The 60,948-nt window shown below is 52.5% G+C and overlaps 4 protein-coding genes across 6 annotated transcripts in view; 3 read left to right on the plus strand and 1 right to left on the minus strand.

The window, feature by feature from the left end:
- The window catches only part of SLC9A8 (solute carrier family 9 member A8), a gene marked incomplete at its 3' end in the record, with an annotated part of 18,184 nt that extends 5,638 nt beyond the window's left edge, over positions 1-12,546 (plus strand). Inside the window, exons 5-16 of the mRNA XM_083872984.1 lie at positions 2,026-2,109; positions 3,022-3,123; positions 3,889-3,923; positions 4,471-4,614; positions 5,454-5,625; positions 6,788-6,884; positions 7,022-7,138; positions 7,868-7,950; positions 9,150-9,261; positions 9,634-9,854; positions 11,090-11,236; positions 12,415-12,546. Coding sequence (XP_083729110.1) covers positions 2,026-2,109; positions 3,022-3,123; positions 3,889-3,923; positions 4,471-4,614; positions 5,454-5,625; positions 6,788-6,884; positions 7,022-7,138; positions 7,868-7,950; positions 9,150-9,261; positions 9,634-9,854; positions 11,090-11,236; positions 12,415-12,546 — 1,446 coding nt within the window. The remainder of the gene's footprint in view (positions 1-2,025; positions 2,110-3,021; positions 3,124-3,888; positions 3,924-4,470; positions 4,615-5,453; positions 5,626-6,787; positions 6,885-7,021; positions 7,139-7,867; positions 7,951-9,149; positions 9,262-9,633; positions 9,855-11,089; positions 11,237-12,414) is intronic.
- A 15,652-nt stretch (positions 12,547-28,198) lies between these two features.
- On the minus strand, positions 28,199-39,033 carry SPATA2 (spermatogenesis associated 2). Of its 3 annotated transcripts, none has more exons than XM_083873047.1 (3): positions 38,956-39,033; positions 34,042-34,471; positions 28,199-32,651 (listed from the first exon to the last, which is right to left on the minus strand). In XM_083873047.1, the coding sequence occupies exons 2-3, from the start codon at positions 34,357-34,359 to the stop codon at positions 31,395-31,397; spliced, it is 1,575 nt and encodes a 524-aa protein (XP_083729173.1). In that variant the 5' UTR covers positions 34,360-34,471; positions 38,956-39,033; the 3' UTR covers positions 28,199-31,394. The 3 variants fall into 3 exon arrangements, with proteins under 3 accessions (XP_083729173.1, XP_083729171.1, XP_083729172.1); XM_083873045.1 differs by lacking the exon at positions 38,956-39,033 and adding an exon at positions 36,987-37,134; XM_083873046.1 differs by lacking the exon at positions 38,956-39,033 and having other exon boundaries at positions 34,042-34,769.
- Positions 37,454-43,639, plus strand: RNF114 (ring finger protein 114). Its single transcript, XM_083873048.1, has 6 exons — positions 37,454-37,588; positions 38,976-39,126; positions 40,068-40,174; positions 40,699-40,813; positions 41,655-41,762; positions 41,890-43,639. Exons 1-6 carry the CDS (start codon positions 37,470-37,472, stop codon positions 41,953-41,955), a joined length of 666 nt encoding a protein of 221 aa, XP_083729174.1. The 5' UTR covers positions 37,454-37,469; the 3' UTR covers positions 41,956-43,639.
- Positions 43,640-48,053: 4,414 nt separating this feature from the next.
- On the plus strand, positions 48,054-52,342 carry SNAI1 (snail family transcriptional repressor 1). Its single transcript, XM_083873546.1, has 4 exons — positions 48,054-48,154; positions 48,948-49,451; positions 51,314-51,901; positions 52,023-52,342. The coding sequence occupies exons 1-3, from the start codon at positions 48,076-48,078 to the stop codon at positions 51,493-51,495; spliced, it is 765 nt and encodes a 254-aa protein (XP_083729672.1). The 5' UTR covers positions 48,054-48,075; the 3' UTR covers positions 51,496-51,901; positions 52,023-52,342.
- Positions 52,343-60,948: the final 8,606 nt, after the last annotated feature.

Consider the following 60,948-nt stretch of genomic DNA (forward strand, 5'->3'; position numbering starts at 1 on the left):
ATGTATTATACTTCTTTTTTTTGTCAACTAACTACACTGGTTCTGTGTGTACTTGTTTGAACAATTACATAACTCAACAATTGTGTTGTAATATTTCATTTTTACATATGAAGTCATTAGAAACAGTGGGGGCTCCAGGAGTTGGTGCTTTTTCATTTATGATTTTGGTCAACTGGGTTTGCCTTATAATTGAAAATCAGTTAAATGCCCACAACATCAGCATTTTAAACTAGTTTCTTACTGATTGAATAAAATAATCTGAGTAAGATCATGTCTGTAAGAAGCAGAAAGAAAGCTTCATGCTCTGATTTGAGCACTTGTTCTCTAAACACGGGAAATACTGATCACAGGTGTTGAATTATGGGGGTTTTCTGGAAAAAAAATAAATCTGGAGTTTTCTTGGTCTCATTTTGGGAGGCCCTGGGGAGCTGTGCTTGCTCATGTTGTCAGCCAAGGTGAAAGGCCACAGATATCACATTATTATTTGCTTACCTGAGTTACTTTCACTGTAATAAAACTCAGGTTTTAACACAGGCCGTCGTGATTTCAGATGTGAAAATTTCTAATCAATAATTATGGACTTTATCACATGGTTATAAATGGTCCTAAATTTGCTAAATACCTTTTTGTTTATCTCTTTAAGATAAAAAAACAAAATACAAACTGCAGGCAGTATCCCTGTACAAAGGCAATCTTGGATCACATCCCTGCCCCGAAAACTTTGTAATGCAATTTCCAGTGATCAGGCCTTACTGGGTGTTAATTCAGGTTCACCACCAAGACCTTGCACTCGCTGGCAGCTCTTGGCTGGCAGAGCTGACACTCAGAGGGAATAATAACAACCTCATGGTTTATTTCTCTTTGCCTCCATGCAGAGAGAAATAAACAATGCACTCCTCCCTTGCCATTGTTCTCATTTCCTTGTCCAGCTCTGGTTTCAGGGGCTTTTCTGTGTGCAGTGACTCAGAGGTGAGGGGTTTGTTGCTGTGCTGACAGCCCTGGGCTCACAGCTCTGTCCCTGCACACTCACTGGGCTGGAGCATTTCAGTGCAGAGGATGAGTTTGGTTTCCTAAGCCCCCCCAAATCCTTTAAGATGATTATCACTGGTACAGGCAGGGATGAGACTTTAAAAGGATGAGCCACCTCTGGTTTGAAAGCTGGTGTTAGGACAGAACAGTCCATCAGCTGTTTGCCCTGGCTTTAGACAAGTTAATCTCTGCTTGCAGAGGTGACAACTCTAAAAAGTGTCCTGGGGGACAGGAGGGAGTAAACAGGTGGGTAAAGAGACTGTGCTTTCTGTGCTTTCTGCCAGCAGAAAAACCAGGGTGCCAGGCTGGGGGTACAGCATGAGCAGTGTCAGCCAGGGGATGAGATAAGTGACAAAGACTGAGGACACAAAAAAATAGCATCTTACCTCATGGTGCCTTCCATTCATATCACTGTGATGGCGAAAAGGAACTGTGAAAATAGTCCCACTGAACTCAGGCAGAAATGACATTTGCAGAGAAGAATCCAGCCCCAGGCCCCTCAGGTGGGGGTCACCTGCAGGGACACCGGGCAGGTGATGGAATTCTCTTGTCAGGTGGTGCTTGGGCCCATTTAACCTGTTCTGTTCCAACAGTGGCCAAGAGGTCCCTGTTCCTTGGCAGTCCTTACAGATTTCCAGGCTCCCAGATAAAGTGGGAATAGTTTTTGTGGAAACAGGAAGATTTTTCCTTTACCATAAATAACCTGTTTTCCATGCAGCTCTTTTGGAGACAGTAATTTAAATAGGTGACTCCTAGATTTCTGTCACTGGGTTGAAAAAGAGCAATAGAAGTAGCAGCCCTGGAATAGTTTACTGTTCTTCAGTTGTCTATTTTTAGATAAGAAAGGAGAAAGATATTTCATTTTCCATCACTATTTCTGAATAGCTTTTCTTTTGGAAGATTTGATGTTATTTCAATAATGATGACATCCCTGAAATTATATTTAATTTTTTTTTTTTTTTTTTTTTTTTTTTTTTTTTTTTTTTTTTTTTTCAGGAAGAAGAAATGTTTCGTCCAAATATGTTTTTTCTGCTTTTGCTTCCACCTATTATATTTGAATCTGGATATTCACTGCACAAGGTCAGTCCCTGCCAGACACTCATTCTGGATGTTGAGGTTTTGTTTGGAACAGATTCTCCTTTTAGTTATCCTCATGAAGCTTAGGATAATTGCATTAAATTCCATTATATTAATCATTAGGGAATTGAGAGTGCAAAATTTAAACCTCTTCACCCCAGAGCGCAGGGAGTGTGGCTTGTTGCTGATAACTGAGTGCTGGCAAGGTGCTGGGTACAGCACAGACCAGGTTTTCCTTGCTGGAGAGGTTTCTTACCTCACCAGAGCTGTCCAGGGGCTGCTGTGAAGGAGGAGAAGTGGGAAGGTGTGAGATGAGAAGTGGGAAAGGTGAAGAAGAGGAAAGTGTGTGTGAGGCTGTGACCCTTAGCTGTGTTTCCGTGGGTGTTTCTCACAGCTCTGGTCCTGCCCAGGGGGGTTTGTTGCTCCCTTGTGCAGCCCTTTGCTCCAGCTGTGCTGCAGGAGGGGCAGGAACAGTGGCCCTGGTGATACCGGGAGCTGGTACAGCACTGGAGGCCTTTTCACACAAAATCACAAACAGTGGACTAGCAGCTGGGAGGGGTATGAGCCTTTTTCACCTGCCCTGTCTCCAACAGAGGGATTAACTGACCCTTCTGCCAGGTGGGGAATGTGTCAAAGGGCTGGATATCCAGCTGTGTGCCTCAGCATTGGGTTCTTGTTGTGGTGCCAGGCTGGGAATCAGTGCTGGGAATCAGAGAAATTGGCTTTTGTCCTCAAGGGAGCTGCATCTCTCTGGGCAGATGGTCTGGGTGTCTGTCCTGGGGTACCTGGAACCAAACCGAGCCTTTATAACCAGAAACCCAGTTGTGGATTAGAATCTAACTAAATGCAAACCCAAACAGGAGTTTTTCCTCAGGCCATTTTTACTAATTTACTTATTTTATTCCTGTGTTCCAGGGTAATTTCTTTCAGAACATTGGTTCCATCATCCTGTTTTCAGTATTTGGCACTGCAATATCAGCTTTCATTGTGGGTGGAGGAATCTATTTCCTGGGCCGGGTAAGACCAATTGCTTTGAAGCACTTAAATTTTATCTGGCTTGTTGTTTGAAAGTCCATTTTTCAGGAGCAGCCAAACAGAGTGAAAGTGAATTCCTGGGTCACAAAGTGCAGCTCCCTGCTCTCACAAAGGCAGAGTTGTACAGCCCCTTCCATGGCTGCTGCTGGAGAGGCCCTGCAGTCTCTTTCCCTGGAAATCCTCAAAAGCTCTGGCCACGGTCTGGGGTGACATTCCAGGGGCCCTGTGGGGCAGGAAGGGAGGAGTGGGTCACCCCAGGGGTCCCTTCCAGCCTGAGCCACTCTGTGACACAGCATGTTTCCTGGGAAGAGCAATTAAACCTTCAGTTTTACTTTTTTATGGCTTCCACAATCTTCCTGTTGGAAGGCCTGTGTTCTCTAGAGCCATCTTATGCTCTGCAATATTCATTTTTTTTTTTTCCTTCTGTGGTTTGGTGTTTCCCGTTGATTACGTACAGACCCAGATATTTATCTTTTCTCTCAGACTTCACTGTGGTAGGCCAAGCGTTCTGTACTTTCCTCTTTGCCACTCAGATTTCTCTTCCTTTGAGTGTGTGGGTGACTCTGCTCCAGTTCCCTGCTCTTGGGTGACCAGAGTAGATTACTCATGGAGGGCAGTGTTAAACTGGTTAACATCACTACTCTGAATTTTTCTTAGCAATGAGCTCAGGATTTGATGAATAGTTTGTTTTTTAAGAACAGCAGAACACCACATTTGATTGTGATTATGTTCTACCTATTCTTTCAGGCTGATGTAATTTATAAACTCAACATGACAGACAGGTAAGCCCTTGGGGAAATGGTGCAGTATATGAAATTCAGCTTTTTTTTGGCATAGCTGCAGGTGGGAAATGCACTACATTGACCACCTCTTTTGGTTAGTGTTTACATTGCTGAGATTCAACATTGTGTATGAAACTAAGAACTAGATGGAACACTTCTATACCCTATTTTTTACACCCTTATTTCCAAATAGTGTTGTATTATATTCCACTCTATTGCATTCTAGTCTGTTCTGTTCTGTGCTCAGTGATTTCTTTAGACAGACACTGGGTATTTTAACCAAACGTTAAGATTTGTAAACTTTGATTAGTTGGTATTATTAATACATGTGATAAGGGTTATAACTTCCTTGTCCAAATACTCTCTTAAAGGACAGAGTAAATTTTTCAGGATCAATAATGTAGATTTTTTTCAAGGACTTGGCAAAGTTCTTAGTACTGGAAAGAGTACAACTAATCACAGTGTAGAGACTGTAACACAAATGGGCTTTGTTACTGCTGGGTAGGTGTTTTTCTTTGATCTCATTTCCTCTTTTGTGTTCTCCCAGTTTTGCATTCGGCTCTTTAATATCTGCAGTTGACCCTGTGGCCACTATTGCCATTTTCAATGCCCTGAATGTGGATCCTGTGCTGAACATGTTGGTTTTTGGGGAAAGCATTCTCAACGATGCAGTCTCCATTGTCCTCACCAAGTAAGTGCCTTGGAGCCACAGGTGTTTATGGGAACAGTAACTGCACAGTTTTCAGTGAGATATACAGTAATTCTTCATCTTCATTTGATAGTTCTTTGAGGCTGAAAGTAAAAAGTGGACAGATGTATCTTCATGTTATTGCTGAAGCCAATAGATGTGACTGTAGAGAAGGAACAGCTGTACCAAGCTGGTAGTGAAGTCAGAGTAATTTTGTAATTAATTAATTGCTTTTATTACACTTGTGGTGCTCTCAGGGAAGATGATGAGGGCTAAAAGCAGCCAAGAGAAACACGAGCTAGAATCTGTGTGTTCTTTGCACAGAATTTCCATGAAATACACCCCTGAAATTCAAAGAGGTTCCTTCCCTTTCCTGTTAAGAGCTGCTTTGTTTTCCCTCAGTGACCTTCTTGTCTCTCATCCACACCTAAATATTTGATGAGAGTTCTTCCTGTTCATTTGTTCTTCTCAGAGGATCACATGAGTTTTGACCACTGTAAAATGTGTGTTTTCTTTTTCCTTTTCCAAGCTGGGGCATTGTTTTGAGATGCTGGGCATCAGCATAGCCTATTTACGCCATTCTGGGATTCTTCAGAGGAGCAATGCTGGATTTTTAGCAGAATTAGGTTTCCCTTTGGGGATTACACTGAGGCTTGATTTAACATCTTCTGACATTTCTCTTGTTATATAGATCACAGTAAAAGCCTTTTAAGAGTGGTAGCAACAAAGAAACAAAGGGGAGTCTCTTTTTTGTTGTTATGCTCAAAAGATGTTTGATATTTTTGGATCCAGGCTCAGAATGTATAACCATTTCTTTTTATTTCTCTTTTAATTCTATCTAGCACAGCAGAAGGTTTGACAAGGGAAAATATGTCAGATGTAAGTGGATGGCAAACCTTTCTCCAGGCCCTGGGATACTTTCTCAAGATGTTCTTTGGCTCTGCAGCACTTGGCACACTTACTGGTCTTATTTCTGCATTAATATCCTTTTTTAATTTTTATACCGATACACTGGTGAACTGCAACATTCTAGTAGTATTTTCTTCCCATCTTCTCCAGCATTTCCTAGAGGATATTTCTTATTAGGCATTATTTTGGTTTTATGTCCCCGTGCATGGATGTGTATTAAAAGTGGCATCAAATTTTTATGAACATAATTAAGGTCTGAAATGTTGTATAATAGCTTTTGTGCACTGGAGTGTTATAAGATATGGTAATTGTTTTGTAAATTCTGAATATATTAATTCCATTTCAATTCCAATCCATTTTAACAAGCATATGGCTTTTTTTTTTTTTACATACATAAAACAGTTAATTAAAAAGAAGAAAAGAAAAAAAAAAAAAAAAAAAAAAAGCAGCTGCTTTTCCCGGGGGCCTTTGAGTCAGCCCAGCTCGTTTGTCCCTGTGGATCGTGTGCAGGCAGCTGCATGAGCCACTCTTCTCTTTGGATTTACCCTGGCTTACATTTTGCCTCTTCCTCCTCCATGAGCTGGTTCCTGAACAGCCCAGGAGCTGCTCTGCTGAGATCAGGAAGGCTTTTTGCTGTGCCCCAAACACTTTTGTTACTTTTTGGGTTTGTTCTATACTTGTTCTGGCTTCACCCTCTGTGCAGCAGTTACTGTGGTCAGCTGGGACACTCTGTTTGTAAACACTTTGTTTGTGAACAACAGGCATAGAGTGTTTGATTAAATGCAGACTTGATTCCCCTTTTTGGTTCATCAGCCTCGTTCAACAAACTGTGAAATTATTCCATATATCACAACAAAAGAGGGAGGCAGATGTTCAGCACTTCTTTGAGTCATATCTATATTACACTAAGTCAAAGAGAAAAGCAGCTTATTTGCCCTTTACTGTTACTTGTGCCTCAGAAGTATTTGATTTACCTCTTGTTATTGTAGAGGCACATCACTAGGAAATCTTTTCTTGTCTTCTGACAGACTTCTACCAGCAGTAGCTTCTATAAGAAACATTCCTCACATAAGAAATTACTTTCCATACATGAATTTTTTCCATACTTGAGTTGAAGGCCAATATACAGATTTTATTGGCTATTCAGCAGAGAAGTACATTAAGCATAATCATTGTCTTGTAATGGAATGAATGCATCAAAATGTTTCTTTGATTTAATTTTTTTAATTTACTTTTTCCATAACATTCCCGTGTGTACGTTCTAAAGCACATTGATTTAAGGAAGACACCCTCCCTGGAATTTGGGATGATGATTATCTTTGCTTATCTTCCCTACGGCCTTGCAGAAGGGATCTCACTCTCAGGTGAGTTAACAAAGTGAATTCTGACACTGTTTGATCTGTTAAAGCATTTAAACTGCTGCAGGAGCAGGTTTTGCCCTGTGAGAAGGTGAGTCTCAGCAGTAAATCCCTGCAGAGTGTGCTGCTGTTCTTGCCCACAGGTATCATGGCCATCCTGTTCTCTGGCATCGTGATGTCTCACTACACTCACCACAACCTGTCCCCAGTGACACAGATCCTGATGCAGCAGACACTCAGGACTGTTGCTTTCATGTGTGGTAGGTGCTGCCTGCTATTAAATCTACTATTAATGGTTTGGAATTTCATTTCCATGGAACAGGGGCTCTGTTGGGAGCAGCAGAGGTGTGAATTTGCATCCAGGCATTTTTGTGTCAGTGGTGCTTGTCTTTAAGAGAAGAATTCCCGAGGGTGGAGGCTGGAAGGGACTCAGAAGTCACCTTTCCTGCCACACTGGATAAAAGATGCAGTAAATCTCTCTCCCATCCTGCAGGCTCCTGCTGAGATTTGCCATGAGATTGGTGGCAAATAGAAATCTCTGACTCATGTGTTCCTCTGGTCTGTTTTTGGTTCTAGAAAATGGGGGTTGAGTGCTATTTTTTATGAATGCTTTTTATATAAAAAGCTACTTGCAAAAACTTCACATCTGGAGGTTTTTGCAAGTCGTGGTACAAGCAGCTCAGAGGCCTAGAGCCTTTCCAGTTCCTTTTCCAAACCTTTGGAGAAATGACACGTTCCTGCATCACAAACACCCCTGATTTCTGGGAGCTGCCATGGGTGAATTCTGAATTGTTTGCAGGAGGATGCAGCATGGCCAGGGAGTGCCTTTGCTGCCAAATGAACTTAACCACTCCTTGGTGAGCACCAGCAGCTCTCCAGGGTTTGGTCAGGAACTCCCATTTTATGTCCTATTGTATGTGAAAATTAATAACAGAAGTAGAAAAGCTTTTCTAGGATTGTTTATTTAAGGTGTGATTTCTCTTTTTCAGAAACGTGTGTTTTTGCATTTCTTGGCCTGTCAATTTTTAGTTTTCCTCACAAGTTTGAAATGTCCTTTGTCATCTGGTGCATAGTAGGTATTTACTTTCTTCCATACCTTTTTAGATGTATTTCTGGTTGGGGAAGGGGGAAACACCTTACAGTTAAAAGATTTTAGAATAATTGTTAAAATTTATGGGGTTTTATTAAAAATTGTTTGATTCCTCTCCTAATTCTTTATCTTTAAACCCATTTCAGCATGCCTTGATGCAGTGACTGTGAATTACATTTCACACAGGGCTTGCCTCCATCTATTGGCATTCTAATGGTTTAATATCAGCATGAAAAGTGAGTTCCCTTTTGCAGAGAGCAGTGAGGGCCACATGGATCCATTTCCATTTGTATATAGAAATGTGCACTGGCCCACTGAGTGTGTGTTTCAGGGGAAGGATTGTTATCTGCAGCTTCCCCAGGCAGAGATATCAGCACAGGGATTGCACACAGCTTCCCTATCTCATGTGTATCTAAGGTGGGACACTTCTTCCTGTGTAGCATTGCCCTCCCAGGCACCATGCAAATTGTGTAATTTCGGGGTGATTCACAAAGGAAAACAGCACAGCCCTTCAAGGATCCTGCTGACTAATCCTAGGATATTTACCTTATCCAGGTCTGTTTGTAGTGGAGCTTAAAAAACAATGCTCTGAGAAAACCTTGCCTTTTTCTGAGTTAAAGTTTTCACTGTGTTTGTTAATTGTTTGCCTTTGTATCAATAGTCCCCTTTTCTTTCTTTCCTGCTCTCAAAGTGTTTTTTCTACGTGGGGTTTGTTTTATAGCCATGCCCAGGGAAGTGTTGAGAAACAGGCTGATGTGCTGTTTGTTTGGCTCTTGGCTTTTCTGAGCAACTGGGCCACAGGGAGACAATAGAAATACCTTATTGTCTCCTGGCTGCTGCACCAGGGGAATGATTAAAGGAGCTGAACTGAGGAGCACTTTTACCCAAAGTAGTTCTTGGTCTCCCTGGAATGCCTCCTGGGTTCCATTTATTTACTATAAGTGAAGCAGCCTGGTCTCCATCACTGACAGGGCTGATTTAGCTTCAGTTAAGCAGACAAAATGTTTCAGGAGTAAAATTCCACAATGCCCTGTGCTGGAGGGTTTCTCTGTGTTCATGGAGCAGCACACCTGCCTGGGAGCAAAAAAAGCATATTCACCCTCCCCTGTAAAACCAGCTGCAACTGGGGCCTTGTGGATGTGACAGTCAAAGGGGCTTTTGCTTTTATTTCTGTTTTTCAGGTGCTGGTTCTGTTTGGTAGAGCAGTGAATATTTTTCCACTTTCCTACCTACTCAACTTTTTCCGTGATCATAAAATCACTCCCAAAATGATGTTTATCATGTGGTTTAGTGGTAAGTTACAGCTTAAAATACTGAGAACTGGAAAAAAACCCCAACATTTTATCTCTTTGATTGTGTGACCCACTCTGGAAGGAACTGTTTTTTTCACTGGTTGAGCAAAACTCAACTGAACATTTGCACTGTTCTGAAGTGCAAGTGCAAAGAAATGTTCAGTTTCCTCTTTGTGCTGGGGGGCTTTGCTGTGGTGAGCCCCACAAAAGGCTTTTTCTGAAAGCAGAGAGGCTGCTTGTCTGTCAGACTTGTTTTAGGGTGGTTTAATGGGAACGCCATGGGGTTGTAACAATCCTTTGGGAGATGCAGAGCTGCATTGAGCTCTGTGGGCGCTCAGGTGGTGACTGTCCCTTGCTGTTTTCTGTCCCCAAGGATTACGTGGGGCCATCCCCTACGCCCTCAGCCTCCACCTGGGGCTGGAGCCCATCGAGAAGCGGCAGCTCATCGGCACCACCACCATCATCATCGTGCTCTTCACCATCCTGCTGCTGGGAGGGGGCACCATGCCCCTCATCAGGCTGGTGGACATCGAGGACTCCAAGCCGCGCAAGAGGAACAAGAAGGACGTCAACCTCAGCAAGACAGAGAAGATGGTTTGTGTTTTCATTCACAGGGTCACTGGGGTTTCATTCACAGAGTCACTGGGGGTTTCATTCACAGGATCACTGGGGTTTGATGGTTTTTTTTTTCAGTTTAAACTTTTTTTTTTCAGTTTTTCAGTTTAAACATTTTTTTTTTCAGTTTAAACATTTTTTTTTCAATTTTTCAGTTTAAACTTTTTTTTTCAGTTTAAACTTTTTTTTCAGTTTAAACATTTTTTTTTCAGTTTAAACATTTTTCAGGACTAGTACATGATTTTTTTTTTTTTTTTTTACTAAAAAGTAGTATGAAGGCAGTAGAAAAAAAACAAGGTAGTAAGGCAAAGATAAGCAATATCATTTTAAAGTATCCCAAAGACAGAGTTTGGTTAGTGTTTATACAAAATAACGTGTTTGGACAAGGGGAGGAGAAACAGTCTCTTAATTTAATCCAATTACAAGTTGAGCTGTATAAATTAAGGTAACCCCTGGAAAAGCATAAAGCAGATGATGAAGGGTTGAGTCATATACAGAGAGAAAGTCGTTGGTACAGTGTGAGGTGGAAATTAATCATGAAAGGCAGATGGAAATTATTTTGAAAAATTCAAAGGTCATGAGAAGGTGGTAGCAATAGGTCCCCCTCTCTGACTGGACTTTATTTTAAAGCAATTTCTGGTAAAGCAAGAGATCTGACAAAGCCAAAACCACTCTGGAATCTCTTGTGCAAATAGAATAAAAAGTATCACAGGACATTTTTTGCCTGTTTTTCTCTAAACCATTGAAGAGTATATGCAGGGTATTGTTCTGGAGGATCTTAAGAACATTTTTTTCTTTGCATGAGGTTGACTGTAGTCTCTAGAATCCCCTTGCACTGTTCACACAAGGAAGTGCAGGAGGAGGGCAGGACAGGGCTGGTGTTCATGGGACAATGACAGCACTTCTGCTGCTGGATGAAAACATTGTCCAGCTCACAGGAGAGACCTTGCACAGCAGAAACCTCTTCTCAGCAATAGTGACAACACAAAACATGGAACATTTGAGGTCTTTTCCCTGTCACCATGGAAAGGGAAGCTAAAGGAGAGCTGAACAGGCTCATACAGCCCTAAGCAAGGCTGGGATGGGGATTGTTTCCATATTGTTCCATCATGGCAGCTGGTTGTGATGGGGGAGAGCACAGAGCAGGAGCTGAAGGTGGTGGGATTAGTTAACCCACTTCTCTCAGGTTGTTCCTGTATTTGTGATTTTTCTAGGGAAACACTATAGAATCTGAGCACTTGTCAGAGCTCACAGAGGAGGAATATGAGGCCCAGTACATAAAACGCCAGAACCTCAAGGGCTTCATGCGGCTCGACGTCGAGTATTTGAATCCTTTCTTCACCAGAAGACTCACACAAGAGGTAAGTCTGTCTTATTTTCTTGCAGAAAGAGAAACTGGTGGAGTTGGTCGTTGTCCTCAGTACCCCACAGGGCTCCTGGTGCAGCCACAGGACTCGTGTAGGGACAGGGGGACATCTGTGTGTTGCTCACGCATGGAGAGAGCAGCTGTAATGAGCAGCTGCTCTGTGAGTTGGGTTAAATGAGCATCTCAGAGCTACCCCAGTTAAACTTGGTGTGTGGATGTGCTGAAGTGGCCTTTAATCATGCAGAGAACCATGAAGGGCATCAGGAGTCCCTGCCTGCTGCTGCTGGAAAGAGCTGCTGCCACTCGGGCAGAGTTTTTAAAGTGCTGTCACACACAGTTCCTGCCCCTTGCTGTCAGTGGTCCCGTGGCTTCTGGAGCTGTGGTGTTGCTGCAGAGAGCAGTTTCTGTCTTGGAAACCAGCATTGCATCCTTCACTTTCCAGAGACCAGGGCTCTGAGGCTGTAAATGCAAAACAACACCTGACAGTAACTTAACACTGAGTGGCCCCGAGGTGTAAATACTCTGCCTTTTTCACTCCCATGCTTCAGAAATCTGAGACCCCTTAGCCACAGAATTCACTGTTTTTCAGATTTCCCATGGAAGCATTTTTGACTGTGCAGTTCATAATTTTGTGTAAGTGCACATTCCATCTTCCTGGCCTGCTCAAAAGTACTGTTTTTCCTCTTGTTTTGTACTTTTCAAAAGTACCCTTTCAGCACTTTCCTACAAAAACTAAAGCCATTTATTGCAAAACCAGAAAGGAATCAAGAAACCAAAGTAAGCATCTGATTTGTAGCTGGTAGCCAAAAGCACAGGCTGCCATCCAGATTGCAACCAAAGGCTGGAAAAATAAGCATGTGAATCACCAGGGCAGGCCACAGGCTTCCAGTGTCCCTGGGAACACGAGGAGCAGAGCCAAAGCCAGGCCCTGCAGACAGCAGTGGGATTGTTGAAACACACAGAGCAGGACTGTCTGCAGAATACAGGTAAAAATACCTGTAGCAACAATCCCTGCCTGAGCAGCACCTGGTAAATATTTCCTGTGGGGAAGCAGAAGGGCTGTGCCCGCTCTGGGAGCAGGACAGATGATGTCCTGAGGAGTGTGTGCCCTGCTGTGCCCAGGTGACAAGTGACACTGCAGCAGTGACAGACACAGTGCTCTGTTTGCCCCAGGACCTGCACGACGGGCGCATCCAGATGAAGACCCTGACCAACAAATGGTACGAGGAGGTGCGGCAGGGCCCCTCGGGCTCCGAGGACGACGAGCAGGAGCTGCTGCAGCAGAGTGGGGCTGGGGCCCGCTGAGCTGAGCCCTCTCCCAGGGCTGAGCCCCCACACACCTGGGCTGAGCCCCCACACACCTGGGGCTGAGCTCCCTCCCAGGGCTGAGCCCCCTCCCACATGGGCTGACCCCCAACCCACCTGGGGCTGAGCCCCCTCCCAGGGCTGGGCTGAGCCCCTACACACCTGGGGCTGAGGCCCAACACACCCGGGGCATGCTGAGCCCCCTTCCACACGGGGCTGAGCCTCACCCAGGGCTGAGCTGAGCCCCCTCCTACATGGGGCTGAGCCCCCACACACCTGGGCTGAGCCCCCACACACCTGGGGCTGAGCCTCACCCATGGCTGAGCTTCCAGCCAGGAGGGCTGATGCTCACCCAGGGCAGAGCCTCACCTAGGACTGAGCTGAGCCCCAACCCACCCAGAGCTGAGCAGAGTTGCCACCCAGGGCTGAGCTGAGCTCCCACTCACCCAGGGCTGAGCCTCACCCAGGGCTGAGCTCCCACCTACCCAGGGCTGAGCTGAGCTCCCACCCAGGGCAGACCTCCCACTCAACCCAGGGCAGAGCTCCCACCCAGGGCTGAGCCTCAGCCATGGCAGAGCTCCCTCCCAGAACAGAACTCCAACTGCTGATCCAGGGGAACTCCCACATTCACACCTTGTGCTCCTTGCTGGGTGAGCCCCACAGCTCTCTGGAGCTGTTCAGGAAGGGAAACCCTCAAGGGTCACAGGCTGGATGGGCTGAAGGGAGACCTTTTGTTCCCTGCACAGCAAACTCCGTGCAGGCCCTGGGAAAGCAGGACCATCTGCCATGAAATGATGACATTGTTAATTGAGGAGGGAATTTCCTCCCATCCCAAAACCTGCTGCCACCACACGCTGCAGTGCAGGGCCCTCGGGTGCCTCTGCAAAACAGAATGAATTGCACTTTATCTTTTATATACATATACATATATATATATATATATAAATACATTCATTCACAGCATGAAGAGTCTTGACAGTTTATACTGTGAATTTGTTTCGACACTAGTAAGGGAATCTGACTGGAAGAAATGTATAATTTAAGGAATTTGCACATTTTGAACCCAGAAAAGATGCATACCTTGACAAGAGCAGATGTTGCACATACAGGGAATCACCTCTGAAAATGTAGTTTTGTGACTTAAAGGAATCTTGATTTCTGTTTTATGGGATTTTTTTGGTTTTATACTAAGGGATCTAATCCACAGTGCTGATTATAGGATGATTTTGGGGAGGTGGGGGCCTGTGACAGCACAGAACTGCCTTTGAAATTGTAGGTTTTTTTCTCTGGCTAAAGCCAGTTGCAGTTGGATTTCTGTAATTGGCAGTTGCTCCTTGCTGGCACTTTGGCTTCGAATCTTAGAAAAGAGCAGCTTCTGTTTTCCCTCATTTACCAAGTGTCCCTAACACTCCAGAATTCCCCAGGGGAATTTTTCAGCTTCAGTGGAAGCAAAAGCAGCCTGTACATGAGGAAGAAGAGCTACAAAATCTAATCCAGGTACAGAAAGATTAATACTGCACGTGGCTGAGGCAGCCTCTGCTGGGAAGTGCCAAACAGCTTCCATTGAGCTGTCCCATTTTTTTTTTTTTATCTTCTGCTTACACTGTTTCAGAATTTGTGGTCTCACTGCATTTGTTCTCCATGGGCCCGTGTTTGCTCAGCGTTGCCAACACCTGAAGGTGTTTGTTGCACGTTTGCCATGGTGACACATGCAGCAGTTTGTTCCCACTGCCAAATTCCTCCTTTGGTGATTTGCATATCCACTGTCAGGATGTGAATTGCAGTTCAGCACCCCAATCTGACACGCAAATGCACATGTTTGTTTCTGAAGACTTGGTCTGGTTTTGCTACTGAGTTTTTTAATCCACTGCTTACCTACTGAGAGAATAAAAGTTCAAGAATGTATTCAGAATCCTGAACCTGTTGTCTGAGCAGTTTTTTAGAATGCCACGTTTTGTCCCCTGCTGCCTTTCCCTGCCTGTGGAAAGGGCCTCAGTGCTTGTCCCAGAGCTGTGCAGGATCTGTGTGAAAATCAGCCTTTTTGTCACCCTTTGAGCCCCCAGCAGGCTGAATTAAACCTCAGTTACTGATCATCACTGCTGCTGAGAGAATAAAGCAGATATTTATTGAAAGGCCTTTAGGGTTCACCTTGGGCAGGACAAGAGCCTGGCCAGGGCTACACCCAAGATGGACCCAAAATGGACCCAAAATGGTCACAAAATGGACACAGAAAGGACCCAAAGTGGACACAGAATGGGCACAAAATGGACACAGCATGAACAGCCGGTCACAAGGTCTCACACTTTTATAAGTTTTGGTCCATTTGCATAATGGGGTTTAATTGTGCACTTACAGCTTTGAGTTGTGAAGTCCCATCCTTGTTTTCCTTCTTCAGCCCGCCCTTGTTTGTGCTGTTGGGCTGAGAGTTGTCCTTGGTGTGCAGCAGGAAAAGGGTTTGTTTTGTGTCCCTGCTGTGTGCAGAGCTGAGTGACACTGACTGTGAGCTCAGAACACAGCCCTGGGCAGCACAGAACCTGGAATACATGAAAGTTAAAGATTAAGGCAGCAGCACAATTCCTCTGTCCCACTGCCATTCCCAATGCCCAGGCTCCAAACTGCTGCACCTGCCCCAGGCGAGGCTGTTCCCTGTTCCCTACCCCAGGTAACCTGTTCCCTGTCCCAGGTGAGCAGTTCCCTACCCCAGGTAACCTGTTCCCTGTCCCAGGTGAGCCGTTCCCTGTCCCAGGTGAGCCGTTCCCTGTTCCCTGTCCCAGGTGAGCCGTTCCCTGTTCCCTGTCCCAGGTGAGCCGTTCCCTGTTCCCTGTCCCAGGTAAGGCCGTTCCCTGTCCGCTGCCGCCCCCTGGCGGTCTGCGGGCGGCACAGCGGGACTCGCGGCAAGAAGCGATTCCAGAGAAAACGCTGGGAAAGGCTGGATCTAAAACCAGCTGTTCTAAAACTTAACATAATATTACCTGTGCCAAAACTTGGAGTTAAGTGTGAATCCTGAGACAGCAAAGATAACTCCCTTATTTTGGAACCAAAAGAAGTTTTTACCGATGCTCATACTCATTCATCAATACAATGGCTTTTCTTTAAGTCACAGGTTGGAGTTCTTCACTTAAAATGCTTAGAAAATAAATATTCTTTATTGACTTGCCTGGCAGTTACTTTAGATAATTTCCTATTTTATCAGACCAATATTGAACCCCAACCCTCTTTCCACAAGTGAGCTCCTCCATCCTGACTTGGTGCCATCTGTGACCCTGTGCAAGAGTGAACCTGAATTCTCGATGTTCTCAGCTGAACACCCCAGCAGCTGAGGCAGAGACTGCTGCCTGCAGAGCCCCAGGTGAGCTCTGGCTGATCCTCCAGGCTGGGGAGATTCTCTTTGCTTTAAACACTAAAACACATTTGGGCTGTTTCCACAGCCAAATTCCAAAGTTGCCACAACCAAGGACACAGTGACCTGCCTGGGGCCAGCTCAGCATCACACCCCAACAGCTTTTGGCAGCCCTGGAAATCCCTCCAGCAACTTGGGAGGCCTGGAAATGGGCTGTGCTCATCCCCTGGCTGGATGGGGATGTTTCCTCTGCAGCCAGGCTCACAAGCTCTTTTCTTTCGTGCTGTGTTTTTTAAAGGTTATTCAGGGTTTTTTACATATCCTCGGTAAATTATAGTATTAGCTTGTAGTCTGGGGAACAATGACTCATGCGAGCTCCTTTATGATCTTTTCCAATGTAATTTAAAAATGAAAACTCCTCCACCTGACGGGTTTAAAGGAGGAGCAGTGTGTTGTTACCCACACTGACACCAACACTTGGAGAATCATCAGGAGCAGCAGAGGCCGGGCAGGAGGGGCCCTGCTGCTCCCCTGGCTGTGGGTGCTGGGCTGGGCAGGGCCCCTGGGACCCCCCTGACCCCGGGACCTTCAGGAGCAGCTCCCTGACCTTGGGGAGGAGCCCCTGACCCCGGTGCCTTGACAAAGAGCCCCCTGACCCTGGTACCTTGAGGAGAAGACCTCTGATCTTGAGGAGCAGCTCCTGTCCCCTGTACCCCGAGGAGCAGCCCCTGGCCCTGTACCTTGAGGACCAACCCCTGACCCCTGTACCTTGATGAGCAGCTGCTGACTTTGAGGAGCAGCCCCTGTCCCCCGTACCTTGATGAGCAGCCCTTGACCTTGATGAGCAGCCTCTGACCTCTATACCTTGAGGAGCAACCCCCGACCCTGAGGAGCAGCCCCTGTCCCCTGACCCTGAGGAGCAGCCCTGATCCCAGTACCTTGAGAAGCATCCCCTGACCTTGCAGAGCAGCCCTATACCCTGTACCTTGATGAGCAGCCCTTGACCTTGAAGAGCAGCCCCTTGTGTCCTGAGGAACAGCCCCCAGATCCCTGTCCCTTAAGGAGCAGCCCTGGTACCTTGAGGAGCAGCCCCTGACCCCTGACTTTGATGAGCAGCCCCTGTCCCCCATACCTTGAGGAGCAGCCCCTGTACCCTGAGGAACAACCCCTGACCCTGAGGAGCAGCCCCTGTCCCCTGACCCCGGTACCTTGGTGAGCAGCTGCTGGCCCCCACCTCGAGGAGCAGATAAGATAAATCCTAGAGGGAGGATTAGCAGCTGAGCTGAGGAAAATTAAAAACTCCAAACTGGAGAAGGAGCTGTGTGAGGAACATCCAGGGGCTCCCTCCCTTCCCCAGGTGCTCTCTGCAGTGCAAACACTCCCCTGAGCTGTCTGGGGGACAGGCAGGTGAAAACGGGGCTGCAGACACTGCAAACCCCGCCCTCCTGTATTAATTATTCCAGTGAATTAAATACATTTACCCCACGGCTCTCCCACCAGGGAAAGCAGCTCCTGGTGCTCTGCCAGAGCCTGTGGCTTCCCAGCTGCAGCCTGCTCTGGTCTGTGTGTGGACATTCCAAACCTGCACTCTGCTGTGCTCCAGCCACACAGGTGTGCCACCTGGGGACACGTTTAGTGCTGGGTGTGGAAGTTCTGTGGTAACTCAGTGATCTTAAAGATATTTTCCAGCCTCAACTCTATTCTGTGACTCTAAATATTGACGGGGAATGGGCTGTCCCGGGGCAAAGCTTTCCCCGAAGAGCTGGATCAGGGTCATTAAAGGGAAAAGGGCTCTGCTAGCAGGGAGGGGAAGGAGAGGATCAGGTGAGGCCCCGCAGCACTTACCGTGTGCCGGGTAACACACCTTGAGGCAGCGAACCGCGCTGAGCCCCGCCAGAAACCGCGCTGAGCACCGCCAGGCTGCCCGGGCTGCTCAGCCCCAACACGAGCCCGCAGAAGGCGTAGAGAGTGCACAGGGCCTGGTCAAAGAGCCACCGGCAAGGAGAGCTGCAGGTAAACCCGTCCTTATCCTGCCAGAGGAGCTGCAGGTGAGCCTGTCCTGCCCCTGCCAGGAGAGCTGCAGGTGAGCCTGTCCTTATCCTGCCAGAGGAGCTGCAGGTGAGCCTGTCCTGCCCCTGCCAGGAGAGCTGCAGGTGAGCCTGTCCTTATCCTGCCGGGAGAGCTGCAGGTGAGCCTGTCCTGCCCCTGCCAGGAGAGCTGCAGGTGAGCCTGTCCTTATCCTGCCGGGAGAGCTGCAGGTGAGCCTGTCCTGCCCCTGCAAGGAGAGCTGCAGGTGAGCCCGTCCTGCCCCTGTCAGCAGAGCCTGCAGGTAAACCCATCCTTGCCCTGCCAGGAGAGCTGCAGTGACCCCCCAGGGCTGACAGTCCTGCCCCTCCCTGCACAGAGAAATTCCCGGTTGTGGGAATCTCCCGTTCCTGCAGCAGAGCTGGGCACAGGTGGGGAGGTTCCAATGGGCTGCACAGGTGTAGCAGCACCTGGCCAAGGAAATCTGGGTGTGACCTTGGCCCTGATTTGTTCCCTGAGCGAGGGGCAGGGGTGGGGCTGGAGCAGCCCCCAGCACTGCAGTGCTAGCCGGGACAGCCACCACCAAACCCCTTGTGCGGAGTCACTGCAGGGACAGGGAGCACAAAGCACTCCCTGTGGGGAGTTACCTGTGCCCCAGTGCCCCCAGCCCGACCCCCGAGTCCCCTCTGCCCCTGCCAGGGACCTCCTGGGCCCCAGTCTGTGCCCCTGGGCAGGGCAGGGCTGCTCCTGCAGGTACCTGTGAGCAAAGGAGGAGGGGGTGGCCAGGGGAAGAGGGTCACTGTCGTGCTCAGGTCACTGACAGCCAGGTTGAGGATGAAGAACTCGGCAGGTTTCAGCAGGGGCCTCTTCTGATGGGCCACCAGCAGCAGCAGGGAGTTCCCAGACAGGGACAGGATGCCTTGGGAGGGACAGAGGATGGGGCTGTGTGTCACAGAGCCAGGAAAGGAACCAGGAGCACCCCGAGATGTCTGGGAGGAAACACTGAGAACCCTACAGAGGGTGGGGAGGGCTCCAGGCTCCCCTGTCTGGGGTGGGCTGAGCAGGGGACACACAGAGCTCTGTGAGCACATCTGGAGCTGCTTTACATGGGATGGGATCCCTTCCCCTTCCTGAGATCCTGCAGAGGCCTTTGGTGGGAGGGCAGGGATGGGATGGGGTGGGATGGGAATGGGGTGGGGTGGGATGGGGTGGGATGGGATGGATGGGGTGGGAATGGGAATGGGAATGGGATGGGATGGGGCTGCAGCGGGTGCAGGGTCTGGCCAGAGTCACTTGCTGCAGCTGGAGGAGCACAGGGGCATTTCCTCCCAGCTGGACAAACAACAGGAGCTGTGTGGGGCTGCTCTGTGATGTGAGGCCAGGAGCTGGGCCCCTTGGCCTTTGTCATTTCTCCCTGGCAGTGTCACTCCTGTGGGTCTGCACTGTCCCATATCACAATAACAGAATAAACAAGAAGAAAGGCATTATGGAGATCAAGGAAAATCCAGACTAAACAAATGAAAGCTCTTTGTTTGCTATTAGTGTATTTAAATCAGCTGTGGTGATTAAAGTTTTATGGCAAGGGCTTTCTCTTTTTCATTACATAATTGTGATTTCATGGAAAAGAGGTTTCAGTGTCCTCAGAAGGGGAATCTTTTCTGCTCCCAGGGCAGGATAAGAGTTCCTCCCTAATGGATTAGGCTGCAAATTGAATCCCAGGGTAAGAACCTGCTCCCAGAGCCACGGAAGGGTCAACACTAAAGCTCCCCTCAGGAACAGAACTCCCATGTGGGACCTGGCCAAATCCAGAGCTTTGGAGGCTTTGGAGTCACTGGAGAGCAGAGTATTGAGATGTTTGTCCTTCCTCCCAGCCTCACAAGGCATTTTTCCCACAGAGCAAGTCTCCCATCTGTGCTGAGGACACTCCATTACCTTCACCAGCTCCTGCTGAAATCAAGAGCCGGCTCGAGCTCCAAGAGCCCTTCAGTGGGCCTGGAGCTGGTGGTGCCAACAGGTACCTGCCTGTCTCAGCTGACTGTGGTAGGAGTTACAGCACAGCTGGAGAAGAGTCCAGACACACATTTTGAAGGGCCACAGTAATTTGATTTTTTTTTTTTTATTGTTTCCGTTTTGAAGCTTTTTGTGAGATAAGGAGTCCGTGCACTTGGTTGCAGAGGTGGGAGCTGGAATGTTTGCTCCTGGATCTGGATTGTCAAAGGAGATGTTCCAGCTGCTGGAAGGAAGAAGAAGGGTGAGCCTAGAAAATAAAATTAGATGCTTGAGATAACACAGACTGCACCAGCATCTCTGGGATTCACAGCAAAGAATGTAAAGCCTCCTCCCCTCACAGCCCCCTCTGGTTGTTTGGCTGGGGTGCCCCAAGGCAGCCACAGTGCATCACACTAATGAAAATAATCTGGAAAATGTTGCTTCCAGTCCTATTGCACTCACCTCTCATGTCACCTCTGCTCCCCACCTGCCAACAGCATTGATGGCATTTATTCCCCACAGTGTGGTGGGAGGCTCTGCTCGTTACCTGTCAGTGCAGGGCTCTGAAATCTGCACGCAGGGAGTTTCCCACTCCCATTTCCTCCTTCAGCACCTCCCAGGCACGTTTTGTCCCTGCTAATCCGACCCTCAGAGTGTTGTTCCTCACTCCCCAGTGACTCACAGTGTCTGTGTCCATTTGATTCCTGTGCCTGACATTACAGGGAAGGAAGAATCCCCACGTTTGTCTGACAGGATTTAGGCCCACTTGGCTGCTTTTATCAACCCCTATTTCTCCCACTGCTTCTTCGTGCTCTCATCTGATTTTCTAGATGAGACACCAGCTCCTCGCCCAGCCCAGCTGGGGTCACACACACACACACAGAATTTCCTGAGCGCTGAAGAGGCAGCTCAGCATCTCTGCAAGTGGCTCAGGGAGGGATGTGAGGGGTGACATTTGGCAGGAGACAGTGCTGGGTGATGGCAGCACGTGGGACAGAGCCCAGGCACACACTCTGCCACCCAACTTCCTGCCATCTGCACACCCAACTTCAGCTCCGTGTTAAACAGACACTCCTCCCATGCTTGTGCACCGAGCTGGAGGCATGAGGTAACACATATGCTGCTCTTGAGATGCATTTCCCCCTCTCCCCCCTCACAATTTGTGCCTGTGACTGTAATGGAAATATCTATTAAATCCACTTATTTCTGTTCGTGGATTTGGCTTTTCAGTGCCACCCACAATTCCCGGTGCCTGTGTTTTCTGGCTTCTGTAAAACTGGTATTTTTAAGGAACAGTCACTTTTGTGTGTGCTTATCAGAGGCCATCATCAGGCTCAATTTTTAAGCCAATTTTTCCTCCTCTTCTCTGAAGGACTGTCAGGCCAATAACTTTCTCCCCTTATCTCCCTACTCATCCCTCTCCTTGGCACTGCTGGAATTGCCCTCCCACATTTCTTTACTCCAGGGCTGGACAGTGTGAGATGAGCCCTCCCCGCCTGTGGCTTTACCCGGCATTAATTCTGTGCCCCGGCTCCTCTCCCCGTTGCACAGATCAGGTTTAACCATGAGCAGCCAGGGCTGTACAGGAGCCAGGCTGGGGAGGCAGCCCTTGCTCCTGGAGTGGAGCTGGGATGACAAGACAGAGCCCCCATGTCCCCAGGGCAGAACTGAACATTTTCCCTGAGCACAGCCCCACTTAGAACCCCAAATGAGATTTTCCCTAATCATAACCCTAGTTAAAACCCTCAGTGAGGTTTTACCTGGTCACAGCTCCACTTAGAACCCCAAGTGAGGTTTTCCCTGATCACAACGTCACTGAGAACCCCAAATGAGGTTTTCCCTGACAACAACCTCACTCAGAACCCCAAGTGAGGTTTTCCCTGACCACAGGCCCACTGAGAACCCTGAGTGAGGTTTCCCCTGACCACAGCCCCATTTAGAACCCTAAATGAGGTTTTCCCTGATCACAACCTGAGCAAGGTTTTCCCTGACCATAACCCCACTCAGAACCCCCAGTGGGTTTCCCCTGACCACAGCCCCACTTAGAACCCCAAGTGAGGTTTCCCCTGACCACAGCCCCACTCAGAACCCTCAGTGAGGTTTCCCCTGACCACAGCCCCACTCAGAACCCCCAGTGGGTTTCCCCTGACCACAGCCCCACTTAGAACCCCAAGTGAGGTTTCCCCTGACCACAGCCCCACTCAGAACCCTCAGTGAGGTTTCCCCTGACCACAGCCCCACTCAGAACCCTCAGTGAGGTTTCCCCTGACCACAGCCCCACTTAGAACCCCAAGTGAGGTTTCCCCTGACCACAGCCCCACTCAGAACCCTCAGTGAGGTTTCCCCTGACCACAGCCCCACTCAGAACCCTCAGTGAGGTTTCCCCTGACCACAGCCCCACTTAGAACCCCCTCTGCTCTCTGGATCAGGGGAACTCTTGGCCAAGCCAGGCTCCCCTGAGGAAGGTCTCTGTGGGGCAGAGCTCTGGCAGGGCTGCAGGGACAGCCCCTGGCCCCTCGGGAGGGATCTGAACCTCCTGCTCTGTGCTGGAGCTTTGCCCAAACACAAACACGACCCTGGGAGTGCAAATGGAGGAACTGGGACGTGACTTTCAGTCTGACAGGGAAGGAGTCTGCTGACAGTGAATGAATCTCCTTGTGACTCCGAGCTTTGTTGGGGGAAAAAAAAAAAAAAAAAGACAAATTCCAAGTGCCATGGAAATAAAAATACCCCGACAGTTGGTTTTACCCTGTCACTGTGAACAATGCAGGGCTTGGTTTTAGGGCCACTTCTCACACGTCCATCAGATCTCTGAGCAGGAGCCCACAGTGCCAAGCACTGACACAAAAATCACAGCCCCTGGCCACGGTTTGGTCATATGGAAAATATTCCACCAAGGAAATAACGTCCTTCACTGCAGAGCCTGAGTGATAAGCTGCAGGCAGAAAAAGCAGAATCTAATCAGTGTCAAATCCACGTTCACTCCAAAGACATGTGAGCATCCTACTTGTGCTCAGCACAAAGTCATTTTGCCAACAGGCTTTGAGCCTGTTGAAAAGCAGCAAGTACAATGAAGGGGGAAAAAAAAAAGGGATTTTTGCATCATGCACTGAAACACACCAGAAGATTCCTGCAACCTGCCCTGAGATACAGACACAGGAGCAGCCAGGAGGCAAATCCAGGGATTATACCTGGGTTGGAACAACAGCAGGAACATTTCTGTTTGATCCTGCCCAGCAGACAGAGTTATTGGTGCCAAAATCCTGTAGGTTTTGCACTTCCGCAACTCTGTGTTTCTTCCCAGGGTCTCCCATTTCTTTCCCTCAAATCTCATTTTTAGACCTCACGGTGTTTCAGCACATCTCCAAAATTCTTCCTCACTGCAAACCCCCTGCAGGGCAAGACCAAGCAGACAATAAGTCCCAGAGGTATCTGGACCATTGCAACATTTAGCAGGTTGTATTTGAAGCTGTGAGCACCGGACCAGGGAGAAAGAATTTAACTCCAGCTGCAGGCAGAAAACCTACAGACAAATTCTAAAGAAAAAAATTGTGCAAAAAGTTTTTGGTGTGAGTTACCAACATCTGAATGCTGCACTTTCCTTCATTATGAAGGGAAGCTCTTGGACAAGAGCACCATTTTATTAAGCAGCACATAAAGCTCACTGTAGTAGAGACAGCAGCACAGTTCTCATGCTCTATTTCACAGCATTAAAAACGAGCTGTTCTCCAAGCAGGAGAAATCTTCATATCAAAGATTCAAACTCCACGGGCTTCGATGCTGTCAAAAGAGATAATTTTAATTTCTGATGTGCCTCTAATAGCCCAAGACTTCAGGAGTCCAGTGGAAAGTGAATCAGACCTGGATTGCTGAAGGAGGGACAAGTCCTAGAGGAGCCCAAGGGAGGGGAGGTTTGGAAAGCTCCACATGGCAGATTCTCCCAGAGCCCAGCCATGATCCAGGGAGGAGAGAACACATTCCAGGGGACTCAGGGCTTCTCTACCTGGATATTGAAATGCAGGAGTGAGAAAGGGAAAAAAAGGGATTTCTGGGACTGAGCTTTCAAGGCTGGTCCCTGAAGGTGCAGAGCTCTCCCTGGTAAGACAAGGACCACTGAGAGACCAAACCTGCTCTCCCCCCACCAGGGCTCAACCAGGGTAAGTCTCATCTCTGTCACTGATTTACATGCAGAGGTTTTGTGTTCTCAGGCTGAAATTCTCCACTGGAGACCTCAGAGAGGGTGGCAGAGTCTGAGAGCATCCTCTGCCCTCTCCCTTGGCTGCTGTGGGGCCTCCAGCCCTCCTGGAGCAGACACTGCAGGAAACCTCCCCTGAAACAAGGAACAAAGTTTCAGTTTCAACACAAGACCCAAAATGTCAGCTGGTTCACATGGAGGGATGTCTGTAACAATCTGTACAGCAGGAAACACCATCCCTGTGTCAGGACCCTCCCCTGCCACAGGGCTTCACCTCACTCCTTAAACTGAATTTCCCACCCTTCCTCCTTTATCTGCAGCCTTGCTCATCTCTGGGTTTGCTGCAGCAGCTGCCCAGAAATCTCCTGCAGCTCCTGAGCTGATCTCAGTGCCCCAGGCCAGGGTCAGTGTGCTCTGTCCCCCAGCACAGAGCAGTGACCAGCAGTGACCAGCAGTGACCATCCCTGCCCACTGCACAAACCAGACCTGCTCCTTCTCTCTCCTGCCATTAGAATTGTCCCCCAGAGCAGCTGCTGCCCTTGGGGTCTGGGGAATGAGAGGGTTTGGTCACTCCTGCAGAAGGTGCAGCAGGAGCTGCTCTCAGGGGTTTTACTTCTCCAGGAGGGAGAGGCAGAGTGTGGGGAACCAAACCCCTCTCCCCCTCTCTCCCCAAAAAAGGAGAAGCAGAACATATGCACACAGCCCACTGATTCCTGCCGAGGTGGCCCAAAGCCAGCCTGTACAGCAGGCTGGGAACAGCTCTGAGAGCACATCTCAGTTAATGCCACGGGAAACAATGCTACAGACTGTGGCAGTTTTGGGGCCAGGAACAAAATACAAAGAAAAAGAGCTGGAAATGGCATTGTCCCCTCAGTGCACATCCTGGGACAAAAAAATGAGCCTTTGCCAGCACTGCCCAAGGGTAACTGAGCTCCTGGGGAGGTTTCACAGCAGTGCTGGGCTGACCCCGGGCTGGGGAAACACACTTGGAACAGGAGATGGGGCAGGGGCTGTCCTTGTCCCCTTCTGCTTCTGCCACTGAGGCAGCCCAGGCATGTTGTGGTCAGTAAATCCCCACAGCCCTGGGGCCAATAAATCCCTACAGTCCTGGGGCCAATAAATCCCTACAGCCCTGGGGCCAACAAATCCCTACAGCCTCTCCTCCCTGGGCACACCCAGGCTCCTGGAACTACACAGGAGAGGAGGAGGAGGGAGAGGAGGGAGAAGAGGAGGAGGAAGAGGAGGAGGAAGAGGAGGAGGAAGAGGAGGAAGAAAAGGAGGAGGGAGAGGAGGAGGAAGAGGAGGAGGAAGAGGAGGAGGAGGACTCCTCTCCATCCCAGGCTGCCCGAGGAAAGGCTCACCAGGGCTGTACCAGGCAGCAGCAGTGCCCTGAGCTGTCACCAGGCTGTTCCTCCCTGCCTGGCTGGATGGCAGCACATCTCCCCATCACCAGCCCATTTCTGTGTTTGGGGCTGGCAGACCTGCAGGGACAGTCACACTCACTCTGCTCCCCCAGCAAAGGCAGCTCACCACAACTGGCCACACCTCAGAGCGGTAAATCCCAGGTGAGGCACTCACACCCCAGCACCCCGACACAAAGCTGCCGAGCAGATCTGACTGACTTTGGGAGAAAACAGCCTTTTTTTCTCTCTAAGGACTTGACGAGCAGTTGTGGGTTGATTTTTTTCTTTTTCTTTTTTTAAAGCAGGTTGCTGATGAAAAGTCTCAGAACAGTATGACTATCATGAGAATGAGTTCTAAAGCAGGAAGCATGACAGCCCCACTCCCACAGCAGCAGGAGCAGCTGCCACACACGAGTTGCCAGGGCTGCTCCTGAGCCACTTCCAGCCACGGGAGCTGTGACACTGCAGAGTGAACTCCAAGCCCAGACGAGACAGGAAAAACAGATGGGAGCTATCAGAAGTCAGAAGGTATTCCACATCCCTGTCTCAAAGCAGGAACTGTGGATGGTAAAGCCCAGCCTGAGCAGAAGCTCCAGAATTGCCATCACTCACATTCAGGATCTGGAGAGCTCAGGGAAGATCTCATCAATAAGAAATATCAATAATTAAAACAATCTCTAACCTCACGCAAAGTTCTCTGCAAAATGACTTCAGTGCCTCCCAGACTCTGAATGCTGGGAGAGAAATTTCTTCTGGATGCCAAGGAAAGGAAAAACAAAAAAAAAATCAGAGCAGGTTGTTTCATTTTTATCTGGAACATTTCCACCTGTCCACCTTTTTTTCTGCACAAAGCTTTTCCACATCCATTGGCAGGAAGCTGCTGCTGAGTGTCTGGATGACTTTTCCAGCCCCTCTGCTCTGCCAGGAGCCAGAGCTGCTGCTGCTGCCGGCTGGGAGAGAACACCCTGCTGTTCTGGGGGTGAGGAAACACAAACCCGGCTCTCCGGAGGGCAGGATCTGCATCTCTAAGAGCCTGGGCAATGTGCCCCACAAACGGCAGCAGCCCCTGCCCTCCTCCAGAAACTCCTCAGGGCAGCAGATCCTTTCCTCTCCACAGGAAAGGGCAGCAAAGCAGCTGGTTCTGAGAAAGCAACAACTCCCTGCAGTGCCCGAGCTCCCAGAGCTGTGTGACAGTGAAAACAGCAGCAGTCAGGAGAGGTGGGGATTGTCCTGCTGTGCCTGGAAATCCCTCTCACAGCCCCACACAGCCAGCCCAGGGTCAGAGCCACAGGAAAGCTTTTCCAGGGGAATGTGATCAATTATAAAAAAAGAAAAGTCCTTGCAATCTTGGACAAACACAACCATGTTCCGTGATGTGCAGAAGGAATCACAGAACACCCTTCACAGATAACAAATAGGGATGTTTGTAGCCCAGCTCAGTTGCTGCTGAGATATCACAGTAATGATTGTGCTAAAAGGCCAAATTCACTCTGATTTCAGAGCCAAACCAGGTACACCAAGAATCACCTCCCGCCTTTCTCCCAGCCTCCCTGGCAGTGTATCAATTATCACCACACTCAGATTAATCCCTAAATAAATTTAGTCCCTAAACAAACACAGGAAAGGTGAATCTCTCCCCCTACAAACACTCTACAGCACAGTTGGCAACGTGCACTAAACGCTCGTAACCCAGAGTCATCTCCCAGAAAACAACTTTAAGGAGCTGTCAGCTCAAATCACCACCTCTAAACGGCTTAACCGTGTATGGAACCTTTAAGCTTCTGTTGAAAGCCAAAGATGCAGCAAACAAGCTTAAGAGGTCTGTAATCAGAGATGTCAGAGAGCAGGACAGCTCACAGCCTCGGTTTATGTGCACCAGAAACACGTCAGCTCCAGGAGCATCACGGTGAGTGAGGAAAGATTTCCTGCAAGAAAATCAGAGTTACCTGGAGCCTGATTTTTATTTTTATAACCCTCTCTGGTACTTCCAGTAACCACAACAGATCATAAAACACTTAGGGAAAAGGCACTTCAGCATTCACTTGACGTGCTTTTCAACACAAAGGAACAAACAAAAAGAGCGATGTGGTTTGGAACTTGAGGAGTTATCCTGCTCCAGAGCTAGCAGGATGCGAGAGGAGCCAGAAGGGCCTAATTCAAGTGCCAAAATGTACCTCGGCAGTATCACACATCTCCTGGGAGATGCAACTGCGCTCGGGAAGCTCCGTTTGGGAAGTGCCAGGGGTGGGATCCACAGAGGGAGCTCCACATGGTCCCAGGAGCTGCTGCAGCCCGGCTGAGCCTGCTGCAGGATGCTGAGAGCCCGGCCGAGCCTGCTGCAGGATGCTGAGAGCCCGGCTGAGCCTGCTGCAGGAGGCTGAGAGCCCGGCTGAGCCTGCTGCAGGATGCTGAGAGCCCGGCTGAGCCTGCTGCAGGATGCTGAGAGCCCGGCTGAGCCTGCTGCAGGAGGCTGAGAGCCCGGCTGAGCCTGCTGCAGGGTGCTGAGAGCCCGGCTGAGCCTGCTGCAGGATGCTGAGAGCACGGCTGAGCCTGCTGCAGGATGCTGAGAGCCCGGCTGAGCCTGCTGCAGGATGCTGAGAGCCCGGCTGAGCCTGCTGCAGGAGGCTGAGAGCCCGGCTGAGCCTGCTGCAGGGTGCTGAGAGCCCGGCTGAGCCTGCTGCAGGATGCTGAGAGCCCGGCTGGTGCTCCAGGAGCACTGAGTCATGCTGCTGGGGATGGGGAGGCAGGGGGAAAAGGGCAACGAGGGAAAGGGCAAAGAGGGAAAGGGCAAAGAGGGAAAGGGGAAAAAAGGAAAGGGGAAAAAAGGAAAGGGGAAAAAAGGAAAGGGGAAAAAAGGAAAAGGGCGAAAAGGAAAAAGGCGAAAAGGAAAAGGGAGAAAAGGAAAAGGGAGAAAAGGAAAAGGGCGAAAAGGAAAAGGGCGAAAAGGAAAAGGGCGAAAAGGAAAAGGGCGAAAAGGAAAAGGGCGAAAAGGAAAAGGGCGAAAAGGAAAAGGGTGAAAAGGAAAAGGGAGAAAAGGAAAAGGGAAAAAAGGAAAAGGGAAAAAAGGAAAAGGGAAAAAAGGAAAAGGGAAAAAAGGAAAAGGGAAAAAAGGAAAAGGGAAAAAAGGAAAAGGGAGAAAAGGAAAAGGGCAAAGAAAGGAAAGGGATCTCTCTGAGCAGCTCTGCACTGTGCAGGCAGCACGCCCAGCCCCACCACAGACAGACCCAGCCCAGGACATGCAGGTGAGAACAGGTGAGAACAGACAGCCACATGCACACGCCACTTTAAGAAAAGAGTTAAGCCTTTTCTTAAAGGCCTCTTTATTTTTTTTTTTTAAATTCCTTCAAAACATAAACTAATTTAAAACAAATCAGATGCAAACCACCTGCATTTTAAATCCGCATATATTTTACTGTATCAATCACAGCAACCTCATACAGTAAGATACACAAAAATAGAGAGCATGGTATCACTTCAATTCAACACAGCTTTGTACTACAGGATTCCATGACATATATACAGAGGACTTCTCTTTTTTTTTTTTTTTTTTTTTTTTCAGAGCAGGTACAGCCCCCTTGCTCTGGTCACCGTAAAAATTACGTGGCATCACAGTTTTAGTTGTTCACTGTAGTGTGAGGAGCCAGGTGGAAATGGAACTGGTGAAATAGGAGATACACTGTAGAGCAGCCAAAACAGGCATGACACTGCAGAGGGTGAACAAAACCCAAATAACCACCGAAATGAAAACCACCCTCGGAACTGCGTTTTAATAGTAAAATCGTTTTTAAATTCTTCACTATATACATAACGTATCTACATTTGTGTCATATTTATATATATATATATATATTTATAAAAAAACATACAAGATTGAAAACCTTTAAAATCGTTCACTTCAGCAATATTCACCCCAACCTTCAGGGTCAGCAAGGCAGGACCTGCCCTTGACACGACGCTCAGCTGCAGTCCCTTGGTTCAGAATTTCCCTGATTGTTAAACGAACGCTGTTCACTTTGTTTCTTAGTGCAAACTGGACAGTAACTTATTGTTCTCAGCCCTCTGTAAGACCCAGGTTTCATCTGATTTCCATAATGCTTCTGACACCCAGTTATGGCTAAAATTGTTTTAGCTATTTTACAACACTAGCCTATGTGATTTTCCCCTCTACCTACCCCAAAAAAATGTTAAGACAAAGGATCGTTCATGCATGTTCCTGTCACACAGGGAGTGATGGACACTGAGGTTGAGACAGCCTAGACTCTAACAGTGATTAAAAACCCCAAAGTGAATCGTTTCAGTGCAAAGTGGACTACAGAGTTCACATCTCAGCTAGAGTTCTTTACAGGATTTTCAAACACATTTAATTCTGCACATCGGATTAGGTTTGCCTGATACTTTGTGCTAACTAGCTATGGTTGGAATAAGGGAGTTGGGATTCTCAGGGGTTTTCTTTTAATAAAAACCTGAAATCTATTCATAACCAGGTGGTGTTTGAGGGGGTCAAACTGTACAGAGCCCAACACGAGAGAATCCTGATCTCAGCCAGGGTGCCCAAGTGCTACAGCAAGAGACAAAGGTTATTATTATCTGATTCACATCCAGGACTGATGGGTTCACTTGAACAGGAGTCACAAATGAGCTCTGATTTTGAACCAGGCCAGTGCTTTTACTCACTGGACTAAACTACAGACAGACTGGCAGTGGATTTGGAAGCAAGCAGAACACTGATACTTTACAATTGCCATAACCACAAAGAAAAAGCGTGCACTGAGAGCAAAATCCTGCAATTCTTAGACAAGGCTCCACTCAGACGAGTGGCAGCCTTATCAGAGGGAAAAAAAAAAAGTCAGACTAAAACCCAAGAATTGATCAGAGCCAAGAACATCATCCTGCCACAGTGGCTATAATAATAAGCTATGAAATACAGTACAAGGAAAAACAAAAAAGAGTCACCTGAACAAATAACCCAGAGAGACTTCATAGTTACAATGATTCTACCACTTTTAAGAACTCAACATATTAAATATTTATTAAAAATAAACCGTTTCCAAATCACCTATTTACAGTACAAAGAACAGTACTTTTAAACCATGTGCAACAGAAAGAAAATGGACAACTCATCTGAGAGGACAACACTCCAGGCATCATCTGAGTGACACAGACACAGGATCACCTCTTTAAAATACCATAACAGTGAAACCCGGGAGGATGATATTGGCAACACTGGAAAATAAAGCACATGTTATCCAGATCCAGGTTATATAAGCTCGAGATTAAACAACCAGGGGAGAGAGAAGGAGGAAACAAAGACAAAAAGGAAGAGAGGTTTGTGTTTTGGAGATCAAAAAAATGCAGACGCACATCAAAAAATAGTCCTTGTTGGCAAAACGAGCCATTCACGTATTTCCTGCACGTTTTGAAGTCATACTTTATCAAAAAAAACCTGGCAGTGGTTTCATTGCTCGTAGAAAATGAGAATCTTAATTCTCTGACTTTTATTCTCAAACACTGCCTGGTTTTATTTGGGCAAGATATGATATAATAGGAAGGTATGATGTCGCTTCTTAAAAATACAACAGCTGCCAAGTTTTAAGGAAAAAATGTGCTCTTCTCCCCCATTTCAGTTGAAAAGCAACGCTCATTTAGGAGTCACCTAAATCATATAGCAGCATGAAATCTAATGGATCTGCAGCATCTTGTGAAGCCACAAAAAAAAAAAAAAAAAAGAAAAAAAAAATCAAGAACTGGCACCTGATCACCAAACCAGGGCTCCAAACACCTGCACACAAGATTTTGGCAAGAGGTCAGCGTGAAGTCAGAACTTTAGTTAGGATAGCCCTTTCCTCTTCCCCACTTTTCCCTCCCCTTTTCCCCGACAGACAGAGCCGGATCCAGCCTATCTGTAAACCACGTGGGACAGCTGGGACGATTTATAGTTTAACTGGTTGTTGGGCAGGAACCTGTGCAGGTCGCTCTTCCTGCAGCACGGGTCGTAGTAGTAGGCGCTGAGGCAGGTGTCACACGAGACCTTGGAGCAGAACGTGCACGTGTTGGCCGCCCCTGAGCGGTTGCAGAACCCGCAGCGAGAGGTGCCCGAGGATTTGGGCTTGGAGCTGAACTGGGCAGCTCTTTCTTGGCTTTGAGTCTGGGATGTGTACTGGGATTTCTCCCTCAGGGCCGGCGCGGGGGACAAGGCGTCGTTTGGGAGAGCTTTGATGGAGTAGGAGCTCTGCTTCACGGGTGGGTATTCCTGCCTGGAGCCAAAGAGGCTGTCACACTTCTGGCAGACGGAGGAGCCGCAGGGAATGCCACAGTTCTGGCACTTGGAGGGAGCTGTCTCTTTGGCGAGGTGGGAGCGTTTGTGGTAAACGGGGTTGGCGTCGCTCTTTAACAGCCACACGTCGGGCTTGCTAATGGCGTCCTGCCTCTTAAAATTCAACACGCTTCTAGAGTCGGGCTCCGTGTACAAATCCAAGTCCTCTTGAGCAGAAAAATAGGAGCTGTAAGGGACATTTGTTCTTAGCATGCCATTGTGATGAGAGGAAGAGGGCAGGTACTCATCTGAACAGCCGTGCGGGGAGCCGGACATGGCCAGCAGCGAGGGCGACGGGCGGATGATTTCATCTTTGATATCATCCTCCGCATCCACCAGGATGGGCTCCTTCCTGAGGCTCAGCGAGCTCATCAGGGGCGGCTTCTTGGCCTCCCAGTAGCTGTCGTAGGCGTCCACGGACTTGGAAGGCTTGCTGACCTTTGGCTTGAAGTAGTCCTTGGCGCCGCGCTCGCTGGCGGATTTCTGCAGCACCATGCGCGCCATGGAGGCGTTGAGGCTCTCCTTGCACTCCAGGCGTCGCCGCAGCGCCTCCGAGCAGCCCCGCACGTCCTCCCCGCTGCTCCTGCGCTCCTGCAGCACCTCCAGCTCCGAGTAGCCCTTGTCCTTCACCTGCAGGTGGATCTCCAGCAGCTGCTCGCACTCCACTTTGGCCAGGAAGAGCTCGAAGGAGATCATCTTCACTTGGATGGAGTCGACCTGCTCTTTGAGCCTGAAGGTCGTTCCCAGCTCTTGGACGTAGCCCATGTAGTTCAGGATTTGCCTGACGTCGTCTTCTGTCAGAGCAGACTTCACATAATAAACAAAGGGTCCAGTGTAGGTCTAAGAGGGGGGTGTAGGGGAATGAAAGGAAAACTAGGTTAGAAATCCGGTGGTGGACGAGATGCTCGGGTAATTCAGCGACAGAGAACGTGTAATTAAATGCAATAATAATGGCTCTGAACACATGCAACTGCCTTGGCAAGATAAGCTCCGTTTCTGCATCCCTCCTGCTCAGCAGATGGAAATTCCACATGAGGGAAATTCAAAGTAGGAGAGTTTTTCATTCAATTTAAAATCCTGATTAGCATAATGTCCTCCCTGGTGATTTAAATCACTCTGCTGCTCTGCACTAACATTAACTTTAATGCATACTGGACACGCCTGGATTTACAGGTAGTCTACCATGAAAGGCAACAAGGCCAGGAATTTTGGGAACTTCCCCAGCCAGGGACAAGCTGGAGCTAACAGGAACTCAGAATTATTGCAGGGGTGCCAAACTCCTCTTCAATTCAGCTTTAAATACACTTGAGGTGCACAGTTTTTCTTACACAGTTTCAAATGTCCGTTCTATTTAATTTAATATTAATTAAATTAATTTTGGGGCTAAGAGAGCCCCAAAAGCAGAGACATGAGTTCCAGCAAGCTGAAACACCCTCAGCATCTGGCACAGCTGAGGGACATGCTTAGCCCAGTTCAGTCTGCCCATCACAGGCAAAAGATAAAACACAAAACTCAACAGCACAGAGCTCCCAGTGGGACTTCAGCACCCAAATCCAGCAGAACTCCCACTTTTCTCTCTGAAAACCTGCCTTAGGTGGATACATTTGAAAGCACCTTAACATCAAAACCAGGAACTGAGCACTGACAAGCAGACCAAAGACGTTCTGGAAACGATTCTTTTGCAGAAGTTCCTTTACCATTATCACACAACTTGTGGGAAGCTCAGCAAAGCCTCCACTTGAACACACACTCTGGTTTAATACTCGTGTCCTGGAACAGCTGTGGCAGGACAAATCAAACCCTGAGTCACCTTAATTCCAGCTTCTCCGCTCACCAGAGTGAAAGCCTCTCCAAGCAGAAATCAAACTGCAGCAGGGGAGGCTGAACAGCCACCTTAAATAAGCTCTTCTCATACTTTATACACATTCTAATTGCAGATAGTGCTTGTACTTCTGCTCTGGGGATACTCTCACCAGCAGACTTCTGTTTACCAACTGCATATAGAGAAATATATATATATATATTTCTATATATATATATAGAGAGAAATATATATATATTATATATATATAGAGAGAGAAATATATATATATTATAGATAAATATATATATATTTATCATGCTATAAATGGGAAAAAAAAAAGCCTTTAAAGGAAATGCATGAAATGTTTTCACAGAAAGAAAAATAAATCACGTTCTCACCATGGCTACATAAAAAAAAAAGTCTTACCTTAATGTTTTTAAACTCCTTTTTCCAGGGGTACAGGAAGAGATTAATCCCAACTGTCTCGAGCATGTTGAATGCATTATGGAGACAATGTAAACTGGAGGATTTCACAGATCTCAGCGAGTTCTCAGCCATCTCGTAAAACTTTATCAGCCGGAATCTATAAAAGGGATCGATTTTGGGAAGGCAGAGTAAGGCTGCTGCTGCCACTCGCAGGTACTCATCGTTAATGGGACGCTGCTTGTTGTCAGAGGCGTTCAGCTTGCACTCGTGGAACTGTACATACTTCCGAAATAAATCGTCTTTGTATTTTGTATCCATTGAAATCGGATTTTCCCTCCCGCCGGGGGCAGCTACCTCCTCTCTCTCATGGTTATTTGGCAGTGGGTTGTGGGGCTGGCGTTAGGAATCTTCAGCTGTCCTGGAATAAAAACTAAAAAGAAACACGAGTCACTCCAGGTGTGCACGGCCCAGGTGTCCCCAGCACCTCACAGAGCTGCAGGTCCCTCACAGCCTCTCCAGGGCTCTGGAAAGGCACAGCAGACACAGAAATGCCACTGTCCTGCTTTCCAACGTCACTCCCCACTCCTTTTCCTGGTCCCTGCCCATATTCCTGGTCCCTGCCCATTCTGGGAAAGCATCTGCTTTCCCCTCACCTCTCCCGGCACAGGACTGTCCCTGGGCCGAGCAGGTTTATTGACTTTGCCTTTTGGTTTCTGACATTTTCAAGGCTTTTGACAGCCACTGACATTCCTCCTGCAGCCACCTCCAGAGGACCCACTCCTGACTGCTGCAAACCAGCCCAAACTCCAGCTGAAAGCTGCCAACACCACCGAGATCTTTTCAGCAAAAAAGCTGCACCTTCCACCTTCATCTGCTTTATGGGAAGAGATTAAAACCATTTCTGTGTTTCTGTCGCGTGTGTTTTTGTTTGCAGGGACAGTGTTTTTATGGATATGCTGATCTGCATCTTCAGGGCACTGAGCTCATCAAAGAGCTGGTGACAAAAGAATGTCCCCAGTGCTGCTTTACCAGAACCAAGGTAATTAACAGCCCAACTGACTCCATCTGCAACGCCTGAGCAACCTGTGGTGAAAAAGCAGAGCACAGGCTTTGTTTATTACACAGAAAGACAAACCAGCTCTTGACCTGAGGGGAGAGGAGATGGGAGAAATCAGTGCACTGTTTCAGTCTCAAAGAGCACTTCAGAAAAGCCTTTTCACCCAATATTAACTGCAGCTACCAGAAACACTCCTGTTAAAGGAAAATCACTGTTCAGGGCAGGTTCAACTGAATGGAAGGAGCCAAAAGACAAAACACCAACAACCAAGAAGCCAGGGAAACAACCAACCAACCAACTCCCCAGGCTGGCAGCCAACATTCCTTGAGGAAAGGCTGTGCTCAGTGCCAGCCCCGTGTGGGGAAAGTTAAGCAGCAGTTCTGCTTCTGCTCCAAGGCACTCGCGCTCCTGTCAAGAGACAGGCTGTGAATCACAGGAAATGTGGAGTGCTAAATTAACATCTGAGCAGAAGGGCCAGGAGCAGCCCCTTCCCTTCCCTTCCCTCCCCACGTTCCTCAGCGAGCTGTGCAGGATGGAGCCCGTGGACAAAGACAGCAGAGCCTGTTCCTTGGCAGGAGGAGCTGCACACGACAACTGCAGAGGGAGATCTTTGTCTGGCACGTCAGCACAACACCCCCAGGACTCGGGGAGATCCTGATCCTGGGCTGGGAGGAGCTGCCTCACCACCCCAGCTCTGCCCTGCCCACCCTACAGAGCTCTGGGTTACCCGTGAGACAGCTCAGGGTCAGCAAGTCCCCACAGGACAGGGCAGGACAGGGCAGGACAGGACAGGACAGGACAGGACAGGACAGCCCTTCATCCAGGCCCTGCAGCTCCCAGAGCCTCTGCCAGGCCTGGCTGTGCCCTGTGTTGGGCACCTGAGCCAGGGCTGCCCTGGCACAGCACCTGGGGCTGGAACAGAGCCTGTGAGCCCAGACAGGGGTGCCCTGGCACAACATCCCAAACCAGAGCAGAGCCTGTGAGCCCAACCAGGGCTCCTCCAGCACCCTGAGCTGGAGCAGAGCCTGTGAGCCCAGCCAGGGCTGCCCTGGCACAACACCTGGTGCTAAAGCAGAACCTGTGAGCTCTGCCAGGGCTGCCCTGGCACAGCACCCCAAACCAGAGCACAGCCTGTGAGCCCAGCCAGGACTTCCCCAGCTGGAGCATAGCCTGTGAGCCCAGCCCCGGCAGGCAGAGCCCCCGGCAGCACACACCACCCATCCCCGTGCCGGCACAGCCCACCCCGCAGCCACATCCATGGTTACAGGCTCCCGGGAGCCTCACGATGCGAGCAGGCACGGATAAATATAGGCTTTAGCAGCACCCTGAATGACAGAACACACAGAAGGAACGAGGCTGCTTTGCTGCAAAGCGCTGACTCCAAACCTCAACATCTCCCAGAGATACAAGAACAACAAGCCCTGATCACAGTCCAGTATCTGCTGTTGAGACAAGAGAATGTTTCTATCCATCTCCAGGGTGAAACCCTCGCTCGAGGGAACCAACTGCTCTGACCACGCTGGAACACTCGCTTGTACAAAAACATTGACAGCAGCGGAGGAGAAACGGGGCAAACACAGCTTTTGCCCAAAGTACACCCTTCTCCTTCAGCACAGCCCTCTCCTGCCGCCCTGGGGCCAGAAACGCCGGGCGGGCACCACCGCCCCAAACACGGACACGGGGCTGCAAAAGGCCCCGGGAGCGGCGCCGGGCGCGGGCGGCCCGCGGGCACAGCACCAGGCGGGGCCGGGCCGTGCCCGGGACACTTGTTGCGGAGCCGGGTGGAGGAGCCCCGGGACACCGCCTGAGTCTCCACAGCAGCACAGGCACCGGGATCTCCCGCCGCCCCCGCCCGCCCACCCGCTCCGCGGCCTGTCCCTTCCCTCACCGCTGCGCTCCGCCGCCGGGACGCGCCGCCGCCGCACGGGAAGCGCCCGCAGGCCGGGATGGGGGCCCGGCGGAGCCGCGCAGGCCCGGCCGGTGCCGCGGACGGAGCGCGCCCGCCCTCACGGCTCGGCTGGGCCGCGGCGGCGGCAGCAGCGGCCCGGAAGTGAACGGCGGGGCGGGAGCATTTCCGCCAAGTGACGTCATGGGGCGGGGCGAAAGGGGCGGGGCGACCGTGCTCAGGGGTCTGCCGGGGGAAAAAAGCGGCCGTGAAACGGCTGCGGGGCTGTGGTGACACCACCGGCCGTTAGGCCACTGCCGTTAGGCCCGGGACGGCGGAGCGGAGCTCACCGAGCTGGGCCTCACCCGCCGGCGGCTGCTACCGGGGGATGGCGGCCCCGCCCACAGCCCTGACCACGCCCCCCGAGGGGCGGGGCCGGGCGGGGCCGCGCGTGCGCAGGGCCGCCCCCTGGCGGCGCGGCGGAAGATGGCGGCGGGCGGCCCGTCCCGGGCCCCGGAGCGGCGGCAGGACCCGCTGTCCCGCCTCACCTGCCCCGTCTGCCTCGAGGTGTTCGACTGCCCGGTGCGCGTCCCCTGCGGACACGTGTGAGCGCCCGCCGCCGCCGGGCCGGGGCTGGGGGGCTGCGGGGCCTCGGGAGGAACCGCGGCTCAGGGGATGAGGGCAGGGGATGAGGGCAGGGGGGTGAGGGCTGAGGGCAGGGGGATGAGGGATGAGGGCAGGGGGATGAGGGCAGGGGGATGAGGGATGAGGGCAGGGGATGAGGGCAGGGGGGTGAGGGATGAGGGCAGGGGGATGAGGGCAGGGGGGTGAGGGATGAGGGCAGGGGGATGAGGGATGAGGGCAGGGGGCTCAGGGCAGGGGATGAGGGCAGGGGTCTGCACGCCTCTCGGCAGCGGGGCACGGGTGGTCTGCAGCGTCCTGCAGAGGGAGAAAACGAAAGAAAAGCGTTGGGGGGAAAGGAAGGCTCTGCTCTTCCACTTTCGCTTCCTTTCTCTCCTGAGGAGTGCGGGCGTGCAGGGACAGGACGGGGAATGGCTTCACTCCATCACAGGGCAGGCCAGGGTCGGATGATGGGGTGAAATTCCTCCCTGGCAGGGTGGGCAGGGCTGGCACAGGGTGCCCGGAGAAACTGTGGCTGCCCCTGCATCCCTGGCAGAGCCCAAGGCCAGGCTGGAGCACCCTGGGATGGTGGAAGGTGTCTTTACCGTGGCTGGGGTGGCACTGGATGGGCTTTAAGAGCCCTCACAACCCAAACCATTCCACGATTCTATCCACAAACCGAGGGCACAGAGCACTGTCTGACATCAAAACACCCCTGGGCACAACAGCCTGGGATCCTCCACTGTCTCCCTTCATGCCCAGGCACCACCAGCCCCATCTTACCCTTCTCTATGGAGTCTCAATTCTCTGTTCCCCCTCGGGGCAGGGCCGGGCAGGGGCAGGGGGCATTGCTGGTGCCCCCAGGGCTGTCTGTTCCCCCTTGGGGCAGGGGGCAGTGCTGGTGCGCCCAGGGCTGTCTGTTCCCCCTCGGGGCAGGGACAGGGGGCATTGCTGATGTCCCCAGGGCTGTCTGTTCCCCCTTGGGGCAGGGGGCATTGCTGGTGCCCCCAGGGCTGTCTGTTCCCCCTCGGGGCAGGGACAGGGGGCATTGCTGATGTCCCCAGGGCTGTCTGTTCCCCCTTGGGGCAGTGCTGGTGCCCCCAGGACTGTCTGTTCCCCCTCGGGGCAGGGACAGGGGGCAGTGCTGGTGTCCCCAGGACTGTCTCTTCCCCCTTGGGGCATTGCTGGTGCCCAGGGCTGTCTGTTCCCCCTTGGGGCAGGGACAGGGGACATTGCTGGTGTCCCCAGGGCTTTGTGTTCCCCCTCGGGGCAGTGCTGGTGCCCCCAGGGCTGTCTGTTCCCCTTGGGGCACGGGCAGGGGGCATTTCTGGTGCCCCCAGGGCTGTCTCACCTCCTCCTCTCCCCCGGCAGTTTCTGCACGCCGTGCCTGCAGGAGTGTCTGAAGCCCAAGAAGCCGGTGTGCGGGGTGTGCCGCAGCACCCTCTCTGCCGGCAGCAGAGCCCTGGACCTGGAAAAGCAGATTGAGACCACAGAAACCACCTGCAACGGCTGCAATAAAAAAGTATGGAAGTGTTTGGGGATTGAGGATATGAGATGTGTCAGCCTAGGGGGGAAATAAAGTGCTTCCTCCTCAGCTTTCTGCAAAATCTGGTCAAAATGTTTGTTCTGATGTGTGCTGAAGGGTTTGATATAGACAGCACCCCGGTGTTGACATTCTTTACAGTTTTTTTTGTTGTTACCTCTTCAGAAATGAATTTCAAGTGAAATATTCTGATTTTAGAGTTACAGGGAAATGTTGCTGCTGTGAGCAGGAGTGTAACGTACCAGAGACAGCAGAGTTAACTAACTAATAATCTTTATTATAATATATAATAATATAATTATAGATAATTTTTATATATAATTATATATAACATATAATATGTATCATATAATATGTTTTATATTTTATATATTATATATTATAGATTATATTTAATATTATATAAAATATAATATTAATACAATATAATTATATATCATTATATATTATTTATTATATATTATATTATTTATTATATATTATATTGTGTCATTATATATTATTATATATTCTATGTTAGTATATATTATATTATATAGTATTGTACATTATTATATATCGTGTACGATGTCATTATATATTATATTATGTCATTATATATTATTATCTGTTATTATATTATATATTATATATTATTTTATTACATAATGATATATTATTATAATACATATTATATAATAATGTATAATAATAATAATAATAATAATAATATAATTAATAGGCTTAACTACCCTGTAATCTCAAAAGTTTTCCGCTCAGCCAGCTGAAGTATTTTGGATTTTCTGCTTTAACACTTGTGCTGGGAGCTGCTGGGGTTTATTTCCTTGCTGCTGGGGTTTCCATGCCTGCTGCCCTTGCTGAGCAGAGTGTCAGGAGTGCAGGAGCTGTGAGCTCACCGGGCTGTGCTGCTCCTCCCCCAGATGTTCCTGTCCAAGATGCGCAGCCACGCCGCCTCCTGCTCCAAGTACCAGAGTTACATCATGGAGGGAGTCAAAGCTGTCACTAAGGAGCCCCTGCACAACACCAGGTAACACCTCTGCTCTGCAATCCCGGCCTTCTCTGGCACAGGAAAAGGAATTTTGAAGTGAAAGCTAAGCTCAGTTTGAGGGCACATTTTTTAGGTGGTTAAAACCTGAGTCTTGGTCCTGCAGCTGGCTGTGCCCAGGTAAACTCTGCTGCTTCTGCTTGGTCCCTGCACAGGACATCTCTGAGATCAGGGCATTTTTTGTAGGTGTAGCTGGTTTTTAAAATACCTTTTGTCTCCTGATTGTGCTCAACCACAGTGGAGGGAAGTGGGAATTGGTGGCAGGGCGCTCTTGTGTGTGGTGAGTGGGTGGTGCCCTGGCATTTGAGAAAAAGGTGATAAATGGCACTGAGAACATCCTGAGGAGAGCTGTAACTCAGCCCAAATATGGACAGCACTGAGTTCCCCAAAACACTGTCTGGAGTTTACAAACTGGTTGTTATAATTAGTTTGCCTTAACTGCATCCATAAATTATTGCTTTGAATAATGTGGATTTGTAAATAATCTCCTTTTCTGCCCCAACCAGGAGCTTCCCAAATCGCTTCACCTTCCCTTGCCCGTACTGCAGCGAGAAGAACTTTGATCAGGAGGGGCTGGTTGAACACTGCAAAGCTTTGCACAGCATGGATGCAAAACAAGTGGTAATAAAAAGTCTTGGTGCAAGAACTGCAATGGAGCCAGGTCTTAAAGCCCTTTGAAACAATGAGTTGGGGACTTTTTTGAATGAAGGAGGTGTAATTATTGTGTTCAGTGAGTGTGGCTGTGCTGGTCCTGCCTCTAAGCCTGGTGTGGTTCTGCTGTCACCTTTCAGTGGCTCTCTGCTCCACTGCAGCTGGGCCACATCCTCTTTTCATCCTTGAAAAATGCCACACATTCAAAGATAATTAGGCACAGAAAAGTAATAAAATATGTATTTTTTTAAGTCAGACATTTAGTTTTTTTCCTTTTTTTCCCCCTTGTTTTCAGCAAGAAGATACTGTAAGCTGTTGGGGGAAATGCTTGCTAAAAATAGTGTATCATTCTAGTAATCTGCAATACTTCCTCTCATGTAAGAGGAATTGCAAAACATAGAACTGAAGCGAAAGCTTTAATTTTTCTGGCAAATTTTTTGGAATTCCAGATTATTTAGGAAAAAAAAAAAGTTTCTTCTTTCTCTCGGTGAGAAGTGAACTTTGCAGAGAGGACCAAGGAAACTTTCCTGGCACTGAGAAGTAAAGGCTGAAATCTTCCAAAGCAAGAGGTTTAATGAGTTCTAATTTTAAGAACCTGGGAGAAGAGTAAGCCATTCCACTTCAGGGATGGAAGACATGAATTAAAATTATTCAGGGTTATCTGAGGCTTTTGCACTCAATGTCCCAGCAAGTTACTGTCCCTCACTTTGCCAGCACAGACCTTGAGCTCCACTCCCCCAGGCTGCCCCTGCCCTTCCTGCTGCCAGCATTGCACCACTGGGGTTTAACTGGCTCTTGTCCCCTCTTGCAGGTTTGCCCAATTTGTGCCTCAATGCCCTGGGGAGACCCCAACTACAGGAGTGCCAACTTCATGGAGCACCTGCAGCGACGGCACCGCTTCTCCTACGACACCTTCGTGGTAGGTGCTGCAGCCCCTGGGGGCTCCCTGGGCCCTGCTGGGACATCCCTGCTGTGCCCAGGCCAGGGAAATGCAGCTCCTGCTCGTGTCCCTTGCACTGAAGGCCTTGCTGTGCCCTCTCCTGCAGGATTACGATGCCGATGAGGATGACATGATGGCGCAGGTTTTGATGCGCTCCCTGCGGGATAAATGACCCAGCCAGAAGGTTCCCTGCAAACCCAAGAAGCTTCCACCAGGGGGAAGTGCCCAGCATCCTTGCACTTCTCCCTGCACATCCCGAGATTAACTCAGGCATCCAGAAGTACAGAAGACTTTAATCCTATCTCAGTTTTCAACCCTGGTTTGATATTTCTGTGCCATTCAGTCTCTTTTGGTATCATGGTCTCTGACATTCAGCCCCATTTTTCTACTTGCTTACACTCAGTTTCATTATAGGTCAACACATGGGAGCCAAGGCTTTTTCCTTTACCCATGCCTATTGGTTTCCTTGAAAGCTGTATTTATTTGACTGTCTAAAATAAAAAAAAACATTCCAAATGGAATGGCCTGAACTAGTTAATGGATATCTTCCCAATAATCTCATGTACATATCTCAAGTGATTGTATGTGAGGTGTACTGGTAGCTCTGTTCCCCTTTAGTGAGCCTTCAGGTGCTAACTGTAACTGTCAGACCAGCTCTCATCGAAGTGACCTCTGATTCCTGTGATTCCATAATGTTTCCTGCTGTTTCAGTCCTTACAGGCAGCCTCCCAACTGTATGGAGAACATATCTTCAGTAAGAGTGTTCAAACTTTCCTAGGAAGTCTTTGCACTGTGTGAAATCTAGTTCAAAACACTTCAGTTCTATGCATGATGATTATTTTCCTCCATGTTCTTACTTATGATTTCTAGCCTGGAAAAGGATCTTTAGTGTTGGTCTTAGTTAAAATGCATAATTTAACTATCTTAGCAAATATTAATCAAAATTGCTGGCTTTATAATTAAATCGGTGGGTTTGAAACTGGTTTCCTAGTGATTTTAAGCCTTATGCTGATAGGGGAATTCAGAAGGGTTTTTTTCAATACCTCGGCTTTCTATTTAAAGTAAAATTTTCATGTGTGTTCTTGGGTTTTCCATCTCTCAAGGCAAGCTGGTGGAAAAACAAGTAATTCATAGCACTGGCATAGCACTTCCTTTCTGCATCACAGATTTTTATCAGGTGTTTTGAATTCCTGTTCTTCATTTAAATGTTCCTGAAGTAGCTGAAGCTGTACTGGGATTGTTTGCCATCTGGCAGTGTGTGTGTAGAGACAGGTGTAGCTTTTGGGGAAAAGTAAAATCCAGCCCTGAAAGCAGGACAGTTCCAGCCTTTAGTAAGTGGGTACTCTGTGTTCAAGCCTACACTTTTGCCGTGGAGATTTCCTTAATTTTGATTTGATGCTTTCATGAAGTTCACAGTGGAGCTGCTGAGATCTGAGGCACCTGAGCAGAACCTGCAAATCACCGAGTGTTGAGATGTCTGTGACTGCAGCAGTGGGCCTGCAGCGCCCCAGGATTGGGTATTAATCCATTGATTTGAGCAGTGACCTCCTCCCACCGTGCTCTGCAGGCAGCAGCACAGCCTTACCCCCAAAATCATGAAACACACTCCAGCAGAAGCCTTGTGGTTCAGCCCTGTGCCCAGGCAGAGCTGTGGCAGCTCTCAGCTCACCTCAGGGTTTGGGGTTTGTTAAATCTCCCCCCTGAGCTCCCGTGTGGGGTCTGAGAGCCCAGAGCTGTGGGGCTGGGACACAGAGCAGGTTCTGTGGGGTGATGTGTGTTTGGGGGAGGTTCTGATGCTTGTCCTGCAGAGAGGAGGTGGTGGGCTGTGGGGATGGGCTGTGGGGATGGGCTGTGGGGTGGGCTGTGGGGATGGGCTGTGGGGATGGGCTGTGGGGTGGGGGTCTCTGGGATCTGGCTGCAGCCCACTTTGGTGATGCCCATTGCCAGGAATCCGGATTCCTGCTTCTGTTCTAAGTGCACTTCCATGCGATTCTATAAAACGTTTTAAGGGGCAGTTAGGAGCTTCCTAGCAATTACTTTGTCATGTTTCTGACTTTTAGAAGACAAGTTACAAATAAAGGCCATTTAATTTATAAAATCCTACCTTAGTGTCAGCTCTGGTCATTTATTCCTCATGTTTCCTTTGAGCTCCCAGAGTGTTTGCACCCTGCTCAGACTCCCTGATTGATTTAAGGGCCCTGTGAGCTGTGCTCACCCTCCACTCCTCTCCTTTGGGTGCTGGAAAAGAAGTTTTAGTGCAGAACAGGCCGGTTTGGGCTCCCGAGCCGCTCTCGCCTCGTCAGCAGCTGATCCTTGCGGGGATAATGCAATCGGGCCAGGCCCGAGCTGTGAAATTCCCCGAGTCTGGCACCAGGAGCAGCCCGAGGAGGACAATCAGCACCGAGGGGAGCCGGGCTGGCAGAGGAGCGAGTCTCTCAAATGAATTCACCACTGGCCGTAACAGGCCCGATAAATCCTTGTCAGCATTAATTTCCTGATGCACCGGCATTGCTTGATGTGGAATTGCGGCGCTAAATCCCCGTGGTCTCCTTGGGCTGGGGGTGAGGAGGTCTTGCCAAAGCAAAAGTGCTGGATTCTGGGTCCTCCTGTGACCTGGCTGGAAGGAGAAGAGCAAATTTTCTTCAAAAATGTGTCTGCTCCACTGGACACTCCCTGGTGAGCCCACCCTGGAAAAGGTTAACCAACCAAGGCTGTGTCAAGTCTTGGAAAAGCAAATGAGTGATGTGCCTGCAGTCCTAAGGCTTTTCTTTGGGTTAAATATACTAAAAATCACAGTGGAGCATTTGCCTGTTCTGGGGTGGGTCTGCTCCACTGGACACTCCCTGCTGAGCCCACCCCGGAAAGGGTTAACCAACCAAGGCTGTGTCAAGTCTTGGAAAAGCAGATGAGGGATGTTCTTGCAGTCCTAAAGCTTTTCTTTGGGTTAAATATACTAAAAAACCACAGTGGAGCATTTGCCTGTTTTGGGGGTGGGGTTTTGTCTGTTTTTCTGACACACAGCTTTGTGTCACAGCTGCATTCTCTGCACCCCCTCAAAACCAACTCATTTTTATGGGCAAAAACATTATCCTCTGTGTGCTACCAACGAGGACTGTTGAAACCACTCTGAAAACTTGCTTTTCCTTCCTCCCTCCTTCCCCAAAACTCCAGAAAACACTCAGAACCTAGTGGAAAAATAGGTGTTATTGCTTGAACTAGAAGATCTGTCTTCTAGTTCTTACATTTATTCTGTCTTTACAGATGCTAGGGTTAAAATAATAATAATAATAATAATAATAATAATAATAATAATAATTCAGTGGAGCTTTTGGGAGCCGGTGCGGTGTGTGAGGCTCCCTGGGGCAGCCCGGGATGAGCCCGGTGCTCGCTGACAGCAGAGGGAGGTCTTGCATCTCGGCCAGAGCCGCTCCCTCCTCCCTCCGCCGGGCTCAGGGGCTGCCGGGGCTGCCGGGAGCTTCCCCAGCCTGGCAGGAGCTGCTTTTCTCCCAGGGCAGCCTCCCCTGGCCGGAGGAGCTCTGCTCTCATATTAGAGATGCTTCACGGAGACGTGGAGCCGGGAGAGTAAAATGAATTTTCAGCAGATGGAGGTGGCTGAGGTGTGTTTGTGGCTCCTTGGGGCAGTCCCAGCTCTGCTCTGACCCCCCGGGCTCAGCCCGTGTCCCTCTCTGTGATGGTGGGAGTTGAGAAATTCCCTGCAGGTGCAGCCCCCGGGTCACTCGGGGCTCCCCCTGCCCCGGCACTGCCCCCTGTCCCCTGATGGTGCCCCCGGGTCACTCAGGGCTCCCCCTGCCCTGGGAGCTGCTCCCTGTCCCTGCTCGTGCTGGATCACGGGTCACGCAGGGCTCCCCCTGCCCCGGGCACTGCCCCTGTCCCCTGTTGGTGCTCACGGGTCACTCGGGGCTCCCCCTGCCCTGGGAGCTGCTCCCTCTGCCCCGGGCGCTGCTCCCCCTGCCCCGGGCACTGCCCCCTGTCCCCTGTTGGTGCTCACGGGTCACGCAGGGCTCCCCCTGCCCCGGGCGCTGCTCCCCCTGCCCCGGGCACTGCCCTGTCCCTGCCCGTGCAGCCCCCGGGCGGCTCAGGTGCCTTTTCCCCCCGATCTCGTTTTTCCCCTCGCACACACAAGTCCTTTCCCCGCGCGGTGGTTGGAGCAGATCCGATTGTTACAGCGCAGACAGAGCACAGGAGTTCAGGGCTGGCGGCTGAAATAAACCCACCGCAGAGTGTTCTGGTGTCACTGTCCCGCTGCGGCCACATCCCCGGCAGGTGCAGAGCGCGGGGGGCACCGCCACAGCCCCGGGGGGACAAACGGGACACACTCGGTGATTTGTGTCCCCCAGAGCTCCGGGGGCACTTCCCCCCGAACTTCGGGCTGATCCGGGGATGAGTTTTACAGATAAACACCTGCTGAAAGCCAGGGGCAATTCTGCAGAGAGAGAGGGGTGGAAGATCCATCCCAGAGCTCACGGCTGCAGGGAAAGGGTTTGCAAATGCAGGACAGGGCTGTCCCTGCCCCAGGGAAGGGCTGGCGCTGAGCTCAGCCCTGCAGCCGCCGCTGCCAGTGGAAAAGCTCTGCTCCCACTTCTGCATTTCGCGTGGCTGTGGGCAAACAGTCAGTGCGGTGAGTGAGGCCGGCGGGGCGGGATGTGCCGTGAGACGGGGGGTCCCGGGGGCCCGGACACGGCCCTGCCCAGGGCAGCCCCAGCCCCGGCCCCAGTCCCAATCCCAGCCCCAGCCCCGGCCCCAGCCCCAGCCCCAGTCCCAGCCCCAATCCCAGCCCAGCCCAGCCCCATCCCCATCCTCATCCCCATCCCCAGTCCCAGCCCCAGTCCCATCCCCAGCCCCATCCCATCCCCAGCCCCAGCCCAGTCCCATTCTCTTCCCCAGCCCCATCCCCATCCCCATCCCCATCCCCAGCCCTGCCCCATTCCCAGCAGGTCCCGCTCCTCCTCTGCTCCTCCTCCCGCAGCTGGCCGGGGGGCGGCCCGGGGGTCCCGCAGCTGGCCCGGGGGGCGGCCCGGGGGTCCCGCAGCTGGCCGGGGGGGCGGCCCGGGGGTCCCGCAGCTGGCCCGGGGGGCGGCCCGGGGGTCCCGCAGCTGGCCGGGGGGCGGCCCGGGGGTCCCGCAGGTGCCCGGGGGGCGGCCCGCGGGTCCCGCTGCTGGCCCGGGGGGGCGGCCCGGGGGTCCCGCAGCAGGTGTCGGAGCCGTGCCCTGAGCGCTGCCCCCGGGGAAACCCCCGCGGGGCCGGGGCTGGAGCCCGGGCTGAGTTACCCGCCTGGAGGGTGGAAATCTCCTCTCACCGCTGCCCCGGGCCCTGATAGCCCAGCCCGGGCTCCTTCCCTGGGGCACAGGGCCCTGGGGAGCGTGTGCCCCTGTGCCCAGCGGGCTCTGGGAGCTGTGGGGAAGAGCCCGGGGGAGGCAGGAGGGGGGAGAACAGAGGGGACCTTGCTGGGGAATGGCTGAGCTGCTCAAAACCTCCCCAGCAGGAAGGGAATGTGTCTGGGCAGGTGCTCCCGACCCCTGGAGTCACCAGGGCTGTGCCGGCTCCATCCCGCGGCTCCAAAGCCGCTTTTCCCGGGGGATGATTAACCTGAAATGTGCTTTACCTCAGGGCTGTGTCCACAGGGGCCTGTCCCGCCCTGTCCCGCAGTGCACAGCCCTGGGCAGGGGAAGGACAGGCAGCAGGGGATCCCGCCGGGCACAGCGCCCTCCTGCAGCCCCCAGAGCCGCTCTGCCCGCCCTGGGCACGGCTGGGGGTCACTGCGGGGCTCCGGCCCGGGGAAACACCCGCCAGAGGGGCCGGGAGCGGCACCACCGGCTGTTCGGGCTCCGGTACCGGGCGGGGACCCCCGGGCTCCATCCCACAGCCCGGCCCGGCCCAGCCTGGGGCTCCATCCCACAGCCCGGCCACCCCCGGGCTCCATCCCACAGCCCGGCCACCCCCGGGCCCCATCCCACAGCCCGGCCACCCCCGGGGCTCCATCCCACAGCCCGGCCACCCCCGGGCTCCATCCCACAGCCCGGCCACCCCCGGGCCCCATCCCACAGCCCGGCCACCCCCGGGGCTCCATCCCACAGCCCGGTCCAGCCCAGCCCAGCCCGGCCCGGCCCCTCCCCAGCGGCGGGGCCAACACCTGCCCGTCCCCTCCCCTCCCGTCCCGTCCCGTCCATTGGCCGCAGCCCCGGGGGCGGCCCCTCTCCCCCCCTCTCCCCCGGCCCCGCTCGTTTATCAGCGGCGGCCCCGCGGGCCCGGCAGCGGCGGCTCCGGGCTCACCATGCCGCGCTCCTTCCTGGTCAAGAAACACTTCTCGGCCAGCAAGAAACCCAACTACAGCGAGCTGGAGAGCCAGGCCGGTGCGTGGACGGGCCGGGCCGGGCCGGGCTGGGCGGGGGCTCCACTGGGGGATCCCCCCGGGGTTCCCCGCAGGAGCGCCCGGGACTGACCGGCTTTTCTCGGGGCGGCGGATTTGTTGGTCCGTTTGGATTTTGCCGTGTCCCGGGATGCTGAGCCGCTCCCTGGCGCCCCGGGGGTGTGGGGGGCACCCCGGCTCCCTCCTGGGGCACCCATAGGTGCGGGGGGCGCTCCCGGTGCCGGGAACGGGCGGGACCGCGGGGTCTCCTCACCCCATCGCTCTCGGCTGGGCGGGCGGAGACGGGGGGTCCCTGCGGGGTGAGATCGGTCCCTGTGCCCTGTGGGGCGGGCTGGGCTCCCTTTCCTCTAACCACGGGGGTCCCCAGGGAGGGCGGGCCGGGTTTGGGGTCCCAGGGAGGGCCGGGTTTGGGGTCCCCAAGGGCTGGTCAGGTTTGACCCAAGGACGGCCGGGTTTGGGGGTCCCAGGGCTGGCCGGTTCGGGGATCCCCCTGACCCCAGGGCTGGCCGGGTTTGGGGTCCCAAGGACGGCCGGGTTTGGGGGTCCCAGGGCTGGCCGGGTTTGGGGATCCCCCTGACCCCGGGGCTGGCCGGGTTTGGGGTCCCAGGGCGGGCCGGTTTGGGGATCCCCCTGACCCCAGGGCTGGCCGGTTTGGGGTCCCAAGGAAGGGCCGGGTTTGGGGTCCCAGGGATGGCCGGTTCGGGGATCCCCCTGACCCGGGGGTGGCTCAGACCCCCAGCCCCGTCCCCGCCCCTCTGACCGCCTCCCCCCCGCAGCCGTGGCCGCCCCGCTGCTGTACGAGCCGTGTCCCCTGGCCGTGATCCCCCCGCCCGAGGTGCTGGGGCCCGGAGCCTACTACCCCCCTCTGGTGTGGGACGCGGGGCTGCTGTCCAGCCTGTTCCCCGGCGGGCCGGGCAGCGAGGCCGCCCCCGGAGCCGGCCCCGGGCTGGAGCTCACGGCGCTGTCCAGCGAGGAGGACGAGAGCAAGAGCTCGGGGCCCCCCAGCCCCGCCTCGGCCCCCCCGGCCGGGGAGCGGTTCCGCTGTGCCCGCTGCGCCAGGGCCTTCTCCACCTTCGCCGGCCTCTCCAAGCACAAGCAATCGCACTGCGACGCCCAGGCCAGGAAATCCTTCAGCTGCAAGTACTGCGAGAAGGAGTACGTGAGCCTGGGGGCTCTCAAGATGCACATCCGGAGCCACACGCTGCCCTGCGTCTGCAAGATGTGCGGGAAGGCCTTTTCCCGGCCCTGGCTGCTGCAGGGCCACATCCGGACACACACCGGTAATGTCCCCTCCTGTCCCCTCCTGTCCCCTCCTGTCCCCTCCTGTCCCCTTCCCTCCCTCCCTGCCCTTATCGCCTCCCTCTCTCTTCCCCGCGAATCGCCGGGCCGGGCGTTATCTGGGGAGATAAGGGTTTCCCAGACCCCCTTGGCACATCTCTCCAAAATGTCCTTTAAATATCCTCTCGGGACGGGGCGTGGGGTGAGGGCCCGGCCGGTAAATCTGTGCTGTGAGTGCAGGGCCGGAACAGCTCAGGATTGACCAAAGTGTCCTAAAGGGGGCTGGGACCCTGCTGGGAACAGCTCAGGATTCATCAAAATGTCCTAACGGGGGCTGAGAGCCTGCTGGAACAGCTCAGGATTGACCAAAATGTCCTAAAGCGGGGCTGGGAGCCTGCTGGGCCCCCCTTGTACACATTGGTGTGCCCAAAGCATCCCCCTGCCCCAGAGAGGGCTCAGCCTGCTGCCCACCCTCTGCTCGGTGCCCCGGGCAGGGGATGAGCCCTGCAAAGCCCGGCTCCAGGGCGGGGATAAACCCGGGGATGAGCCCTGCAAAGCCCGGCTCCAGGGCGGGGATAAACCCGGGGATGAGCCCTGCAAAGCCCGGCTCCAGGGCGGGGATAAACCCAGGGATGAGCCCTGCAAAGCCCGGCTCCAGGGCGGGGATAAACCCGGGGATGAGCCCTGCAAAGCCCGGCTCCAGGGCGGGGATAAACCCGGGAATGAGCCCTGCAAAGCCCGGCTCCAGGGCGGGGATAAACCCGGGAATGAGCCCTGCAAAACCCGGCTCCAGACTCGGGATGAGCCCGGGATAAGCCCGGCTCCAGGCCAGTGATATGCCCAGCTCCAAGCCCGGGATGAGCCCTGCAAAGCCCGGCTCCAGGGCGGTGATAAACCCGGGCTGAGCCCTTGTAAAGCCCGGCTCCAGGCCCAGGATGAGCCCTGCAAAAGCCCAGCCTCAGGGCGGTGATATGCTCGGTTCCAGGCCCGGGATGAGCCCGGCTCCAGGGTGGGGATTAGCCCGGGAATGTGCCCAGCTCCAGGCCCGATTATATCCCCGGTTCCAGGCCCGGGACAAGCCCTGCAAAGCCCGGTTCCAGGCCCGGGATAAACCCGGTGATATGCCCGGCTCCAGCCCCGGGACAAGCCCGCCCGGCCCCGGGCAGGTGCTGCAGACACCTGTTGGCTCAGGCCGGCCCCGCAGCTGCCAGCCCACCCCGCTGCCCCCACAGAGCTCCTCCCGGGCCCAGCATCCTTTGTGGGGCCGTGGGACGGTGTAATTGTGACTTGGCACTGATTTCACACCCTCTTAACGCGCTAAAGACGATGGCTGAAGGAAGCCGGGTAGACTTAATTGTGCTTTCCAAATTGAGCATACGCATTTTGTTTCCTCCAAAAGAGCCTTTTCTGGGGAGGAATTCGGCCTGGCCGGGCTTTTCAATGAGCAAAGGGGGAGCTCGGGGCTCGGAGGAGGAAATAGCTGCACTGGGGCCGGGCTGGCGCCTGGCAGCCGCTGCCTGCTATGATATAATTACCACACAGCGCTGCCTTTCCTGCCTCCTGCGAGCCCCTGGCCTGCCCGGGGATGTGTCTCCGTTTGTGTGTGACTCTGCAGATGTTTCCAGCCTTCATTTTCCCTACTTCTGGTTTTTTTTTTTTTTTTTTTTTTTTTTTTTTTTTTTTTTTTTTTTTTTTTTCTGGGAGCAGGCCATTCCCAAAGCTGGCGGTTCTCCCCCGAGCAATAACAACCAGCATTTCTTTTCACCCTGCTCCGCTCAAACTCGGGCTAATGAATGGCTCCTTCTCTGATACCCCCGCGTGTTGATGCGCCGGTTAATGGGCCGCGTTTCCCTCTGTCCCGCAGGTGAAAAGCCCTTTTCCTGCACGCACTGCAACCGCGCCTTTGCCGACCGCTCCAACCTGCGCGCCCACCTGCAGACCCACTCGGATGTGAAGAAGTACCAGTGCAAAAGCTGCTCCCGGACTTTCTCCCGCATGTCGCTGCTGCACAAGCACGAGGAGACGGGCTGCTCCGGCTCTCGCTGAGGACTCTCCGCTCACCAATAGCCCCCCGTGTTATCACTAGTGTTATCACTAGTTTCTCTAGGGGTCAGTTCCCCCCGTGGCCATGGCAGGGCTGGGCGCTGCTCCTCGGGACCCTCACGCTCCTCACTCGGTGCCTCCAGTGCAATCAATGCAAGAGCCTGGGCAGAGTTTGCCGGGCTGGAAGGGACCCGGCAGGATGATGGAGCTCCTTCTCCTGGGGCTGTGCAGGACACCCCGAGACCCCACCGTGTGCCTGAGGTCATTGCCCGAAAAAACATTTCCTGAGCTCGGACGGGCTGTGACCATCCTCCCGTCCTGGTCTGGGGGTGCTGGGGGTGAGACTGGGGGGTCACGGTCCTGTCCCAGGTCCTGTCCCAGCCCCTGGGGGGTCACAGCCCTGTCCCAGGTCCTGCCACACCCCTGGGGGTGCAGGGTGGGAGACTTGGGGGTCACAGCCCTGCCCCAGGTCCTGCCCCAGCCCCTGGGGGTGCAGGGTGGGAGACTGGGGGGTCACAGTCCTGCCCCAGGTCCTGCCCTGGCCCCTGGGGGTGCAGCCTGGGCTGGGAGACTGGGGGGTCACAGTCCTGCTCCAGGTCCTGTCCCGGCCCCTGGGGGTGCAGGGCTGGGCTCGGTGCTGGGCTGGGGGGTCACAGTCCTGCCCCAGGTCCTGCCCCACCCCCTGGGCAGGTGCCCCCCTTGCACCTTGCAGGGCTGGACCTTCATTCACCCCCGGCCCTGTGCTGGGATTCAACACTGCCACCATGTAGCTTGAGGGGGTTTTGGGTTGATTCTTTTTAATTTTTTTTTTTTTTTTTTTTTTTTTTTTTTTTTTTTTTTTTTTTTTTTTTTTTGAGTAACACCATAACCACTCGGTAACTTTTTAAGAACCAGTATTTTTAATTTTTTTTTTTTTTTTTTAATGAAGGACAAACACTCCCCCATACCCCGAGTGTATATAACCCGCCTGTAGAAGGTGTAACTATGCAATAATACAGTACCCCAGTAGTTGTGAAGCAGCTGCCTCTCCCCAGCAGCACAATGACAATTTGCAATGCCTGCGAGATTAACAGTGTCCCTGAAAGGCGGGGGTAGCAGCCATTCCAAACCCCGGCCCTGTTTACAGAGCAGCTATGCACTCAAGCACCTGTTAATATGACTCTTAACAACTGCTTTTCAAGAGAACTGTGACTAATAGCGGGCACTTGTCAGCTGATACAATGGTGGCCTGTCCCAGGGCTGCCCATCGACAGGTGTGTGCCAAAAGCCCTATTTATGGGCATTGACAGGTGCCTCCTGAATGCATCTTTCTTTGGACGTTGTTTTCACCGAATCATTTACAAAGAGGATGTTTACATTTCAAAGGTACACTGGTATTTATATATATATATATATATTATTTTTTGTTTTGTTTTTGGTGCCACGAATTTTGTACTGATGAAACTTTTTTTATATAATGATATACAATTTATTGATATTCAATAAAAGCGTTAATTTATAATCTGGGGTCTGGTGAGTGCTTGGGGTGGATGGGGGGCTGTCAGGGGAGGGTGCTGGGCTCAGCTCTGCTCTCCTCCCACCTGGCGTTCCCGGCTCTGCCTGCAGGTGACTGGAGGGCGGAATTTGCCGGGGGGAATGTGGAGCAGCTGGGCTGGGGCTGCACTGGGTGTCCCAAATCCCTGTGGGAAGGCACAGGAGCTGCCCCTGTCCCTGCCCGGGTGGCCGATGGTGTCCCCATGGAGCTCCTGTGGCTCCCCCGTGTCCCTGAGCCCCCCCCGGGGAGCAGCTCGGGGCTCTGTCCCTCTGTCACCTCTGTCCCGGGTGACAGAGCTGCCTCTGGCTCTCCTGAGCCCCCCCGGGGACCCCCCAGCTCCAGGGAGGGGGACCCGATGTGGGTGTGGGGCAGCAGAGCTGGCACAGCTCAATGTCACCGCAGGGCTCTGCAGGAGGGGCAGGAGGGGCTGTCCCTGGCCTGGGGGACACCAGGGGCTGTCCCTGGCTTGGGGGGCACCAGGGGGCTGTCCTAGGCCTGGGGGACACCGAGGGGACAGGAGGGGCTGTCCCTGGCCTGGGGGGGCACCAGGGGCTGTCCCCAGCCTGGGGGACACCGAGGGGACAGGAGGGGCTGTCCCTGGCCTGGGGGGGCACCAGGGGCTGTCCCCAGCCTGGGGGACACCGAGGGACAGGAGAAGCTGTCCCTGGCTTGGGGGACACTATGGGGACAGGATGGGCTGTCCCTGGCTTGGGGAGCACTAGGGGGCTGTCCTAGGCCTGGGGGACACCGAGGGACAAGAGGGGCTGTCCCCAGCCTGGGGGGGGCACCAGGGGCTGTCCCTGGCCTGGGGGACACTGAGGGGCAGGTGCTGTGGGGTACCCCAGGATCCCCCTCCAGGGTTCCCATAATGAAACCCCCAATCCCCCAAACCACCTGCCCTGCACCTTCCCAGCCTCCTCCAAATTCAGGAGGCTTCAGACGCTGCTCCAGGCTCACCGCCCGCCTCCCCAGGGGATGGAATTTGTCCTCCCCGCATTCCCTCGGTGCCATGTCCCGGCCATTGCTTCCAGCCGGGGAATAAAGGAGTTTTCATCCCTCTCATCCCCCCCATCCTCCGGGCTCCCCGCGCCCTGGCCGGGGCTGTTGGAGCAGGAAGATGTGTGTGGCTGTAAAAATCACCAGAGCTGCTGCTCGGCCCTTCTTTAATTAAGAGCTCACCCGGTATAAACTGACTTTCCCAGCCGAGTTGGACTCATTACTCGATTATTAAGCAGGGGCAGGAAGTTTTGGGTTTGCTCTTGTGTGTGCTTTTCTTCCTTTTCCCAACAGGAAGCGGGGGAGGGGCACTAATTACTTTCAGCTTTCCATCCATAAAATCCTGGAGCCGCAAAAAAAAATAAATTAAAAAAAAAAAAGAAAAAAAAAAAAAGAAAAAAAAAAAAAAGGGCCAAATTTTGAGAAGGGACCACCTGCAGGAGCTGGAAAGAAGGATGGAGGAGTTGGTGTGTCCCCACAGCCCCATCAAGGTACAAACCGGGCCCAGGCAAGCCTGGGCTCCGCTGGCAAATCCCGCTGGCATTCAAACACAAATGCAGCCTTAAAACAACACAAATGCAGCCTTAAAACACTGAGAAAAAAAAAAAAAAAAAGAAAAAAAAAAAAAGAAAAAAACAAATGCTGCCTGTTGTGAATGACAAAAGCACAGCCCGGTGGCATTTGGGCTGCTGGATCTGCCCCTTGTCCTGTGCCCTGGGGACACTCACTGTGTACAGGTGATGTCCCTGTGCTCTCAGAGCTCCCCATACAGGTGATGTTTGGGCCCTCAGAGCTCCCCATACAGGTGATGTCCCTCAGAGCTCCCCATACAGGTGATGTCCCTGTGCCCCCAGAGCTCCCCATACAGGTGATGTTTGGGCCCTCAGAGCTCCCCATACAGGTGATGTCTGTGCTCTCAGAGCTCCCCATACAGGTGATGTCCCCATGGCTCTCAGAGCTCCCCATACAGGTGATGTCCCCTGTGCTCTCAGAGCTCCCCATACAGGTGATGTCCCTGTGCTCTCAGAGCTCCCCATACAGGTGATGTCCCTGTGCTCTCAGAGCTCCCCATACAGGTGATGTCTGTGCTCTCAGAGCTCCCCATACAGGTGATGTCCCCATGGCTCTCAGAGCTCCCAGCTGTGCTCCAGCTGCTGTCCCCTCCTCGGGCTCCCCATCTCTCCTTTTCTCACCAGCTGCTCCATTTACCGCCGCAAAATCATTTCTTTTTCCCACCTGGGGGGTGTTGGGGTGAGCAGGGGGCCAAGGACCGTGGCCAGGGACACTCTTGGGTGCAGCTCCACACCAGGCTCATCCCACCCGGCCTCTCCCCACCCCTACAGAGCTTTGGGGCTCAGTGACAGGGAAATACACCGGGAGCTGGGGCTGAGGATGGGCAGGTTTCCTTCTCACCCCATTTTCTGTAGGGCAGCGCCGTCCTGCCCTGGGCCCCCTGAGCCTGGGGACATCCAGCCAGGCCTGGGGGGTCTGTGGCCAAAGCTCAGCAGGTTCCCTTCTCCCTTTAACGCCCCAGGACCCCAAATCCCGGTAAAGGGACCGGGTTAGGGTTAGGGTTAGGGTTAGGGTTAGAGTTAGGGTTAGGGTTAGGGTTAGGGCCGGGCAGGGCTCAGTGCCGGGGGCGGGGGGCGATGAGCCGAGGAACCATTTGGTGACCACCTTGTGTGACCATCTGGAATAGATTTCGGTGTCAGTAAAGGCTCGGTGGAATGAGGAGCCCGGCAGGTACCGGGAGCGGCTCCGGGGCTGCCCCCGAGCGTTTGAACTGCACTGTTCTCTTTAAACAGGCACGTACAGCCCCCTCGGCTCCTGGAGCCCCTTCAAAGTGCCTTTTCCTCCCTGAGAGGAGCCGTGTTTCCCCCCTCCCTGACCCGATGTGGGACTGAGGGTGGTGGGGAGGCCACCCCGCCGTGGGAGCCCCCCCGGGCAGGGCCATGTGGAGATTTGGGTTAAAAAGGGCTTTGAGGCTTCTGTGCTGCCATTTGAACTCATCCCGTCCTGGCTCTGAAAGCATCTGGAGCATCCCAGGGGCGATGGGGAGGGAAGCAGGAGGATTAGAGCCACCTTTGCAGAGGCTAAACTTCATCTCCTCAGTCATTTGGGGGTCGCAGTTCCCAAAATTTCCTTTTTTCACCTCTCTCTGTGTCCCCATCTCTCCCAAGGACAGGCTCGGGGCACACCTGGTCCTTGTGCTGGGAGGGTGAAGAGGAGCTCTGGGGGCCCCCAGAACGCCTCCTGCCACCTCCAGAGAGGCAGAAAGCAAAAAATAAAATCTACTTTCTTCTACTGTCGGTGCAAACCCATCTGACAGAATTCTGAGGATTCTGTGACCTCCTGCACCCCCAGGAGCATTTCCATCCTCTGAGCTCAGCCCTCACTGTGCAGCAGCCAAATCCTTCTCCTGGCTCTTCCCTTGGCTGGGGCAACCTGAACAAACAAACAAACAAACCAACCAACAAACAAACAAACCCGGGCAGGATCCAGGGAAAGGCCCCGGGGTTGTCTCATCGCTCCTGGTTTGGGGCAGGGAGTGAGCAGAGCTCTGGGGCAGAAGCTGGGCTGGCTCTGGGGTGACCAGCAGGGACAATGTGCATTTCCCATCACCATAACCGGGCTGCAGGAGGTGTGTGAGGCTTTCCCTGCCCGGATGAGCACAGCAGGTGCCGGTGCAGGGCTCAGGATGTCAACAGTGGGGCCCTAAAGCCCCGTCCATTAACAGCTCCCCGTCAGCAGCGGGGTTCATAAACAAACTGCAGGTGTAGTTATTGTTTTTGTGCCTCTGGCCTATTGACACGAGCAATAATCTCCAATTAATCTTTAATCGGATGATGAACTGATGTGAGCCTTCCCGTGAGGACAGAGCACAGCAAAGGCAGGAGGGGAGGCCTGGACAGCCCTGGGGCTGCAGGGCTGAAATAAAGGAGTGAGATATCCTGAAATATCCTGAAATAAAGGTGCTGTCACCCTGTGGATGTCAGTGGCCTGGGTGCCAGCACTGCTGTGGTCCTGCTGTGTCTGCACTCACCTGTCCAGGCACCCCCTGTCCCCAGGGTGTCCCTGCCCGTCCCCAGAGCAGGGCACAGGGTGATGTCCACTTGCCTGATGGACACAAAAGGACACTCACACTGACCAGTTGTGAGATGAGGAAGAAGGAGGTTTATTTTGGGTTTTGGGTTTAAATAGTGTTTGGACTTTGACCAGTGACTGGGGGATGAGGTTGACACCTCTCTGACCCCAGTGGTCAAGCCAGAAATCCACCAGTTTGTCCTTCCCACAAGAAGGAATGCATGAATTACAAACCATCACTCTTTGTTTACGTTACAATGCGTGAGAAACTCCAGCACAGAAATGTAAAACCTCAGAAGGCTGAAAAATCATGGTGAGAGCCCACCTCACCCCTGGGCTGCACCGAGCCCCAGAAAACCATCAGCCAAGGGCTGGTGTGAGTAATTCCCTTACCTAAGGATGGGCACTGGTGTTATTTTTGCCCTTAGAGGGGCAACACGTTGTGCTGTGGGTGTGGACCCTCACAGAGGACAGCAGGCAGGCAGCAGGTCAAACATGGAAATCTCTTTATTATCTGACTCCAATTTACTTATATACACTTTGTACAGAGGGCCAGGATTGGCCCAAGGAGGTCACAACCTCCCGACCCCATTGGTCACTTTTATTTTTAATCAAGTTCTCTCTCAGAGAACAACTATGCAAAACACACAGGTAAATTTTAAGAATACAATATTGTTTACATCAAGCAGCGTGAGAACGGTGCTGCAAAGGTTCCAACACTTGAAAGCAGGAAAATTAGGGGTGACACACTGGCCCCAGGGCCACCAGCACAGCCAGCAGTGCCCAGTGTCCCCTCCAGTGTCCCCTCCCTGCCAGAGGGAACCCCAGCCTGTGCCTGCCCTACAATCCAGTGCTGTAACTCACTGGAGACCTGCCTAGAAAATCATCAGAAAGTATTTTAAACCCAACATTTTATACATCTGCACGGATCACCCTGTGCTTTGCCGGGCTCCCCGACAGCAATGCCAGGCCTGTTTGACTTTTCCCCAGTAAAAAGTCTCACGTTTCCCTGGAGGAGATTGGCGGCTCCCGAGCCAATTAGGCCGGGTTTCCCTCCACCTCCGCATTTTCCACGCAGGGTTATGCTGGCGACACTTTGTCTGTGGCTGCTCCGGGAGGATGGAGCCGCTCACTGAGGCTCCTTTGCCGCCGTGCAGGGTGAGGAACTGGCGGCGTGTTGTGGCTCAGAGTCCTGTCCCCTTGCAAAGGGCTTCAAGGGCCTGCCTTGTGTCATTGCTCAATTAGCCTGTTGGTAATAGCACTTCATTAGGCAGACAGCTCCTATTCACTGCCCTTGATCCACTTCCTAAAGCCGGGGCTGCGGCCATTGAGCGCTTTTCCCGATTTCCTCATGGGGCAGAAAGTGGATTTGGAGAGTGGCCCTGGAGTGGGAGAGGGGAGTGATCCTGTGGCTGTGGGCAGGGCGGGCTCTGCCACTGGTGTTACTGGTGCTACTGGTGTCCCTGGTGTCACTGGAGTCACTGGTGTCACTGGTGTTACTGGTGTTACTGGTGTTACTGGTGTTACTGGTGTTACTGGTGTGTGTCACTGGTGTCACTGGTGTTACTGGTGTTACTGGTGTTACTGGTGTGTGTCACTGGTGTCACTGGTGTTACTGGTGTTACTGGTGTCACTGCTGTGTGTCACTGGTGTTACTGGTGTCACTGGTCTCACTGGTGCCACTGCTGTCACTGGTGTTACTGCTGTGACTGGTGTCACTGGTGTTACTGGTACCACTGGTGTCACTCCTGCCACTGGTGTCACTGGTGCCACTGGTGTCACTGGTGCCACTCCTGTCACTCTTCCCAGTTCTGCCCCTCGGGGCCAGGGGTGGCCCAGCCCCGGCAGCTCCGGGCTGGCAGGGAAGGCAGAGCAGCTGCCCCTCTCAGAAATGAGGCTGTTAACGGGGGAATTGTGGTGAGTTGTGGTGTCGAGCCGTGTGTCAGCACAGGAATGACCCGTCCCTGCCCAGCCGGGTGTGAGCCCAGCCAGGGACACTCCTGTGGCCCCGGCCCTGCTGAGCCGCTCCATCCCAGCCGAGCCTTGCTCCGCTCCTCGGGGGGACAGGAGGAAAAGCCACTCATTGAATTTCTGTTTTATTTCCTCCCCCACGCTCTCGGTGACACGCAGGACGGTGGAAACCAGAGTGGGGTAGGAAGTGGTGCGAGGGCAGCGCAGGAAACCGATGTGTGTCAGGAAAGGATGTCAGGGGAGCCAGGGAGGGGCTGGGGCTGCCCTGCCCTGCCCTGTGCCCTGCCCATCCCTGCCCATCCCTGCCCTGCCCTGCCCTGCCCTGCCCATCCCTGCCCTGCCCTGCCCATCTCTGCCCTGCCCATCCCTGCCCTGCCCTGTGCCCTGCCCTGTGCCCTGCCCATCCCTGCCCTGCCCTGCCCTGCCCTGCCCATCCCTGCCCATCCCTGCCCTGCCCTGCCCTGCCCATCCCTGCCCTGCCTGCCCTGCCCTGCCCATCCCTGCCCTGCCCTGCCCTGCCCTGCCCTGCCCTGCCCATCCCTGCCCTGCCCATCCCTGCCCATCCCTGCCCTGCCCTGCCCTGCCCATCCCTGCCCATCCCTGCCCTGCCCTGCCCTGCCCTGCCCATCCCTGCCCATCCCTGCCCTGCCCAGCCCTGCCCTGCCCAGCCCTGCCCAGCCCTGCCCATCCCATCCCATCCCATCCCTGCCCTGCCCTGCCCTGCCCTGCCCTGCCCTGCCCTGCCCAGCCCATCCCTGCCCTGCCCTGCCCTGCCCAGCCCTGCCCGCACTCAGAGCCCTTCCCCTGCCTCTGGAGGGATCTGCTGCCGCTCCAGGTGGGGACAGAGCAAATTCAGAGGTGCAGGGAGCTCACAGCCCAGCCCGGGCAGCACCAAGTGAAATGTTCTCCATGTTCTGCCTGTCCAGTTGGCCTCAAAGCCTGTGGGGTCCTGCAGGTCCCCCAAATCCCCCCACCACAATGGCCAGATGTGGCCCCTCAGCCTGGGGCCTCAACCTCCCACAGCCCCATCCACCTCCCAGAGCATCCACCAGCTTCACGGGCCCTGCTGCCACGGGAGGAGCTGGCCTCCCCTACCCCATAAAAAAATAACCTTTGCCAGACTTGGGAAAGATTCCTCTAAAGACAGAAGTGACTTTATGTCAAAAGAAGTACCGGGGTAGGAAAGTTTACTGCCCTGGTTACAGCAGCTGCTGACTGTGATCAATATCATCTAAATCCCCCCCCTAAACCTCACTTTCCAGCAATAACCTTCCATCATCACTTCCACAGGGCTGCAGGGCAGCAACGTGGGGCCCAGCCTGGCTGGAAAAATTCACAGTTATTGGTAGCTGTGACTCAGATGAGGAGCTGGATGCAGAGGCTCTGGTAGATGGCAAATGGTTCCCTCCAAATGGTCTTTTGGAGCCTCCAGGAGCCAAACCTGGCCCGTGCCTGTGGGACAATCCTGCTGCTGCTGGGGAGGAGGGGAGGGCTGGGGTGTCACACACATCACCCAGAGGAAACCCCAAACCTTCCTCCGTTTGAGCAAACACCTTGTTTTCATTCAAACCCTTTTGCCATTTCGTGCTGCTGGCTACTGCTCTCGGAAAGGAAATAGCTGTCCCATAAATAAAGGGTGGTGGGAGGGAGCCCGGGGGAGGCTCTGGGGGCAGATGCAGGATGCTTCTCTCAGCTGCTCCAGCTCAGGGCTGCAGAGCACCAGGGCAGAGCTGCTCCCTGCCAGATGTGGCCACACCTGGGGCACCCCCAGCCCTGCCCTCATCACCCCCTGCACCCTCCCCACGAGCTGGGGCTGTGCTGGGGGCTGTCCCTGCTGTGAGCCCTGGGCTGGGGCTCCTGGGCTGGGGCTC

The sequence above is a fragment of the Zosterops lateralis genome (genome assembly GCF_965231275.1).
Source record: "Zosterops lateralis genome assembly, chromosome: 16".
Classification (NCBI taxonomy): Eukaryota; Metazoa; Chordata; class Aves; order Passeriformes; family Zosteropidae; genus Zosterops; species Zosterops lateralis.

Excerpts from the sequence above, each read along its gene's own strand:
- SPATA2 (XM_083873047.1), bottom strand. The coding sequence starts at position 34,359 with ATGGATACAAAATACAAAGACGATTTATTTCGGAAGTATGTACAGTTC. Across the intron at positions 32,652-34,041 it reads AGGAGTTTAAAAACATTAAG|ACCTACACTGGACCCTTTGT; the intron begins GTAAGACTTTTT and ends CCCCCCTCTTAG.
- RNF114 (XM_083873048.1), top strand. The coding sequence starts at position 37,470 with ATGGCGGCGGGCGGCCCGTCCCGGGCCCCGGAGCGGCGGCAGGACCCG. Across the intron at positions 40,175-40,698 it reads GAGCCCCTGCACAACACCAG|GAGCTTCCCAAATCGCTTCA; the intron begins GTAACACCTCTG and ends TGCCCCAACCAG. Across the intron at positions 40,814-41,654 it reads GCATGGATGCAAAACAAGTG|GTTTGCCCAATTTGTGCCTC; the intron begins GTAATAAAAAGT and ends CCCCTCTTGCAG.
- SNAI1 (XM_083873546.1), top strand. The coding sequence starts at position 48,076 with ATGCCGCGCTCCTTCCTGGTCAAGAAACACTTCTCGGCCAGCAAGAAA. Across the intron at positions 48,155-48,947 it reads CGAGCTGGAGAGCCAGGCCG|CCGTGGCCGCCCCGCTGCTG; the intron begins GTGCGTGGACGG and ends TCCCCCCCGCAG. Across the intron at positions 49,452-51,313 it reads CCACATCCGGACACACACCG|GTGAAAAGCCCTTTTCCTGC; the intron begins GTAATGTCCCCT and ends TCTGTCCCGCAG.